Source organism: Vitis vinifera, chromosome 5, assembly GCF_030704535.1.
Source record: "Vitis vinifera cultivar Pinot Noir 40024 chromosome 5, ASM3070453v1".
Lineage (NCBI taxonomy): Eukaryota > Viridiplantae > Streptophyta > Magnoliopsida > Vitales > Vitaceae > Vitis > Vitis vinifera.
This window is the reverse complement of record NC_081809.1, coordinates 11239587-11302830: the sequence shown is the minus strand read 5'-3', so window position 1 is coordinate 11302830 and position 63244 is coordinate 11239587. Positions and strand designations below refer to the sequence as shown.

The 63244-nt window shown below is 36.4% G+C and overlaps 2 protein-coding genes across 2 annotated transcripts; both read left to right on the top strand.

The window, feature by feature from the left end:
* Positions 1-4939: 4939 nt before the first annotated feature.
* On the top strand, positions 4940-49814 carry LOC100247669 (disease resistance protein RPV1). Its single transcript, XM_059736948.1, has 8 exons — positions 4940-5133; positions 5228-5862; positions 6450-7527; positions 7672-7971; positions 8061-8163; positions 8252-8817; positions 8885-10399; positions 49356-49814. The coding sequence occupies exons 2-8, from the start codon at positions 5360-5362 to the stop codon at positions 49812-49814; spliced, it is 4524 nt and encodes a 1507-aa protein (XP_059592931.1). The 5' UTR covers positions 4940-5133; positions 5228-5359.
* Positions 38521-42186, top strand: LOC104877423 (disease resistance protein RUN1-like). Its single transcript, XM_059736950.1, has 4 exons — positions 38521-38732; positions 38826-39477; positions 40791-41862; positions 41995-42186. Exons 2-4 carry the CDS (start codon positions 38978-38980, stop codon positions 42184-42186), a joined length of 1764 nt encoding a protein of 587 aa, XP_059592933.1. The 5' UTR covers positions 38521-38732; positions 38826-38977.
* Positions 49815-63244: the final 13430 nt, after the last annotated feature.

Below are 63244 nucleotides of genomic sequence, written 5' to 3'. Positions count from 1 at the left end.
GAAAAGGGAGAGAGTTTCTATAACATCAACAAAGTGATAGGTATATTTACCAATTAAAATAATATCTTTCTTTAGGAAAAAATTTTCAAAGAAACTAACCCTTAACATATAAGTGAATCATTCAAAGGGAGAAAAACAAAGATAGGGAAAAACAATTCCTTACCTTGACAAATGGAATGAAATCCTTTCAAAAAAGAGAAAAAAAAAAAAGTCTTATAGAGAGAGGGAAGTCCTACTAACTTCAGGTCATTGATGGCTGCTAAGATATAGAAAAATATTGATTAGTTTAATGTATTAACATATCAATAATCTTAAAATTTCATTCAAACTTCTTTTCATTTGACTATCATTTTGTCATGAATTGAAATGATTTCATAGAATAAATATGCAACTAGTCTTTAATATGTTGTTATTATATACTTCTAATTTTACTAAAAATTTCAAAATTTTCTCCCCTAGAAATTGTTTGCTTAGTATGTTTTATCTTATGAATTAATTTAATTTTTTTTCTACATTTGCTTTCATCTTTTTCAGTTCTTTTGGTATTTCTCTTATTAAAATTTTATGTTAATAAATATAGTACAAACAAATTCATAATAATATTATTTGAAGAAATACAGTAGACAATCTACATGCATGATGAATGCATTTTAAGTTCTTTTTGGAAATCCTATGTTTTTGTTATGCCACTTGATATATATAAACACCTTCCAAATGGGAAAAAAAAAGTTTTATGTCATACTTTTATCCATCTATTTTCTTAGCTAGACTTCAATATCTTGAGGTGAAGAAATTTTGATATTCTTATTAGTACCAAATAAAGCATAATTGCACTTTTATCATTTTTTACCCATGATTGAAGGATAAAAATTAAAGAAAAGGAGATGATATTTCTTTGTTTTTTTAATTTTACAAGCATCTATTTAAGAAATTCCTTATATGATATCATTCTTTTGAATCATTTGAGAACAAACAAGGAGGATCTTGAATGAATGTCAAATGAACCCATTGTTACTAAGTACAAAAAATAATAATAATAATAATAGTTAAGAAAAAAGAAAGGGTTGTAGAAATGAAGAATATATTATTCAATACCAAAAGATGAAAATAAAAGAGGAATTAAGATAAAATATCACATTACTATATATATATATGCTTGGTTTTTTCTTTTTCTTTTTTTGATGTGAATTTCACTATCTTTCAATGTGAAAGGACATTGAGGTCTATTAACCTTTTGTAAATGGTTTTCCTTCATACAAACTTTTGTAGCATTGGTTATTATTATTAGTTTTATATATATATGAATTTCACTATCTTTTAATATAAAAGGACATTAAGGTCTATTAACCTTTTATAAATAGTTTGCCTTCATACAAACTTTTGTAGCATTGGTTGTTTTTTTTTATATAAATTTCACTATCTCTCAATATAAAAGGACATTGAGGTCTATTGACCTTTTGTAAATAGTTTGTCTTCATACAAATTTTTATAGCATTATTTATTATTATTATTATTTTTGTGTATTTCATTATCTTTTAATGTGAAAGCACATTGAGGTCTATTGACCTTTTGTAAATGGTCTCTGCCTTCATACAAATTTTTGTAGCGTTGGTTATTATTATTAATATTTTATATAGAATTTCACTATCTTTCAATATAAAAGGACATCAAGGTCTATTAACCTTTTGTAAATAACATTATCTTCATACAAATTTTTGTAGTATTGATTGTTTTTATATGAATTTCACTCTCTTCAAATGTGAAAGGACATTGAGGTTTTTCAATCTTTTGTAAATAGCCTATTTGGAAGACCATTGGAAATTTCCTACCAATAATTATAAGAAATAGTTCCATAATCAAAGCCTAAGCGAAACACCAAACTAAAATGTCAGGTATATTAGAAGTAAAACATCAAAATGAATAATCAATTATGAAGATATGATCAAAATGAGTTTTTTTTTTTTTTTGGCATTTCTCTGATTAAAATTTTATGTTAATAAATATACTGCAAACAAACCATAATAATATTATTTGAAGAAATACGGTGGACAAGCTACATGCATGATGAATGCATTTTAAGTTCTTTTTGGAAATCCTATGTTTTTTGTTATGCCACTTGATATATATATATATATATATATATATATATATATATATATATATATATATATATATATATATATATTTACTTTAACTACAAACACCTTCCAAATGGGGAAAAAAAGTTTTATGTCATACTTTTATCCATCTATTTTCTTACCTAAACTTCAATATCTTGAGGTGAAGAGATTTTGAAATTCTTATTAGTACCAAATAAAGCATAATTGCACTTTTATCATTTTGCACCAATGATTAAAGGATAAAAATTAAAGAAAAGGAGTGATATTTCTTTGATTTTTAATTTTTTTTTAATAAATTTTATATAATTTTTACAAGCATCTATTTAAGAAATTCCTTATATGGTATCATTTTTTTTGAATCATTTGAGAACAAAACAAGGAGGATCTTGAATGAATGTCAAATGAACCCATTGTTACTGAGTACAAAAAAAAAAAAAAAGTTAAGAAAAAAGAAAGAGTTGTAGAAATGAAGAATATATTATTCAATACCAAGAGATGAAAATAAAAGAGGAATTAAGATGAAATATCACATTACCATATATATATATATGCTTGGTTTTTTTTTTTTTTTTTAATGTGAATTTCACAATCTTTCAATGTGAAAGGACATTGAGGTCTATTAAGGTTTTGTAAATGGTTTGCTGTCATACAAACTTTTGTAGTGTTGGTTATTATTATTATTATATATATGTATATATGAATTCACTATCTTTCAATATAAAAGGACATTAAAGTCCATTAACCTTTTATAAATAGTTTGCCTTTATACAAACTTTTGTAGCATTGACTATATTTTTACATAAATTTCACTATCTCTCAATATAAAAGGACATTAAAGTCTATTAACCTTTTATAAATAGTTTGCCTTTATACAATCTTTTGTAGCATTGGCTATATATATTTTTATCTAAATTTCACTATCTCTCAATATAAAAGAACATTAAGGTCTATTGAGCTTTTGTAAATAGTTTGTCTTCATACAAATTTTTATAGCATTAGTTACTATTATTATTATTTTTATGTGAATTTCATTATCTTTCAATGTGAAAGCACATTGAGGTCTATTGACCTTTTGTAAATGGTCTCTGCCTTCACACAAACTTTTGTAGCGTTGGTTATTATTATTAATATTTTATATAGAATTTCATTATCTTTCAATATAAAAGGACATCAAGGTCTATTAACCTTCTTTAAATAGCATTATCTTCATACAAATTTTTGTAGTATTGATTGTTTTTATATGAATTTCACTATCTTCAAATGTGAAAGGACATTGAGGTTTTTCAATTTTTCAATCTTTTGTAAATAGCCTACTTGGAAGACCATAGGAAATTTCCTACCAATAATTATAAGAAATAGTTCCGTAATCAAAGCCTAAGCGAAACACCAAACTAAAATGTCAGGTATATTAGAAGTAAAACATCAAAATGAATAATCAATTATGAAGATATGATCAAGATGAAAGTAGCTGGAACTATTTCTTCTGTCCGTAACATCCGACACGATACAGCAGGTGGATATCTCGGCTCGGAGAGACATCAGCCTTTTTGGAAAATATTGCGTCTACGTCGGTAGAAGGGTCTATGAGCAGGTTTTTTAAGTGCTGTGGCCGGCCGATGTGGGATACCACCTCTTACCGTTAAAAAAAGATTTAAACTTTGAGTGCTATGGCTGGTCGATGTGGGATTCCACCCCTTAACATTAAAAAAGAGAATCGTTAGTGGAAGGATGGGTTTGAGAACCCATGACCTCAGGCATTGCGTGAGCGCAGCACGCCACCGACCTAAGTTTGTTAATATTATAATGCAATGCATGACTTACATATACGATGTTTATTTATGTATATTATATTAAGATTCTCTTTTATATATATATATTATAAATTATGTTACATATGCATAAATTAATATATGTTTTTTTGTATATATATATAAATGAATAAATTTTAATTATCATATGTTTGGTATAATAAATAAATATAAAATAACCATATATAAATTTATAAATAAAATTGTCAATATTTTAAAATAAAAGTACTAATACTTTTATCATAATTTTTTATGTCATTAAATACATCCAAATTAGATATGTTTATATAATTTTTTTTTAATTTTAAATATTATTTTTGAATATTATAAATTATATCATACATATATCGATCTTTTTTTTTTTTTAACAAAACAATATCAAAATGTTTATTATTATTTCTAATATTCATTTTTATTGAATTATATTGAATATTTTTATAATTTTTGATCAATTTCCATTTCATCGATATTTCCTTATATATCCCAATATATATGTAAAACCTATATATTGATATATCTATAAAAACTTAATATTTTTTATAAAAATTATTAAATAAAGATATTCCATAAATTTAAGTTGTAAAAATATCAAAATAAATATTACAAAGAAAAGGAACTAAACTAAAGGAGGAAGTTGTACAAATATAGGAACTAGAGAGAAAAATAAAATTACAAAAAATAATGAAATATTACATTTGGGTGTGGGGGGAAGGTTTGCCTTTTCTACATCAATCCAACTATTTTTTAATGTGAAAGTCACAGACCTCTATTAACTTTTAGTTAGCAGCCTACTTTGACGTGGATTTCCAACAAGAATCTAATAAATCTCTTAGAAAGATGATAGAATTTTCCCATCAATATCTATAACAAATAATATTATCAAAATACTTAAGTTGACGGAAAAAAATTAAGTATAAATGATTAATTAAAAAGGAAAGCAATATTACTTAGTCTTAATTAGGGATTTCTCATCATCATAGGTGCCGCGCACAAATATTTGTGGAAACAAAAACTGAAAACAACACCTTCCATGAAATTTCATTTCAAAATATTAGAATTCCTTACCTCGATTCCATCCACCCAGTCAACGAGACCTCTGCTACCCACCGCCTCTTCTTCAACACCTTCCCCACCATCTTCTCTGCATCCCTTAATGCAGTCTCCAACACAAAGGGAATGGAGAAAGGATCTTCCCCAACCAAAAGGTAAAATATGTGTGAGTTTCTCTTAGAATTTATATACAAAGAAATTTCTCAAAGAGGGCTTTATATACGTTTTTCTTTTCTTTTACGACTGCAGATGAAGCTTTTCAGCTGAACCTCCCTCCCAGCTTGGATTTTTGTTCATGGTGAAGAGGTCTGGAGCCAATAGTCATTGAGCATCCAAGGACCCTCCAAACTCCCTTGTAATTTTGGTTCAAGCCATCCAAAAATGGCTTCTTCCAGCACCCATAGAGCCTCTTCTTCGACTACTTCTATTTCTCGTAATTATGATGTGTTCTTGAGTTTTAGAGGTGGCGATACTCGCAGAAATTTCACTGATCATCTATATACCACATTGACTGCATCTGGAATTCAAACTTTCAGAGATGATGAAGAACTTGAGAAAGGAGGAGATATTGCATCTGATCTCTTGAGAGCTATAGAAGAATCGAGGTTTTTTATTATTATTTTCTCAAAAAATTATGCTTACTCCAGATGGTGTTTAAATGAACTCGTAAAGATCATTGAACGCAAGAGCCAAAAGGAATCAGTGGTTCTACCAATTTTCTACCATGTGGATCCATCTGATGTACGAAACCAAAGGGGGAGTTTCGGAGACGCACTTGCCTACCATGAAAGAGATGCAAATCAAGAAAAGAAGGAGATGATACAAAAGTGGAGGATTGCCTTGAGAAAAGCAGCTAATCTATCTGGATGCCATGTGAATGACCAGTAAGTATGAAATTGTCAACAAAATCTGACTTTCATTTTTCCCTTGTGTTGGTCCAAAAATACAAGTATCAAAATTTAACCCTTTTATAATTTTCTCTAAAGCAAATCATATTTAAGTTCCCAACCAACAAGCAAATCATGAAATTCTCCACATTCACTTGTTTCCTGATTCCTCTATGGAAATGCAAAATTAATTGGCAGGCTAAAAACAGAGTCTTTGCAACATTGGTAAGTATTGGTAAGTTAATAAAACCTAAAGACAAGTGAAATTGAGGAATCATAAGCAAGTTGTTTGTGAAATCAAAGTTGAAAGAAGGCATTAGCTTGTTCATAGAGGAGTCCTACACAATGCTCTAACAGTAAGAGTATTGAAATTTTGCAACTTGGCACATTTTTAGTAGTTTGATACTTACAAATTTTAAAGCTTAAATATGTAAGTAAATTGGCTTCACCCCTTTCTTTTTCATTCCATTGCTACTAATTCAGTAATATTGGACACGGCCATACAAGACTAAATTTATTTTAAATTTATTATATTTTGCAACTCATTCTAACTCATCATTGTACTTAATTTATATGATTGGCAGGTATGAGACCGAGGTTGTCAAGGAAATTGTTGATACAATCATTAGAAGATTAAACCATCAACCTTTAAGTGTGGGAAAGAACATAGTTGGAATTGGTGTTCATTTGGAAAAATTGAAATCGTTGATGAACACTGAGTTAAATATGGTTAGTGTCGTAGGGATATATGGAATTGGTGGGGTTGGCAAGACTACTATCGCCAAGGCTATTTATAATGAGATCTCACATCAATATGATGGTAGTAGCTTTCTTATAAATATCAAAGAGAGATCCAAAGGTGATATACTTCAGTTACAGCAAGAACTTCTTCATGGTATCCTAAGGGGAAAAAATTTTAAAATAAACAATGTTGATGAAGGAATTAGTATGATAAAGAGGTGTCTAAGCTCCAATAGAGTTCTTGTTATTTTTGATGATGTGGATGAGTTGAAACAACTAGAATATTTGGCTGAAGAGAAGGATTGGTTTCGGGCAAAAAGTACAATCATCATTACATCTAGAGACAAACATGTACTTGCTCAATATGGAGCGGATATACGATATGAGGTTTCAAAATTAAACAAGGAAGAAGCTATTGAGCTCTTTAGTTTGTGGGCCTTTAAACAAAATCGTCCCCAAGAAGTTTATAAAAATCTCTCATACAATATCATAGATTATGCTAATGGCCTTCCGTTAGCACTTAAAGTTTTAGGTGCTTCTCTTTTTGGAAAGAAAATAAGTAATTGGGAAAGTGCACTGTGTAAGCTAAAAATAATGCCCCACATGGAAATTCACAATGTACTTAGAATAAGTTTTGATGGACTCGATGATATAGACAAGGGGATATTTTTGGATGTTGCATGCTTTTTCAAAGGAGATGATAGAGATTTTGTTTCAAGAATATTGGGCCCTCATGCAAAGCACGCAATAACAACTCTAGATGATAGATGTCTCATAACTGTTTCAAAAAACATGCTAGATATGCATGATTTAATACAACAAATGGGTTGGGAGATTATTCGTCAAGAATGTCCGGAAGACCCTGGAAGAAGGAGTAGATTATGCGATTCTAATGCCTATCATGTGCTAACAGGAAATAAGGTAAGAGTCAAATGCATGAACTTGTTTATACGTGTGTATGCAAGCTTCATTACTATTATTATTTTTTTCAGAAATTAGCCGTGTGTATAACTCAATTAAGCCTAATGCATCTTTTGTTTCACCTACTCATCTTATATTTTTCAGGGGACACGAGCAATTGAAGGACTATTCTTAGATAGATGTAAATTTAATCCATCAGAGCTTACTACAGAATCTTTCAAAGAGATGAATAGACTTAGACTGCTCAAAATCCATAACCCTCGTAGAAAGCTATTTCTTAAAGACCACCTTCCAAGGGACTTTGAATTCTATTCCTATGAGTTAGCATATCTGCATTGGGATGGATACCCTTTAGAATCTTTGCCAATGAATTTTCATGCAAAGAACCTTGTTGAACTCTCATTAAGGGACAGCAATATAAAGCAAGTTTGGAGGGGCAATAAGGTATTGTTATTATTATTTAGTTACAGTTTAATTTTATATTAATTTTTAACGTGTAAATTTATCTATTGAAAAAAATTATTTTGTTACAGCTTCATGACAAGTTGAGGGTTATTGATCTCAGTCACTCTGTCCATCTCATAAGAATCCCAGACTTCTCAAGTGTGCCAAACTTGGAGATTCTAACTCTAGAAGGTTGTACAACGGTACTTAAAAGTTTGGTGCAGCAGTATTATAATTACTAAAACTAACTTGGTTTTTCTTTTTCCCTTGAATCTGGCAGGGTGTGTAAACCTGGAGCTTCTTCCAAGAGGCATTTACAAGTGGAAACACCTTCAAACTTTGTCTTGCAATGGCTGTTCAAAGCTAGAGAGATTTCCAGAAATCAAAGGCGATATGAGAGAGCTAAGGGTGCTTGATTTGAGTGGAACAGCTATAATGGACTTACCATCATCAATTACACATCTAAATGGTCTTCAAACTCTCCTACTTCAAGAGTGTTTAAAGCTCCACCAAATCCCTAATCATATTTGCCATTTATCATCATTGAAAGAATTGGACCTAGGTCACTGCAACATAATGGAAGGAGGAATTCCTAGTGATATTTGCCATTTATCATCATTACAGAAACTAAATCTGGAACAGGGTCATTTTAGTAGCATACCTACTACCATCAATCAGCTTTCCAGGCTGGAAGTCCTTAACCTTAGTCACTGCAACAATCTTGAACAAATTCCAGAGCTTCCATCACGTCTACGGCTTTTAGATGCACATGGTTCAAATCGCACTTCATCAAGAGCCCTGTTTTTGCCATTGCATTCTCTGGTCAATTGCTTCAGTTGGGCACAGGTATGATTTTCATGTCACACACTAGTTATATATGCAGACTCTATATTTACATGGTGCTTTGGTGCAGGGTTTGAAACGCACTAGTTTTAGTGATTCTTCCTACCGTGGCAAGGGAACTTGCATTGTTCTTCCCAGAACTGATGGAATTCCAGAATGGATTATGGATCGGACAAAAAGATATTTTACAGAAACAGAGCTCCCTCAGAATTGGCACCAAAATAATGAGTTTTTGGGATTTGCTCTATGTTGTGTTTATGTTCCATTTGCTTACGAATCTGAGGACATACCTGAAAAGGAATCTGCACACGGGTCCAAGAATGAATCAGCTAATAAATCTGAGGATGAATCTGCTCATACATGGGAGAATGAAACAGACGATAAATCTGTGGCTGAATCTTTTCGTAAGAATGAACATAAACATACACATCCTTGTCGTCTTAGCTGTTGTTTGGATGTGGCTGGTGATGGAGTTGAATTGGTAGATCGTTCCTTCTTTCAATCCAATTGTTTTTGCTATAAAAAAGACAAGGACGAAGATAATGAGAGTGTATCAGGTCAGACGTGGGTGATTTGCTATCCCAAGGCAGTTATTCCGGAAAGGTTTTGCTCTGATCAACGGACTTTCATTGGGTTTTCCTTTTTCGACTTTTACATTAATTCTGAGAAAGTCTTGAAAGTAAAGGAGTGTGGAGTCCGCCTTATATACTCCCAAGACCTTCAACAAAGCCATGAGGATGCAGATATTAGAATATGCAGGGCATGCCAACGGGATGGGACACCTCGGCGGAAGTGCTGTTTTAAGGGCAGTGATATGAATGAAGTACCCATTATCGAGAATCCCTTGGAACTTGATAGTTTATGTCTGCGGGATTGCAGAAATCTTACGAGTCTGCCCAGTAGCATTTTTGGTTTCAAATCCCTTGCAACTCTCTCCTGCTCTGGCTGTTCACAACTAGAGAGCTTTCCAGAAATCCTGCAAGATATGGAGAGCTTGAGAAAGCTTTATTTAAATGGAACCGCCATAAAAGAGATACCATCATCAATTCAACGTCTAAGAGGGCTTCAATATTTGCTTCTGAGAAACTGCAAAAACCTTGTGAATCTTCCTGAGAGTATTTGTAATTTGACATCTTTTAAAACTCTCGTTGTCAGTCGCTGTCCAAACTTCAACAAATTGCCAGACAACTTGGGGAGACTGCAATCTTTAGAGTATCTTTTTGTTGGGCATTTAGATTCAATGAATTTTCAATTGCCGTCTTTGTCCGGTTTATGCTCCTTGAGGACGTTAAAGCTTCAAGGCTGCAATCTAAGGGAATTTCCCAGTGAAATCTATTACCTATCATCACTGGTAACATTATCTCTGGGGGGGAACCACTTTAGTCGCATACCTGATGGGATCAGTCAACTTTATAACCTAGAAAATCTTTACTTGGGTCACTGCAAGATGCTTCAACATATTCCAGAACTTCCATCAGGTTTATTTTGTCTAGATGCCCATCACTGCACATCCCTGGAAAATTTATCCAGTCGATCAAATCTACTCTGGTCTTCTTTATTCAAATGTTTTAAATCCCAAATTCAGGTATGGTTTTCATATAGCATTTAACCTTTGTTTTCATTGAGACACAAAATTCAGAGGGTAATTTTTGTGCAGGGGCGTGAATTTAGAAAAACTCTCATAACTTTTATTGCTGAAAGTAATGGGATTCCGGAGTGGATAAGCCATCAGAAAAGCGGGTTCAAAATAACAATGAAACTTCCTTGGAGTTGGTATGAAAATGATGACTTCTTGGGCTTTGTTCTGTGCTCTCTTTGTGTTCCACTTGAGATTGAGACCAAAAAACATAGGTGTTTCAACTGTAAATTGAATTTCGATGATGACAGTGCCTATTTTTCCTATCAGTCTTTTCAATTTTGTGAATTCTGCTATGATGAAGATGCATCAAGTCAAGGGTGCTTGATATATTATCCTAAGTCACGTATTCCCAAGAGATATCACTCAAATGAATGGAGAACCTTGAACGCTTTCTTTAATGTCTACTTTGGTGTTAAACCAGTGAAAGTGGCGAGGTGTGGCTTCCACTTTCTATATGCCCACGATTATGAACAGAACAATCTCACAATTGTACAACGTAGAAGTAAGCTGTGACACCAGTTCAGCAGTAGAAGATACTAATACTGATGTGGAGAGAAGCTGTGATGGCACCACCCTGAATAATGATGGTAATGGTGTTGATGCGCAAGACCATGAAATGGACCATATGCACAGATGGCTGGAGCTTCTTTGTTGATGTTGACCAAACATTTACCTCAACTTTTTGGTAATTAAGCCACCCTCCTTTTCTTAGTTTCTATTTTATATGCCTTGCTGATTCCAAGGGGCTGAAATTCCTTCTACAGAATTTTTTGTTTTGTTTTTTTTTTTTTTTTTCAAAACCCATTTTTATTGGGACTCGTTTTAGGGCATTTCGAGGACAAGCTTGATTGTTGTTAATTTTTTTGCAGATTAAACATTTTGTTGGATAAGTTAGTACACACCAACCTCCATCAGTTAAGCCATGGCCGGATGTCCTTATTAATCAAGGCAAGTCAAATACTTCAACCCAGTCTTAGATTTTGATTAAAGTGATGCCAATTTAAACTCACACTCTTGCACTATGCATAATTCTTGGTGTAAAGAGATAGAATCTCCAACCTAGAATGAGCAATCAAATTAGGTGGGAAAGAATATTTCAATTTCAAGTATTTTGTTTTGGAATACTTTAAGATCCATGTTAGTTTTTGTTCCCACATACATCAAATGAGCAAAAATATAAAATTATGACATTGCATTTGTTAACTAAGTTATTACTTTTGAAGCATCAACCATTTTGTGAAACTAGTTTATCATAAAAACTAACATACGTACAATTTAATGTCTCAACCTTGGGTTTGATTGATATCCAAATGAAATATCTCAGGCAATTGAAAGTGAAAGTTGAGATGATTATTCAAGGGCCTAAAGCTCGATTGATCAACCCATACATCCTTATTCATTAAGGCGAGTTAGATATTACAAGCAAATTTCCAATTTTGATTAAACTCTTATCAAGTTGAATTTACACCATTTTTTTTGTTTTTTTGTTTTTTTTTTTCAAATCTAAAAGGGAAAGAGAATGTCAAATTAAGAACAAGCAATCAAATTCAAGAGGAGAAGGTGTTATGAGGTGACATATTCATGCAAAAAAAGAAAGATAAGAAGGTGTTATTTATAGTGAGTGATCTTTGGTAAGGATTAGGTCAAGCGACTTAAGGATCTTAATTTTAGAGTTTTAGAGGGTTGTATTGCAATATTTTGTATTGTTCCAAAATTTTCAAAGGATGAGATTGTCAATGTACTAGTTTAAGTAGACAAATTTGCTCTATAGCTTATTGGTTCAAAACTACTTTACTACCACTAAGTCTTATATTAACACATACAAGTTGGAAACATAAATTGAAGCTAATTATGTTGTTTTGGATTTGGTTAAATAATTACAAATTTAAAAATTGAATTTAATATAAAAAGAAGTGCACAAAACTTAAGAAAGTTAAAAATATCATTTCTTTATTGATTTCCTCCTTTCAACTTTGTTAAACTTTTCATTATATTCTAAGGTTTTTGTTCTTCTAATGAGAAAATTAATTTCATGCCTATTGTTATCAAACAATAAAATGAAAAGAAATGATCATTTCAACATTCCATTTATAAGTGCATTCAAATACAAGAATTGGAATTACCAAATTTATTTTTATTCAAGATCAAATAAGAATGAAAACAAAATGTTTATTCTCATCTCAATTCCCACATACCAAACATTGTCTAAGGTTTCGTTTGGTACATGAAAATAGGAATGGAAATAGAATGAGGATATGGTGAATCCTAATCTCATGTAAGATAAGATAAAGGAATCAAAATCCCAGTGATAATGGAATTTGGTTTCCATAACAATGATTTTTTATTCCTATTCTTATTCCAAAAACAATCCAAACACATTAACTCATTCCCATGCTTTATTCTATGATTTCAAACAATGCCTAAATAGAGATACTTTAGAAGTTACATGATTTGTATAATAGTATACTCTTTTTAACTATATTATATTTGTAATCAAATATTAAAGAAAATGGGGTGAGATTTTTTTTTAAAATAATGATTATTTTCATATAATTTTTATAAGCATTAATTTTATAAATTTTTTTATTATTTTATGTAATTTTTTTTTTGGAATAATTTTCTTTTCATACTTCCAAAAGAATAAATGGGAAAAAGGAGCAAAAAGTGCCTTTTTTAGTTGCTATTATAATATAGCTAGCACTAAACTTTAATGTTCAAAGAAATCTTTAAGTTATAGATATTATTTTGAACTTCAATCATGACACTTATCTTTTGCACTACCGTTATTTATGGTAAGTTCTTCAAGGAGTTGGTTAAATGATTGCTTTCTCAATTTCTTTGAGGGATTTCAATGTATTGAGCAGATAAATTTTGAATTTCATAATTGTAGTAGAAAAGGCATTCATGAAAACTCTAATTTAACTTTGCAAAAATAATTAAAGGATAAATATTTAATATAAAGAAGTAACTTTTTTCTCCATTAATCATCAAATGAAGCATAATTGCGCTTACTTTGTAGTAATGACAAAAGGATAAATATTAAAGAAAAGGAGATAAAAAAACAACTATTATTTTTTTCATGTTACCCGAACATGAGAAATAGTGAGAAAGTTCCTTGGCTTATTAAACTTTAGTAGTAGCTTACCTTCAAAACAATTTCTTACAAAGATCTAAATTTCAAAAAATGATATGAAATATTTTCATGCAATTTTCCTTGGTTTATTAGACTTTGGATGGTAGTGGGCCTTCAAGCAAATTTCTTAGAATGCCTTTGTCATCAAAGTTCAAGACAATCACTAAGAGAGAAGATTAATTGATTGTTGAATGTTGAAAGGAGAACAACAAAAATAAAATGCAAAATATAGTCATCAAAGACCTTTAACTTATAAGAGAAACACTAAAAGTAAGAAGATTGGTTGTTGAATGTTGAAAGGAGAAAAAAAGAAAAAACAAGGATTTTAACTTTGTTGATTTTTGAATGCTACGTCTCCTTTCTAGAAGTTTATAATACTTATTTTAAATAACCATTAATTGGTTTTCCTCCATTTGAAAGAGATTTTTTTTTAAAACAATAGTAGAAACTAAACAATTTTTTAAAAAGAGAGTTTCTATAATATCAAGAGAATGATAGATATATTTACCAATTAAAAATAATATTTTTCTTTAAGAAAAAGTTTCATAGAAACTAACCCATAACATGTAAGTGAATCATTCAAAGGGAGAAAAACAAAGATAAGGAAAAAAATTCCTTATCTTGACAAATTTAATGAAATCCTTTCAAAAAAATAGAAAAAAATCTGTAGACCCCCCCGGAGACAGAGAGTTTTCTTTGGATTTATTTTATTTCTTTTCTTTTTCCTACCTTTTTTCCGGAGCCGCTCGACATGATGGTCAGGGGCTGTTTTTGGGGCAGCAAAAAGGAGACTGATAGGGGAGGCTCTGGGGCGGCAGATGGGATGGGGTACAAAGATGGCTTGGAGAGGAAGCTAAAAAAAAGGAGAAAAGGAAAACAGAGTTTCGGAAAAAAGGAAAGAAGAAAAGAGTGAGCTATCTAGGAGGGAGGCAGAGTTGCTGAACCGGGGGAGACTCATGGTTTTTCTGATTGGTTTTCGCTAAGAAAGAGCACTCCTAGGTATAAGTTTTGTGGGTTTTCTGTTCATTATTTTCTTATCGTATTATTTTTCATGCACTTGTCTCGATCTTTAAGCTTTCATTCACTGCTTGGGTATGTTTGCTATGCTATTATCTCATTTTTGTGATTTTCTTTGGAGGCCATCGAGTACATGGGTTCGTTATGAATCACGTTGATGCTCTTTATCATTCACCTGTATCGGCCCATGGATGATATTTGAAATGAGGCTAGATATATTCATGTTTCACCAGATTCTCACTCCATCGCTGCCCTCAACAACTCACAACTCATTCCCTAGTATCATGCATAGCTTAAGAAAGTCCCCTGTAGCTTTTAGTTAAAGTTTCCAATTCACCGAATCCTCAGTTCAAACCTGATTTGTATCGTCTAGTCCGCTGCGTCACCTATATCTCTCCCATCTCATACCCATGTATATTTGCCACCTTTTCTCTCTCTAACCGCCATACCCATCTCCACGAGGACTCCCCAAGCCGCCCTTCTGCACACATGGGGTCCAAACATGCAAGTCGCCTCCACCATCTTCCTCCTCATACCCGTCATCGCTCCTACCGTCTTCATCAGAGACGCGTTTGTCGGAGGCCTGGGGAGCTTCACAACCTTCCATGCACGCGTGCCGCCCCTCCCCGCTCCTTCTCGCTGCGTGTACCGCGTCGGCGAGGTGCTTGCTCACCTCGCCAGCCACCACCACCCGCCCCGGCCAGGCGAGCACTTGCACCAGCCACCTTGATGGCTGCACCTTCAGGTTGCCGCCGAACCGCCGCCACGGCTCCTCTCTCCATCTTGCCGCCGGTGGTGAAGTCTCTCTCTATGTCAGTACTGGTGGAGATATCCTGAAGGAGTTGCCCAGATGGAGGGGATGTTGTTGGGCTGTGGAGGAACTAGGATGAAGATGAAGCCCAAGGCCCATTTCCAACCCTTAGCCCCTTTTCAAAGCCCAAGGTCCATTCCTAAAGGCCCAAATCTGCATATCCTTTATCCTAAACCCCTCTCTAAAGCCCTTTAGTTCCTTTTATTCATTCTTTTTTATTTCATGCACACGTACACTATATTATTCACTTATATGCTTATTCATTTATCCAAATTCCATATTCTCAATATCAAGTTCTCAATATTAAGTTGTTATTATTACTATTATTATTATTATTTCAATTTTCCAGTGTTTAACTTTCAAAATCCATATTCTCATAGTTTAATTGTCCAAAGTTCTTTTTTTAAATCTAATTTTTAAAGTTTCCATTTTAGAATAATTTTTTTTTTAATTTCCAAAGTTAATTGTCAAGATTCAAAATTTTAATCTAGTTGCCAAAGCTCCAATCTTTAAAACCTAGTTTTCAAAAACTTCAACTATCATTCTTATTAATATTATTCCATTTAGTTACTTCAAAATATCTTTCCTTATGCAATTCCAATTTTCCAACCTTTAAATTCAATTTCCGATTTGAAGAAATTCCAAAATTCTCGTTCATTCATTTAATCATTATATTCGTTATTATTATTGTATTTATTTATTTCAAGTTTTCCTTCTTTAAACAATCTTAATTCTCTGACTTCCGAATTTGATCCCAATTTCCGAAATTTTAATTCTCACATCCATTTATTTAATCACCATTATTTATTCACTTGCTTATCTTTAAAATTCAATCTTTAAACTACTCCTCGAAATTCCGATTTCTAAATTTAAACTCCAATTTCCGAAATTTTAATTCTCAATATCAAAATTTAATTCTCCATTATTATTTTATTTATTTATTCATTTTTAAAATTCAACCTTTTAAGAATCTTCAAAATTCCATTTTCTAAATTAAATTCCAATTTCCAAAATTTTAATTCTTACATCAATTTATTTAATCATCATTATTTTATTTATTTATTTATTTGTTCATTTTTTAAAAATTCAACCTTTTAAGAATCTTCAAAATTCCTTTTTCTAAATTAAATTCCAATTTCCAAAATTTTAATTCTTACATCAATTTATTTAATCATCATTATTTTATTTATTTATTTATTTGTTCATTTTTTAAAAATTCAACCTTTAATAATCTCTCAAAATTCCGTTTTCCAAATTAAATTCCAATTTCCGAAATTTTAATTCTTACATCAATTTATTTAATCGTCATTATTTTATTTATTTATTTATTTGTTCGTTTTTAAAATTCAACCTTTAATAATCTCTCAAAATTCTGATTTCTAAATTTAAACTCCAATTTCTGAAATTTTAATTCTCACATCAATTTATTTAATCGTCATTATTTCATTTATTTATTTATTTATTTTTAAAATTCAATCTTCAAACAATTCCTCAAAATCCCGATTTCTAAATTTAAATTCCACTTTCCGAAATTTTAAATTCTCACATCAATTTATTTAAATCATCATTATTTTATTTATTTATTTGAAATTCTATCATCAAGCAATTCCTTAAAATCCCGATTTCCAAACTCAATTTCCTAATTTCCGGAATTCTAATTTCCTTATTTATTTATTCAATCATTATTCTTGTTATTTATTTATTTATTTAAAATTCTATCATCAAGCAATTCCTCAAAATCCCGATTTTCAAACTCAATTTCCTAATTTCCGGAATTCTAATTTCCATATGTATTTATTCAATCATTATTTTTGTTATTATTATTATTATTATTGTTTATTTATTTATTTAAAATTCCATCATTAAGTAATTCTTCAAAATCCCGATTTCTAAATTCAATTTCTAATTTCCGGAATTCCAATTTCCATATTTATTTATTTAATCTTTATTATTTTCATTATTATTATTATTTCATTTGTTTATTCTAAAATTCAATTTTAAACAATTCATTAAAATTTCCAACTTCCGATTTTAATTTCTAATTCTGAAAATTCTAATATTCACATTAATCTATTTAATTATTATTATTTTAGTTATTTATTTTGAAATTCCATTTTAAACATTCTTCAAAATTCCAATTTCTGAACTTAATTTCCGATTTCCAAAATTCTAATTTCTTTCAAATTTAATATCCAAAATCCCAATTCTTAAATTTAATTTTTCAAGACTCCAATCTTCAAATAATTTTCAAGACTCTAATTTCCAAATAAATCTCAAAACCCAGTTTTCTCTCGAATAGTTTTAATTTCACTCCGATTTTTAAATAATGTTCTATTTCTTTTGATTTTTACACAAGCAAGAATGATGAATCTTCATAATTCCGAAATAATGGGATTCGTAGGATTAATTCATGCAATATAAATCGGGTTTTGGTGGGGGCCCAACATATGTGATTCCCTTATGATTGATTGATTGTTTGTTTGATTTAATTGCCATGCATGATCGATTTTATTTCGCTCTATGACATGCTCGAAATTATTCTTTAATTGTGCGCTAACCTCACTTCTTGATAGCGCTTTATGGATCACTGCCCAGGTACGCATCCACACCCGCTTGGGTCATTTTTTGTATGCATGTTTAGATTCCCACATGTGCAGGATCACTCTGAGTATTCATTGATTCCCTCATCAATTGCCATTGATTGCTTCATTTTATTAGTAGAGACCCGACTTTAGGGACTTAGAGGGGTGCTACGGTCTTTACCGTACCTTCCCGATAAGTAACCTGACCCCCGAACCCGATCCGGTTTTTCACAGACCACCTTTTCCAAAGTAAGGAGTCACACTTAGGGTTTTTCTTTCTTATTTTGTTTACCCTTTTAAAAATAAAACAAAAATAAGTGGCGACTCCAAGTCAGTTTTCTTAATCAATAAAAAATCAATTTTTCAAATAAAAATCGAGCTCGCCTTCGAGTGGGAAACGCATGAGCCGAAATGCGGGGTCCACAAAATGGCGACTCCGCTGGGGATTTTTTTTTTAGAGGGTCAAGCTTGAACTTAGAGTGAAGCAAATGTGGCATTTGATTGGACGATCAGTGGATGCTCATCTCTTGATTGCACATTGAGGATTTCTTGATGCATGCTTAGATGTCGTATTCATTTGAGATTTTGACATGTTGGATTATTGATGATTGATCTTATTGCATTGCTCAGCGTATTGATTCTGATTTTGGCATGATTGTTCTGATCACTTCACATGCATACACTCACCATTGTATATCACTCGGCTTGACATATTGATTCTCTAACTTGTATACTATTTTGATCGTCCTTGAGCATGATGTTGGTATCACTATTCATCTTGATTGTCGTATTCTCGCTTATCTTGTGTGTACATGAGTGATATATTCTGCTCTGCCTGACTGTATGATGCATGACTGCCCTCCTCTGCGTGATTGTATGTCGCCTGTCTATGTGGGTAGCACATCTATCCCCTTATCTCCGACCCTCTAGTCTCGGTCATTTCCTTCATTCTGGTTCTCACTTTTGCAAGTGTGGGGCCTTGTGTGTGCTTGTACTCTGACTGAGATAGAGATTAGGAGTAGGGTCTAGCGACGGGCTATATCGATGTACGGGAGCATTCAGGAGGAGGACGACACTTTGATGTCGATTGGAGTTCGATCATTGAAGACCTGTATAGCCCCGAGCTAGGTTTCATGGATAGTCGTGCGACCAGTGTGTTTCCTCTTCTGCTCTAGATTCTTAGGGTTTTCGGATGCACCCACACCATTCACTGTGCACTTTAGTTGACCATTGAGCGTTGAGAGTTTGAGAGGTTTCACCATAGGAAACCCCCTGGGATGTCGAGGTAGTGCATGTGTGGAGGTGATGACCACCTTGCATGGAAGCGCCCCGTCTCTTCGGAGACGTGCAAAGGGTTGCGTACTGTCGGAGGGTACGATCGCTTCTGCTAGGGATCTTTTAAAGTCCACCCATATCTATTTAGAACCACCTTGACCTTGTAGGTTGAGCCGTAGATCCTCTGATTAGGACTCCCTCCCTACACGTGGGTGCATCTGAGGGCCTTCGGCGCCTCTGTGGTCACATTTTGGATTCGACGCTCCCTCTTTAGTCTCCAGTTGAGAATGCACAGAGATCAGTGCTAGTTTTGAGTACGGTCGGACCGTTCATCTTCATTTGGATGCTTTGCTGGTTCCCGTTTAGATTACCTTTTCTTTTGTACATTCTCAGAGCCATATCCTTATTCCGTTCTTCGTGCTTTCTCAGGATCGGACCTTTGTTCTTCATTTGGATATACCTTCGTGGGATAGAGTAGAGGAGGAGTCTTGTCAGGATCGGATTTTGTTCACAGCCTGGATACACCCTCTTGGATCAGAGTTGAGGGTAGATTGATCAGGGTATCGGACCAGTCAGACCAAAGATCAGATCAGAGAGATATGGATTCACAGGTAGTTACCGTCGATCAGTTTGCTGAGGCCATGGCTTCGATTCAGGAGGCTATAGCTAGCCTCGGTCGGAGGATGGATGGGCAGCAGGCCCAGCAGGTCCCGCCCCAGGATGGTGCCCAGTATGACCCTACAGTGCCACCACCTCCTCCACCCAGTCAGTCAGCGCCACAGGCCATGCCGTTCACTCTGCATAGTCAGACCGGGGTTGTCCCGCCTCCCATCACCGTGCCCACCCCGACCTCAGAGGACCCACATGCTCGCATGGATAGGCTTGAGCAGGGTTTGAGGCAGTTGAGGACTTCAGATAGAGCCACTACTTGGGAGGGTTTTGATGGAGTGCCGGTAGCCAGCTTGCCGGCTAAGTTCAGGATGCCTGACATTGAGAGGTATACTGGCATTGGTTGTCCACGCCTCCATCTCCGATTATACAGCACCGTGATGAGGGCTCATGGACTGGACGAGCCTCAGATGATTACTCTTTTCCCACTATCTTTGAGTGGGGCGGCCCAGCGTTGGTTTGCATCTTTGGAGGCCTCGAGGCGCCGCACATGGGACGACTTGGCCCAGGAGTTCCTACGACAGTTTTCGTTTAACACTGTCGTGGATGTATCGAGGAGGGAGCTCGAGGCTTTGAGACAGAGGGCAGAGGAGTCTGTTTCTTCTTTCATTTCCCGCTAGCGCGGGAAGATAGCTGAGATTATCAATAGACCATCAGAGAGGGACCAGATTCAGATGGTTTTGAGGAGCTTGCAGCCGCGGATCGCCAGACATGTGGTAGGGGCCCCGTTCACGGATTTTGGGTCTCTAGTTATGGCTTTGTATGATGTCGAGGACGGCATCTCGAGAGGTTTATGGACAGATTCTTCCCCTAGTGATGTTAAGGGGAAGAAACCATTCGTAGGACAGAGGTCGACAGATGTTAGTGCTATCAGTTTATCCAGTCAGAGGCCTCCTAGGCGTCATCAGCCGATCCCACAGCTCATTGAGACTCATCCGTCTTACGCACCTCAACAGTTCAGGCCACAGGCACCTTGCCCGACTTTCGATCAGACATATCAGGCTCGGCCATTGGCTCTACCTTACTATGCCACTCAGGGCATTGAGAGGCTTCTTGTTTCGTACACGGCCACTGGACAGCCATGCTACGCTGCACAGTTCACTCCGAGGCCCGCACCTTCATACCCTAGGCCTCGAGCTCAGCAGACCTCTGCACCTTTTGCTTTGAGGACGTAGAGACAGTTTTCACAGATAGGCATGCCGTTGAGCCAGGCTCTTCGGAAGCTCATAGAGGCTGGTTTGTTGACTGCACTCGCTCCGAGACCGCCCCCACAGCCTCTACCTCCTCAGTATAGGATGGATTTGCATTGTGCCTATCATCAGGGGCTAGGACATGAGACTGATCGATGCACCGCATTGAGGCACGCCATCCAGGACTTGATTGATCAGGGTTTGGTTCACTTGGGTCAGCCGAGTATAGCCCAAAACCCACTATCGGCCCATTCCACGCATGCAGTTCCTCCACCAGACAGGGGTATTCATTTTCTGGATTTTGCTGATTCTGATGACCATGTTTGCATGATGAGCTGGGATGACATAGATCCAGAGCCCATAGAGTTGGGGGATATTTACGGGATGAGCAGCATGTCTTTGGGGCCTTAGGTGCCCACTCCCTTCGGGTTATTTCCTGAGACAGCCTCAGTACATGCGTCCATTGTCGAGCCTCCGACTTCCACGCGCTATAGTGTTCAGACGCCGTTCGTCTTAGTCCCCGATGTTGAGGAGTTTCAGGCTCCACACAGTGATGATCTTCAGACTCCGGACGTTTAGTATATCCTCTGGGGAGGGAGAGTATTGAGACAGCCACCTCCAGCCGCTGCCGCTAGACCCTTAGGGGGTACATCATCCCAGGAGGAGGTCAGAGTAGAGGATGACGAGATTTTGAGGCAGTTGCAGAGCACTCAGGCTCGTATTTCTATATGGAGCCTTTTAGCGTCCTCCAGTACTCATCGGGATGCACTGACTCGAGCTCTGAGCCAGATTAGAGTTGATACCACGACCACTCCTGAGGGACTCATTCATATGATGACGGTTGGCAGAGCCACTTGTATCGTCTTTTCCGATGACGACTTGCCACCAGAGGGTTTTGGCCACACGCGTCCTCTCTATATATCTGTTGGCTGTTCAGGTCGCCGAGTTCCATCTGTCCTTCTGGACAATGGCTCGACCCTGAATGTATGTCCTCTGGCCACCGCCATCGCTCTTGGGTACGCACCATCCGATTTCGGTCCATCCACTCAGACCGTTCGAGCTTATGACAGCACCCGTAGAGAGGTCATGGGTACACTGGAGATTGAGCTCCTGATAGGTCCGACCACATTTATCACTATCTTTCAGGTTTTGAGGATTCCTACATCCTTTAACCTGCTTTTGGGCCGACCGTGGATTCACCGAGCTGGAGCCATTCCTTCTTCACTTCATCAGAAAGTGAAGTTCATCCATGATGGTCAGGTCGTCGTGGTGCAGTCCGTGGGGGACATGTTCATTGCTGTCGAGCCTGTGCTCGAGATTAGTCACACTGATGACGATATCTTTCTGACTGGATTCACCTTCGCTGAGGTGCAGACCGTGGAGATGGAGGATTTCTGCCGGGATTTTGTGGCCATGTCCTTTGACGAGCATAGGAGCACAGTGGTGCTCGATATTATGCGGAGCATGTCCTATCTACCCGGCATGGGGTTGGGTCGACGTCAGTATGGACCGAGCGAGTTCATCACCATTCCTGATCATGACGTACCATTTGGGCTTGGGTTCATCCCCACCGAGGTTGACTATCGATACATGGCGCGTTTGCGCAAGGAGAGAGTGAGGGCTCGGCTGACCCACACGCCTTTCGACTATCCTCTTCGCCCATACACCAGGAGCTTATCTGATTACTTTGTGAGGGCATCGGAGTCACATGCACCATCTGATGGGATCATCGGAGGACTCAGCACCACCCAGGAGGCCGAGCTTCAGCGCCTCGTCCAGCAATTACAGTTGAGTGACGGAGCCCCTGGCCCTTCGGCTTCTGTGTTGATTGCTCCTCCCTCCCCAGATCGCACGAGCCTTATGACGCTTTGCTTCCGGAATGAGATCGATGATCACGGGACTTTTGCCGAGATTGGAGACGTAGTGGATGGAGCCGTGCCGCGTGACGAGTACGTTGATGAGATGCTCGCGATGAGCTTGAGCCAGACCGAGGAGATAGCCCCGCCGGAGCTCGCTTCACCATTTGATCTCTTCGGGGTGTCCGTCCTCGAGATCGCCGAGGAGATCTAGGTTGCCCCCACTCCAGAGGTCGTCGAGGATGTTATAGTTGCTGTTGATTTGTTTGATGGCCCTGTTGGCCTAGTTGAGGGAGCGTCCGACCTTGTGGACCCACCTCTCACCTTTGATGTTTTATCGGGATTTGTCTCCCGTCATGACTATGTTTCTGACTTTTCATCTATGGATTTGAGCACCTTTGAGTATTTGCCTGTCTCTCATGTTATTGATTTATCTGCACCATCTTCACCCACATCACAGATTTTTGACATTGATGATGAGATTGCACAGCACGACTCAAACGATGACTCGTCTTCTACTTCCGACTCAGACCCCGTTGATCAGAGAGTTTCACCTGCTGTAGGGGACACCGAGATTGTTGACTTTGGCACGTCAGATCAGCCTAGGGAGTTGAGGATCGGATCGGATTTGTCTACAGATGAGAGAGATAGCCTCATCCAGCTACTCAGATCCTACTTGGACGTTTTCGCATGGTCCTATGAGGACATGCCAGGCTTTGATCCATCTATCGTCCAGCATCGTTTGCCACTTCTGCCCCATGCCAGACCGGTTAAGCAGAAGTTGAGACGATTGCACCCTCGTTGGAGCTTGTAGGTGAAAGAGGAGATCCAGAAGCAGCTCAGTGTAGGATTCTTATTAGTGGTTGAGTACCCGGAGTGGCTGGCCAATGTCGTCCCTGTTCCCAAGAAGGACGGCAAAGTGAGAGTCTGTGTTGATTTCCGAGATCTCAACAAGGCCAGTCCTAAGGATGATTTTCCTCTTCCACACATCGACATGCTAGTTGACAGTACGGCAGGTCATTCGATGTTGTCCTTTATGGATGGATTTTCCGGGTACAGTCAGATCTTGATGGCTCCAGAGGACATGGAGAAGACGTCCTTCATTACCGAGTGGGGTACTTATTGCTATAGAGTCATGCCATTCGGATTGAAGAACGCAGGAGCCACCTATCAGAGAGCAGCGACCACCCTCTTCCATGACATGATGCATCGGTATGTCGAGGTTTATGTAGGCGACATGATAGTGAAATCCCGAGGTAGATCAGATCATTTAGCAGCTCTGGAGAGATTCTTTGAGAGGATCCGACAGTTCAGGTTGAGACTGAATCCCAAGAAGTGCACTTTCGGAGTGACTTCTGGGAAACTCTTGGGATACATGGTCAGTGAGCGAGGCATAGAGGTAGATCCGGACAAGATTAGAGCCATTCTTGACATGTCTGCGCCGAGGACAGAGAGAGAGGTCAGAGGCTTCCTGGGCAGACTTCAGTACATCAGTAGATTCATAGCCAGATTGACAGACATCTGTGAGCCCATATTTCGACTCTTGAGGAAGAGTCAACCTACTGTTTGGGATGACCAGTGCCAGCGTGCCTTCGAGAGGATCAAAGAGTACTTGTTGTCACCTCCTGTTTTGGCGCCTCCTACACTAGGCCGTCCTCTGCTCTTATACTTGTCCGTATCAGACGTGGCCTTGGGTTGCATGTTAGCTCAGCTCGATGATTCGGGCAAGGATCAAGCCATTTACTATTTGAGTAAGAGGATGTTAGACTACGAGACGAGGTATGTCATGATTGAGCGTTATTGTTTGTCATTGGTTTGGGCCACTGGCCGGTTGAGACATTACATGACCGAATATTCCGTGCATTTGATATCTCGCTTGGATCCTCTGAGATATTTGTTTGATAGACCCGCTCTGGTTGGTCGCCTCATGAGATGGTTGGTACTTCTGACTGAGTTTGACATCCATTATGTCACTCAGAAGTCCATCAGAGGGAGCATTGTAGCAGATCATCTAGCCTCATTACCAGTTTCTGATGCCAGAGCTATTGACGATGATTTTCCAGACGAGGATGTCGCTGCTGTGACTAGTCTGTCAGGTTGGCGCATGTACTTTGATGGTGCAGCCAACCATTCTCGATACGGGATAGGCGTCCTGTTGATATCCCCTCATGGTGATCACATTCCCAGATCTGTTCGGTTGGCATTCTCGGATCGACATCCTGCCACGAACAACCTTGTTAAGTATGAGGCTTGTATCTTGGGATTAGAGACAGCCCTCGAGCTCGGGATTAGACAGATAGAGGTGTTTGGTGACTCCAATCTGGTGTTGAGACAGATTCAGGGCGAGTGGAAGACTAGAGATGTGAAGCTTAGGTCTTATCATGTATATTTGGAGCTAATGGTTGGGAGATTTGATGATTTGAGATATACCCATCTGCCTAGAGCGCAGAACCAGTTTGCTGATGCTTTAGCTACTCTAGCTTCCATGATCGATATTCCCGTTGACGCCACTGTTCGACCTTTGTTGATCGAGTCGAGATCTGCTCCTGCCTACTGTTGCCTGATCGATGATGTAGAGCCAGATGATGGTCTGCCTTGGTACCATGACATATATCACTTCTTGAGACTTGGCGTGTACCCTGAGGCAGCCACGGCCAAGGATAGGAGGGCATTGAGACAGTTAGCAGCCCGATTCGTGATTTGTGGTGAGACATTATATAGACGATCAGCTGATGGGATGCTATTATTGTGCTTGGACCGTGCCTCCACCGATCGAGTGATGAGAGAGGTTCATGCGGGAGTCTGCGGACCACATATGGGAGGACATATGTTGGCCCGTAAGATCATGAGGACCGGTTACTTCTGGTTGACCATGGAGACGGATTGCTGCCAGTTTGTTCAGAGATGTCCCGGGTGTCAGATACATGGGGACCTCATTCACGTGCCGCCCTCCGAGCTGCACGCTTTGACTTCACCATGGCCATTTTCCGTCTGGGGTATTGATATCATCGGGAAGATTTCACCGAAATCTTCCAGTGGTCATGAGTTCATCCTGGTCGCCATCGATTACTTCACCAAGTGGGTGGAGGCCGCCTCATATGCGAGGTTGACATCAGCTGGAGTCGCTAGTTTCATCAGATCACACATTATCTGTCGCTATGGAGTCCCTCATGAGTTGATTTCAGATAGAGGAGTACATTTCAGAGCAGAGGTTGATACCTTAGTATAGAGATACAGCATCCGGCATCATAGATCGTCTGCGTACAGGCCGCAGACGAATGTGGCAATAAAGGCCGCGAATAAGAATATCAAGAGGATATTACGGAGGATGGTCGAGACTTCTCGGGATTGGTCAGAGAAGCTCCCATTTGCATTGTGGGCTTATCGGACCTCTTTTCGCACCTCTACAGGCGCCACACCCTACTCATTGGTATATGGCATGGAGGCGGTGCTACCCGTTGAGATTGAGATGGGTTCGTTGAGGGTAGCACTAGAGCAGCAGATTCCCGAGACAGATTGGGCTCAGGCTCGATTTGATCAGCTCAATCTCCTAGATGAGAGGAGATTGAGAGCAGTAGACCATGTTCGTGCATATCAGAGGAAGATGGCCCGCGCTTTCAAAAAGCGGGTCAAGCCCAGACCACTGCATGTAGGTGACTTAGTCTTGAAAGTCATCAGGGGATTGATCAGAGATCCTAGAGGGAAGTTCAGACCCAACTGGAGCGGACCTTATTTCATCAGGGAGTTGATCCCAGAGGGCGCTGCATGGTTGATGGATTTAGATGGAAACCGATTCTCAGAGCCAACCAATGTGGATCAGCTAAAGAGGTACTATGTTTGAGACCATGGTCGCAGGATGGGTGGCCGTCATTTCGGTTAGCCATTACCTTGTTATTCCTTTATGATACATAGTCCGTTGCTAGCCCATTGAGCCTCGCATGCGCATTATAGCCTTTCTTTCTTATCGCCTTGCTCACATTTTCACACCGGGATAGGGGCCCTTTTATGTATGCATGCATTGTTTGGTAGTTTCATGAGCTTTGGACCTAGGGGCATGTTTTTCTCATTATCTTTTCCTATCACTACACCTCTGCATTTTCATCTCATCTTATTGGTTATGCTATTCATCTCTTCTTCCTTATCCTATCTACTATTTGTTTGTCTCATATTCTCTCCACCCTGAGTGGTGAGCCTCCTCAGTTCATCACATGGAGGATAGTCACATCATTTCCACCATCTATCTCACGGACATTGGTTTAGAGATCCTTAGTTTGAGAAGGTCATCTTGTTAGAGAGAGTTTGTTGGTTACCTTAGCACTTGGGGGTGTGTCCATTTGTTATTGATATCATCTTTGGGGTTCATTTGCTCACGTTCAGGGTACGAGCATTTGTATATATGTAAAAAAAAAAAAAAAAAAAAAAAAAAAAAAAAAAAAAAAAAAAAAAGGAAGAAAGAAAGAAAAAGAAAAAGAAAATTATTATTATTATTATTATTAGCACATGTGTGTATGTGCATAGTATTCTCGATCATTGGGTATGTATATTGATGTCTGGGGGTCATTTTTATCGAGTATGTTCGTTATTGGGAGTTCGTATGTGAGCTCTCTGAGATCCCATGTTATTTGTATTGCTTCGTCATATCTATTTGTGAGAGATATGAGTGACCTTCTCCTAAGGACTCCGAGTCATTGTCCTTTCCATCATTACATTCATTATTGATGTGACTTCACTTCATGTTTGATCTGGGTCGATCACCACTTTTCTTCACGTATTCATTGTTTCGCTATCGTTTTTATCATTGCTTGTGATTCATCTCATTCCCTTCGCGTCTCATTCTCTCCTTACAGCGACCCATCTCAGGTTCGATGCTCACTTCGCATCATCATTACACATATCACTATCAGTTCATCCTGTTTCATTTGTCTCCTTATCGATATCATATTCACATTAGGCATCCTCAGGTCCATGGCTCATGAGGTTCACTATACATGTTGCATTTCATATATGAGGGCATGAGTTTTGATCATTGGGTATTTGAGCCTAGTTTTCTTTCATTTCTATCACCCTATCACCTTGGCCTACGTTACGTCCCGTGTCTTAAGACCACCCTGAGGCCATGGGATCAGATGTCGTCTTCAGCAGCCTCTACTTGGACAGGTGATTGAGATCTGGTTGATATTTAGATATTGTCATGCTTCTTCTTCTGGGAGTCGCCTCTTTGATGTGTAGGTCTGATTCAGTTGTGTTCGGATTACCAGGATCGTGAGTTTGATGCCGATTGATTTGGTGTCACCTGATTTTTGACCTATCATACCTCTGGTGCCACACTGGGGCATATCCCATTTCATTTGGAGGTTTATGGATCCTCACAGATCTACACGATCATTACCACTTACTGGATGCTCACTGAGACGTGGACATGGTCGTTACCTTACGGAGCCCCTGAGATCCATCCTGCTAGTTCCGCACTTCTCGACGCTTGGATGCCATCATGCCTCTCCATCTGGGAGGTCATCTTGGATATATGTGCATGATTCAGTTATGGATTCGGATGACCAGTATCACATGTGCGATGATGGCTGTTTTCATGACATTTGTTCTTCAGACCTGTCGCGCACCTGATGCCATACTGGGGCATATTCCGTTTCGGAGGATCTTTATGGATCTTCGCAGAGGTCACATGTTCGAGGATAGATGATTCCATGCTATCTGATCTCCGACCTATCATACATTTCGATGCCATACAGGGGCATATTTCGATTCGGACGAGATTTACAGATCATGAGGGAGTCGCGTGCTTATCCTTATTTGGCGAGATGTATGCAGAGATGATGATATATTCGCTATCCTCACGATGATTCCTTAGTGGAGCCTATCGAGAGCCATCTAGCCAGGCATGGATGACCTGAGCTCATCTGATTTTTTGATGTATTGCATTCTCGATGCCACATTGGGGCACATTCCCCATCTTGATCGAGATTTATAGATCCCCACTGGTTTACATGATCATCCACGGTTATGAGATACACGCCAGGTCGATGTTTGATTTTATTTTGTCTAGATACTCCGAGGAGCCTCTCTTGAGTCATTCAGCCAGATTCATACCCTTTGATATAGTCGTGATTCCTGGATGGAGTTGTCTCTGGTGCCTGGATTTCCCGCGTCATCATTTCAGAGGGGTACATATCAGATCCGTTACGCATCCCATTGGTGTTATTCTCGGGTCATCAGGACAGATTGGGTACATTTGATGTCATACTGGGGTATATTGCCTTCATTTAGCCCTGGAGGCGATCGTTCTCTCACGTATCCGTTACAGTTTTCATCACTCGATCGAGATATATTGTATTCGCCTCACTGACCATTATTCCTGAGCTCTCAGCGGAGCGTCGTTTGAGACTCGTAGAGTCCCTTTCAGCCATTTCCAGCGGATTGAGATTTGCAGTGGCATGCCACACTGGGGTATACCCCCGTCTTTGAGTACATCGGTTGTTTTGCACATCTTTCTCATTACTCAGTCCATTTCTTGATCTTTGCGAGTCGTCATACTGGGGCATACCCCCTTTTAGCGTTTTTCTATTGGGGCAACCCCCCACTGTCATTTACGTTTGGGGCATCCCCCACTGTCATTTTCGTTTGGGGCATCCCCCCACTGTCATTTTCGTTTGGGGCATCCCCCCACTGTCATTTTCGTTTGGGGCATCCCCCCACTGTCATTTACGTTTGGGGCATCCCCCCACTGTCATTTACGTTTGGGGCATCCCCCCATTGTCATTTACGTTTGGGTCATCCCTCCACTGTCATTTACGTTTGGGGCATCCCCCCACTGTCATTACGTCTGGGGCATCCCCCCACTGTCATTTACGTTTGGGGCATCCCCCACTGTCATCTTTGTTCAGGGCATTCCCCGTTCTCATCACTTTGTTTAGGGCATCCCCCTACTTTAGGTTTGTTTAGGGCATCCTCCTACCTTTACTTTGTTTAGGGCATCCCCCTGCTTTTAGCTCGTTTAGGGCATCCCCCTATCGTCACTTTGTTTAGGGCATCCCCCTTACTGTCGCTTTTGTTTACGGCATCCCCCTACCTTTAGTTCGTTTAAGGCATCCCCCTACTTTCAGTTTGTTTAGGGCATCCCCCTTTCCTGTCGCCTTGTTTGAGGCATCCCCCTTGTTTACTTTGTTTAAGGCATTCCCCTACTGTTAGTTCACCTGTGGGCCTTCTAGTTTAGCATTTAGAACTAGATTTTCGGTTCGGCTTCCAGAGCCATTAGTTTTCTAGTTTAGCTTTTAGAGTTAGTTTTTTTTTTGTTGGCTTCCAGAGCTGTTATTTTCTAGTTTAGCTTTTAGAGTTAGTTTTTTTTTGTTGGCTTCCCGAACTGTTATTTTCTAGTTTAGCTTTTAGAGTTAGTTTTTGGTAGGCTTCCAGAGCCATCATTGTCGTCTCGTTTAGGCTTCCAGAGCCATCACTACCATCTCGTTTAGGCTTCCAGAGCCATTTCTGCCATCTCGTGTAGGCTTCCAGAGCCATCACTACCATCTCGTTTAGGCTTCCAGAGCCATTTCTATCGTCTCGTTTAGGTTTCCAGAGTCATTTCTACCATCTTGTTTAGGCTTCCAGAGCCATCACTACCATCTCTTTTAGGCTTCTAGAGTCATTTCTGCCATCTCGTGTAGGCTTCCAGAGCCATCACTACCATTTCGTTTAGGCTTCCAGAGCCATTTCTGCCATCTCGTGTAGGCTTCCAGAGCCATCACTACCATCTCGTTTAGGCTTCCAGAGCCATTTCTGCCATCTCGTTTAGGCTTCCAAAGCCATCACTGTCATCTCGTGTAGGCTTCCAGAGCCATCACTACCATCTCGTTTAGGCTTCCAGAGCCATTTCTGCCATCTCGTGTAGGCTTCCAGAGTCATCACTACCATCTCGTTTAGGCTTCTAGAACCATTTCTGCCATCTCGTGTAGGCTTCCAGAGCCATCACTACCATCTCGTTTAGGCTTCCAGAGCCATTTCTGCCATCTCGTTTAGGTTCCAGAGCCATCACTGTCATCTCGTTTAGGCTTCCAGAGCCATTTCTGTCATCTCGTTTAGGTTTCCAGAGTCATTTCTGCCATCTTGTTTAGGCTTCCAGAGCCATCACTACCATCTCATTTAGGCTTCCAGAGTCATTTCTGCCATCTCGTGTAGGCTTCTAGAGCCATCACTACCATCTCGTTTAGGCTTCCAGAGCCATTTCTGCCATGTTGTGTAGGCTTCCAGAGCCATCACTACCATCTCGTTTAGGCTTCCAGAGCCATTTCTGCCATCTCGTTTAGGCTTCCACAGCCATCACTGTCATCTCGTGTAGGCTTCCAGAGCCATCACTACCATCTCGTTTAGGCTTCCAGAGCCATTTCTGCCATGTTGTGTAGGCTTCCAGAGCCATCACTACCATCTCGTTTAGGCTTCCAGAGTCATTTCTGCCATCTCGTTTAGGCTTCCAGAGCCATCACTGTCATCTCGTTTAGGCTTCCAGAGCCATTTCTGTCGTCTCGTTTAGGTTTCCAGAGTCATTTCTGCCATCTTGTTTAGGCTTCTAGAGCCATCACTACCATCTCGTTTAGGCTTCCAGAGTCATTTCTGCCATCTCGTGTAGGCTTCCAGAGCCATCACTACCGTCTCGTTTAGGCTTCCAGAGCCATTTCTGCCATCTCGTTTAGGCTTCCAGAGCCATCACTGTCATCTCGTTTAGGCTTCCAGGGCCATTTCTGTCATCTTGTTTAGGCTTCTAGAGCCATTTCTGCCATCTCTTTTAGGTTTCCAGAGCCATCACTGTAGTCTCGTTTAGGCTTCCAGAGCCATTTCTGTCATCTTGTTTAGGCTTCCAGAGCCATCACTATCATCTCGTTTAGGCTTCCAAAGCCATCACTGTCATCTCGTTTAGGCTTCCAGAGCCATCACTATCATCTCGTTTAGGCTTCCAGAGCCATCACTGTCATCTCGTTTAGGCTTCCAGAGCCATCACTGTCATCTCGTTTAGGCTTCCAGAGCCATTACTATCGTCTTGTTTAGGCTTCCAGAGCCATTACTGTCGTCTCGTTTAGGCTTTCAGAGCCATCACTGTCATCTCGTTTAGGCTTCCAGAGCCATCACTGTCGCCTCGTTTAGGCTTCCAGAGCCATCACTGTCGCCTCGTTTAGGCTTCCAGAGCCATCACTGTCGTTTTGGTTTGGCTTCCAGAGCTATTATTTTCTAGTTTAGTTTTTAGAGTTAGTTTTGTTTTAGCTTCCTGAGCTATTATTTTTCCAGTTTAGCTTTTAGAGTTCGCTTTTTGGTTGGCTTCCAAAGCCATCACTGTCGTCTCGTTTAGGCTTCCAAAGCCATTACCGTCATCTTGTTTAGGTTTCCAGAGCCATCACTGTCGCCTCGTTTAGGCTTCCAGAGCCATCACTATCGTCTTGTTTTAGCTTCCAGAACTATTATTTTTTCAGTTTAGCTTTTAGGGTTCGCTTTTTGGTTTGGCTTCTAGAGCTTTTATTTTCTTGGTTTAAGTGTTTAGAGTCGGCCTTGTCATCCAGAGTCACAACTCCTGACGTTCATATCCGCTGGCTTTGCGCATCTTGCCTTCATGGTTTTACATTCTTCCTCGGTTTTTTTCCTCACTCCGTTATCCTGCGCTTATCGCCTATTCATCTCGTAGTCCACATAGGGTAGTCCCCTTTGGGCGCATTCTTGCTCGTACTCCAGGGTGGTTCGACCGTTACTCATCTTTGATGTTGATCTCTTGGGTCACTTTTAGAGACATCTTAGAGGGAGTCTGGGTCCTTGATGCAGCTTTAGAGGTGCCTTGAGCCTCTTAGAATTTTAGAGCCTTGAGTGAGTTTGTGTTCTACTTGTACCTTTTGGGTTCGGGGGTCTTTCTTTGTTCTTCGATAGAGTTCACTTCATTTCACTCGCTTTTCACACTTCTTTTTCACTCCAGTGTTCACGTTCCTTACACTCGTGAACTCTATCAAAGAGGGGCATATTTGTAGACCCCCCGGAGGCAGAGAGTTTTCTTTGGATTTATTTTATTTCTTTTCTTTTTCCTACCTTTTTTCCGGAGCCGCTCGACATGATGGTCAGGGGCTGTTTTTGGGGTAGCAAAAAGGAGACTGATAGGAGAGGCTCTGGGACGGCAGATGGGATGGGGTACAGAGATGGCTTGGAGAGGAAGCTAAAAAAAAGGAGAAAAGGAAAACAGAGTTTCGGAAAAAAGGAAAGAAGAAAAGAGTGAGCTATCTAGGAGGGAGGCAGAGTTGCTGAACCGGGGGAGACTCATGGTTTTTCTGATTGGTTTTCGCTAAGAAAGAGCACTCCCAGGTATAAGTTTTGTGGGTTTTCTGTTCATTATTTTCTTATCGTATTATTTTTCATGCACTTGTCTCGATCGTTTAAGCTTTCATTCACTGCTTGGGTATGTTTGCTATGCTATTATCTCATTTTTGTGATTTTCTTTAGAGGCCATCGAGTACATGGGTTCGTTATGAATCACGTTGATGCTCTTTATCATTCACCTGTATCGGCCCATGGATGATATTTGAAATGAGGCTAGATATATTCATGTTTCACCAGATTCTCACTCCATCGCTGCCCTCAACAACTCACAACTCATTCCCTTGTATCATGCATAGCTTAAGAAAGTCCCCTGTAGCTTTTAGTTAAAGTTTCCAATTCACCGAATCCTCAGTTCAAACCTGATTTGTATCGTCTAGTCCGCTGCGTCACCTATATCTCTCCCATCTCATACCCATGTATATTTGCCACCTTTTCTCTCTCTAACCGCCATACCCATCTCCACGAGGACTCCCCAAGCCGCCCTTCTGCACACATGGGGTCCAAACATGCAAGTCGCCTCCACCATCTTCCTCCTCATACCCGTCATCGCTCCTACCGTCTTCATCAGAGACGCGTTTGTCGGAGGCCTGGGGAGCTTCACAACCTTCCATGCACGCGTGCCGCCCCTCCCCGCTCCTTCTCGCTGCGTGTACCGCGTCGGCGAGGTGCTTGCTCACCTCGCCAGCCGCCACCACCCGCCCCGGCCAGGCGAGCACTCGCACCAGCCACCTTGACGGCTGCACCTTCAGGTTGCCGCCGAACCGCCGCCATGGCTCCTCTCTCCATCTTGCCACCGGTGGTGAAGTCTCTCTCTACGTCGGTGCTGGTGGAGATATCCTGAAGGAGTTGCCCAGCTGGAGGGGATGCTGTTGGGCTGTGGAGGAACTAGGATGAAGATGAAGCCCAAGGCCCATTTCCAACCCTTAGCCCCTTTTCAAAGCCCAAGGTCCATTCCTAAAGGCCCAAATCTGCATATCCTTTATCCTAAACCCCTCTCTAAAGCCCTTTAGTTTCTTTTATTCATTCTTTTTTATTTCATGCACACGTACACTATATTATTCACTTATATGCTTATTCATTTATCCAAATTCCATATTCTCAATATCAAGTTCTCAATATTAAGTTGTTATTATTACTATTATTATTATTATTTCAATTTTCCAGTGTTTAACTTTCAAAATCCATATTCTCATAGTTTAATTGTCCAAAGTTCTCTTTTTAAATCTAATTTTTAAAGTTTCCATTTTAGAATATTTTTTTTTTTTTAATTTCCAAAGTTAATTGTCAAGATTCAAAATTTTAATCTAGTTGCCAAAGCTCCAATCTTTAAAACCTAGTTTTCAAAAACTTCAACTATCATTCTTATTAATATTATTCCATTTAGTTACTTCAAAATATCCTTCCTTATCCAATTCCAATTTTCCAACCTTTAAATTCAATTTCCGATTTGAAGAAATTCCAAAATTCTCGTTCATTCATTTAATCATTATATTCGTTATTATTATTGTATTTATTTATTTCAAGTTTTCCTTCTTTAAACAATCTTAATTCTCTGACTTCCGAATTTGATCCCAATTTCCGAAATTTTAATTCTCACATCCATTTATTTAATCACCATTATTTATTCACTTGCTTATCTTTAAAATTCAATCTTTAAACTACTCCTCGAAATTCCGATTTCTAAATTTAAACTCCAATTTCCGAAATTTTAATTCTCAATATCAAAATTTAATTCTCCATTATTATTTTATTTATTTATTCATTTTTAAAATTCAACCTTTTAAGAATCTTCAAAATTCCATTTTCTAAATTAAATTCCAATTTCCAAAATTTTAATTCTTACATCAATTTATTTAATCATCATTATTTTATTTATTTATTTATTTGTTCATTTTTTAAAAATTCAACCTTTTAAGAATCTTCAAAATTCCTTTTTCTAAATTAAATTCCAATTTCCAAAATTTTAATTCTTACATCAATTTATTTAATCATCATTATTTTATTTATTTATTTATTTGTTCATTTTTTAAAAATTCAACCTTTAATAATCTCTCAAAATTCCGTTTTCCAAATTAAATTCCAATTTCCGAAATTTTAATTCTTACATCAATTTATTTAATCGTCATTATTTTATTTATTTATTTATTTGTTCGTTTTTAAAATTCAACCTTTAATAATCTCTCAAAATTCTGATTTCTAAATTTAAACTCCAATTTCTGAAATTTTAATTCTCACATCAATTTATTTAATCGTCATTATTTCATTTATTTATTTATTTATTTTTAAAATTCAATCTTCAAACAATTCCTCAAAATCCCGATTTCTAAATTTAAATTCCACTTTCCGAAATTTTAAATTCTCACATCAATTTATTTAAATCATCATTATTTTATTTATTTATTTGAAATTCTATCATCAAGCAATTCCTTAAAATCCCGATTTCCAAACTCAATTTCCTAATTTCCGGAATTCTAATTTCCTTATTTATTTATTCAATCATTATTCTTGTTATTTATTTATTTATTTAAAATTCTATCATCAAGCAATTCCTCAAAATCCCGATTTTCAAACTCAATTTCCTAATTTCCGGAATTCTAATTTCCATATGTATTTATTCAATCATTATTTTTGTTATTATTATTATTATTATTGTTTATTTATTTATTTATTTAAAATTCCATCATTAAGTAATTCTTCAAAATCCCGATTTCTAAATTCAATTTCTAATTTCCGGAATTCCAATTTCCATATTTATTTATTTAATCTTTATTATTTTCATTATTATTATTATTTCATTTGTTTATTCTAAAATTCAATTTTAAACAATTCATTAAAATTTCCAACTTCCGATTTTAATTTCTAATTCTGAAAATTCTGATATTCACATTAATCTATTTAATTATTATTATTTTAGTTATTTATTTTGAAATTCCATTTTAAACATTCTTCAAAATTCCAATTTCTGAACTTAATTTCCGATTTCCAAAATTCTAATTTCTTTCAAATTTAATATCCAAAATCCCAATTCTTAAATTTAATTTTTCAAGACTCCAATCTTCAAATAATTTTCGAAACTCTAATTTCCAAATAAATCTCAAAAACCCAGTTTTCTCTCGAATAGTTTTAATTTCACTCCGATTTTTAAATAATGTTCTATTTCTTTTGATTTTTACACAAGCAAGAATGATGAATCTTCATAATTCCGAAATAATGGGATTCGTAGGATTAATTCATGCAATATAAATCGGGTTTTGGTGGGGGCCCAACATATGTGATTCCCTTATGATTGATTGATTGTTTGTTTGATTTAATTGTCATGCATGATCGATTTTATTTCGCTCTATGACATGCTCGAAATTATTCTTTAATTGTGCGCTAACCTCACTTCTTGATAGCGCTTTATGGATCACTGCCCAGGTACGCATCCACACCCGCTTGGGTCATTTTCTGTATGCATGTTTAGATTCCCACATGTGCAGGATCACTCTGAGTATTCATTGATTCCCTCATCAATTGCCATTGATTGCTTCATTTTATTAGTAGAGACCCGACTTTAGGGACTTAGAGGGGTGCTACGGTCTTTACCGTACCTTCCCGATAAGTAACCTGACCCCCGAACCCGATCCGGTTTTTCACAGACCACCTTTTCCAAAGTAAGGAGTCACACTTAGGGTTTTTCTTTCTTATTTTGTTTACCCTTTTAAAAATAAAACAAAAATAAGTGGCGACTCCAAGTCAGTTTTCTTAATCAATAAAAAATCAATTTTTCAAATAAAAATCGAGCTCGCTTTCGAGTGGGAAACGCATGAGCCGAAATGCGGGGTCCACAAAATCCTTTCAATATCTTCAAGTTAAGAGATTTTTAAATTCTTATTGGTATCAAACAAAGGATAATTTGATATAACTTTGACAAGCACATTTTTAAGAAATTCCTTATATAACACCATCTTTGGAATGATTTGAGAGCAAATAAGGAGGCTCTGGAATGAATGTCAAATGTGTTAGTGCTGGTTGGTCTAACTGTGCTCTGGGGTTGTTCGGGTTGAGATAAGCGGCAAGCGGCAAGCGGCAAGCACACCTACAAGAAGGAATTCCTGCCTGGGTTGTCAGAGCAAACCCCTTTTCTCAAAGGTGTATTTAAAAATAATTAAATGGTTGGAAATGCAAGGAAATCTCTTCTCTAAAATTTTATATGGGAGGTTTTTGCGTGCATAATTTATTGGGTATGATAAAGGATGGAAGGTATCGGAAATATCTCGGCCCACGTCGGCCCAGCCCACCATGCGCATTCAAACTTCGCTACCTGCCCAATGATCTACGAGGTTCGATGTCATGTGGCATTCCACCTTTTACCTTTAAGAAAAGATTTAAACTTTAAGTGCTACGGCTGGCCGATGGTTCAAAAATAAATTATTTAAACCCATGACCTCAGGCATAGAGTGAGAGCAGCACGCCACCAACCTAACTTTGTTAATATTATATTGTTATGTTTGACTTATATATACAATATTTATTTATGTATATTATATTAAGATTCTCATTTTTATATATTCATATTTATAAATATAATATATGTTTTTTATGTATATAAATAAAATTATTACAAATATATTAATTTAATTATCATCATTCCTTTTATGTCATGAGATACATTCGAATTAGATACATTTATATAAAATTTATTTTTAAATTCTAAATATTATAAATTATATCATATATCTATATATATATATATATTAATTTTTTTAATAAAACAACATCAAAATATTTATTATTATTTTTTCTATTCATTTCTTAGAATTGTTATAGACATTTATATAATTTTTAATTGTTTTTTGTTTCATTAATATTTTTCAGTTATATTATGATATATATATATATATATATATATATATATATATATATATATAAAACCGATTTACTAATATATTTATAAAAATCTATATTTTTAATAAAAAAAATCTAATAAATTTCATAAAAAGATGACAAAATTTTTCAATCGATATCTATAAAAAAATAATATTATCAAAATACAAGAGACAAAAATAAAACAAATTACAATTAGAATATGAAATGGAAGGACAAAAATTAAGTATATGATTAATTAAAAAGAAAAGCATTACTTTTTAGTCTTAAATAGGGATTTCTCATCATCATAATTATGTCCTCTAGCTGCCGCACCAATATTGTGGAAACAAAAACTAAAAACAACACCTTCCATGAAATTTCATTTCAAAATATTAGAATTCCTCAACTCCATTCCATCCACTAGTCAACGAGACCTCTGCTACCCACCGCCTCTTCTTCAACACCTTCCCCACCATCTTCTCTGCATCCCTTAATGCAGTCTCCAACACAAAGGGAATGGAGAAAGGATCTTCCCCAACCAAGAGGTAAAATATGTGTGAGTTTCTCTTAGAATTTATATACAAAGAAATTTGTCAAAGAGGCTTCATATATGTTTTTTTTTTCTTTTATGATTGCAGATGAGCCTTTTTAGCTGAACCTCCCTCCCAGCTTGCATTTTTGTTCATGGTGAAGAGGTTTGGAGCCAATAGTCATTGAGCATCCAAGGACCCTCTCTCTGATTTTCTTGGATTCCAAACTCCCTGGTAATTTTGGTTCAAGCCATCCAAAAATGGCTTCTTCCAGCACCCGTAGAGCCTCTTCTGCTACTTCTATTTCTCGTAATTATGATGTGTTCTTGAGTTTTAGAGGTGGTGACACTCGCAAAAATTTCACTGATCATCTGTATACCACTTTGACTGCATATGGGATTCATTCTTTCAAAGATGATGAAGAACTTGAGAAAGGGGGAGATATTGCATCTGATCTCTTAAGAGCTATAGAAGAATCGAGGATTTTTATTATTATTTTCTCAAAAAATTATGCTTACTCCAGATGGTGTTTAAATGAACTTGTAAAGATCATTGAACGCAAGAGCCAAAAGGAATCACTGGTTCTACCAATTTTCTACCATGTGGATCCATCTGATGTACGAAACCAAAAGGGAAGTTTCGGAGACGCACTTGCCTGCCATGAAAGAGATGCAAATCAAGAAAAGAAAGAGATGGTACAAAAGTGGAGGATTGCCTTGAGAAAAGCAGCTAATCTATGTGGATGCCATGTGGATGACCAGTAAGTATGCTTCTCTTCACCTCTTGTGTAGAAATGGGTTATCTGTTTAAATGGAATATTGAAAATGCAAATTCGGAAGAATAACTTTCATTTTTCAAAAATATGAAATATAACTTCTTTTGGACAAAAATGCCCTTAACTAATTTTTTAATTTCAATCTCACATCAAACACTTTTGGATAAAAGTTAGTAAAAACTAATAACGTATCAAAAGGAGGTTACATGTGCAATTTTCAATACATGGAAGTTATTTGATATTTCTTTTCATTGAATATTTCTTTAGGGATTTTATGTGCAATTTTTAAATCCTTTTAATCAATATCCTATTTTGCTATAAGGCACAGTGATTGCATAATCCCTTTAAATTCCATGCTCACTTACTGCAAGGATTCCCATGCATCTCCCTCGATTTCCTAAGTTTCAATTTATATTTTTGCTTGTTTTTTTTTTTTTTTTTGTGTTTATTCTTCAAAAAGTCTTAATTCCCATGCACTCAATGCATACTCACTGCAAAAATATCAATGCTAAGTTTGTTCTATAATCTTCATGATGGATTTTTATTATGTTTGAAGGGAGTAACAATTTTGTCCCTTTGACCTTTCAAGCTCGTTTGGATTAATTTACCCTAAACTCTGCCCTTTAACATTCCTATCATTCTCTTTTGGAATGATTTTACTTGTAAGTTTATTCTCATAATGAAGCTTTAGTTCCTCATGAATATGAAAATGTTAACAAATTCTAACTTCAATTTTTCCCTGTGTTGGTCCAAAAGTACAAGTATCAAAATTTAACTTTTAATTTTCTATAAAGTGTACTTTGACACTTCTTCTATCATATTTAAGTTCATAATCCTCAAGCAAATCATGAAATTTTCTACATTCACTTGTTTCCTCATTCCTCTATGGAAATGCAAAATTAATTGGCAGACTAAAAATGAAGTCCTTGCAACAATCGTAAGAGTATTGATAAGTTAATAGAACCTAAAGACAAGTGAAATTGAGGAATCATAAGCAACTTCTTTGTGAAATAAAAGTTGAAAGAAGTCATTCGGTTGTTCAGAGAGGAGTCCTAAACAATGGTCCAACAGTAAGAGTATTGAAAATTTGCAACTTGGCACATTAGTAGTTTGATACTTGCAAATTTTGAAGCTTAAATATGTAAGTAAATTGGCTTCAGGGCCCCTTTCTTTTGCATTCCATTGCTACTAATTCAGTAATATTGGACACTACCATACACAACTAAATTTATTGTACATTTATTATATTTTGCAACTCATTCTAACTCATCATTGTACTTAATTTATATAATTGATAGGTATGAGACTGAGGTTGTCAAAGAAATTGTTAATACAATCATTAGAAGATTAAACCATCAACCTTTAAGTGTGGGAAAGAACATAGTTAGTGTTCATTTGGAAAAATTGAAATCATTGATGAACACTAACTTGAATAAGGTTAGCGTGGTTGGGATATGTGGAATTGGTGGGGTTGGTAAGACTACTATCGCTAAGGCTATTTATAATGAGATCTCATATCAATATGATGGTAGTAGCTTTCTTAAAAATATCAGAGAGAGATCCAAAGGTGATATACTTCAATTACAACAAGAACTTCTTCATGGTATCCTAAAGGGGAAAAATTTTAAAGTAAACAATATTGATGAAGGAATTAGTATGATAAAGAGGTGTCTCAGCTCCAATAGAGTTCTTGTTATTTTTGACGATGTAGACGAGTTGAAGCAACTAGAATATCTGGCTGAAGAGAAGGATTGGTTTGAGGCCAAAAGTACAATCATCATTACATCTAGAGACAAACAAGTGCTTGCTCAATATGGAGTAGATATATCATACGAGGTTTCAAAATTAAATAAGAAAGAAGCTATTGAAGTCTTTAGTTTGTGGGCCTTTCAACACAATCTTCCCAAAGAAGTTTATAAAAACCTCTCATACAATATCATAGATTATGCTAATGGCCTTCCATTAGCACTTAAAGTTTTAGGTGGGTCTCTTTTTGGAAAGACAAGAAGTGAATGGGAAAGTGCATTGTGTAAGCTAAAAACAATACCCCACATGGAAATTCACAATGTGCTTAGAATAAGTTTTGATGGACTTGATGATGTAGACAAGGGAATATTTTTGGATGTTGCATGTTTTTTCAAAGGGAATGACAAAGATTATGTGTCAAGAATATTGGGTCCTTATGCAGAGTATGGAATAACAACTCTAGATGATAGATGCCTCTTAACCATTTCAAAAAACATGCTAGATATGCATGATTTAATACAACAGATGGGTTGGGAAATTATTCGTCAAGAATGTCTTGAAAACCTTGGAAGAAGGAGTAGATTGTGGGATTCTGATGCCTATCATGTGCTAACAAGAAATATGGTAAGAGTCAAATGCTTGAACTTAGTTTAATGTGTCTGTATGCAAGCTTCAATACTATTATTATTTTTTAAGAAAATAATTACCATATATATGACTCATTTAAGTTTTCTACATCTTGTGCTTCACTTACAGTCTTATATTTTTCAGGGGGCACAAGCAATTGAAGGACTATTCCTAGATAGATGTAAATTTAATCCATCACATCTGAATAGAGAATCTTTCAAAGAGATGAATAGACTTAGATTGCTTAAAATCCGTAGCTATGGACCCGCATTTCTCACGTGCGCCCCCACTCGATCAGCGAGACTCGCTTTTATTTGGTGAAAATTTTGTTTTTGGAAAAGTCGGAGTCGCCACTTATTTTATTTTATTTTAAAGGGAAAATAAAACAAGAAATAAAACCCTATGACTCCATAGTTTTTGGAAAGGCATGTCTTTGAAAAACCCGAGTCTAGGGTCGGGGATCAGGTTACTTATTGGGAAAGTACCTCTAGAAGGTAGCACCCCTCTAAGCCCTACAAAAGTCTCTATTGACTATGTTGAAGGAAATGTGGCAATCAATTGATTAATTGAGGGTACCTAGGTAGGTGATCTCAAAACTAGCATGCCAAACAAGAAAAACCAATCACGCTCATAAAGGAGAGTTAGGATGCGTACCTGGACCACTTCTTAAGTGCTATCATAAAACATCAATGGTTAGTTTAGATAATATATCACTCAACATGCGTTTTATCATGAATGATCAAACAATGTAGCAAATATCAAGACATCCCAAGCATTCTCAAACATAGGTATAATTCATAATGACAATCATATTTACAAAATTTAGAAGGTAGGTGACAGGAGACGTACCTAGATAGCATAGATAACTTGTAATGTGCTTCCACAAGACATGAGAGGTTAGATAACAAACAATAAAATAAGAAGTCCTAGCATGCTTGTTATCTAATTAGCATAGAAAAAAAAATTATCACAGTATACGAAACCATTGATTATCACTTATATCTTCTATATAATTCCTAAAAAAATAAATAGACATGAGTTCATCAAATAACAAAGGGGGCAACAAAGATGAGTTTTGAAAATTTTCTTTATGTAGGGGTTTCACCAATTCCCCGATTGATATACACAAATCTAGCCTGGAATTATCCCATTTGTTTGGGACCACAAGCTTGGATTCATGTCTTACTTAAAACTGTAATTTTATTTGAAATTTAAGAAAGATGCGAACCGATCAAAACATGGTTGCATGTTATTTAAGAAGACGAGATTTTGATTCTAAGAACTCTAGATGAATTTTTTAAAAATAGATTTTTAAAGGAATCTTTCGAGAAAAGTGTTATATTTTAAAATAAGAGAAATTAATTTGAGAACAATAAAACGTATGAGAAACAATATACCAAGCAAAACAAACGGAAACAAAATCATAAAGTAAAATTTTTGGCAACCAAGCAAACTGAAATGGTGTGAATGGAGGCCAATCTTCACAATTTTCCGATGGCCTCCATGAATTAAATATAAACGAACAAATGTCAAAGAAAATAACTAAATGGCCTTAGATCAAATAAAGTAAACCAGATATCAATCAAGAACAAACAAAGATTAGTCAAGCGCATAAATTGAGGATATAATCAATAATTAAATCAGATTAGTCGAACACACAAACCTATGATTAAGGTAATGTTAAATATAGTACCATAAGAACTTACAATTCTAAAACATCCGAACTGAGTAAGGATCAATCAGGAACTAGAGCTTAACACACTTAAAACATGGATATAATGACAAGGGGTCAGATAAATTAGATAATTAAAATTCTAAAGACTCATAAACCGAATATGATCAATAAAAAAAAATAACTGAAATTAATAAACATAGTGATAATGATATAGAACCAAATGAATTAATCACCTAAAAACCTAAAGCATCACATGAATCAACTAAGATGAAAATAAAAAAAGAATAAAATAACATGATGATAATGACATTGAATCAAATAAATTAATCCATTAAAATTTTAAGGCATCACACGAATTAATTAGGACGAACCCATGAACTAAAATTAAATAAAAACAAGATGATGATGACATAAAACCAAATAAATTAATCGACTAAAACTTTAGAGACTCGAAAACTTAATAAAGTAAAAAATTAGCAAACAAAGCTCTAATTTTCAATCTAAAAAAACTAATAAACTAATGGATAAAAAAGAAATCAAAAACTCAAGAACAAGGAAACTCACTTACCTTTGGAAGATGCAGCCTACTCGCTTTGGGGATCAGTGGCGTTCATGGTTCTCTTGAAGATACCATGAAGATCTTTATGGAAATTGAGGCGTGGACCCCTTAAAATGCAACCTGCTGCCACTTTTCCTTCAAAAAATCTCACCATCTAAAAGTGCAACCTGCTGCCATTTTTCTTTCAAAAAAATCTCACCCCTCAAAGTGCAACCTGCTGCCACTTTTTTTTTTTAAAACAAATCTCACCCTAAAGTGGCAATCTGCTGCCACTTTTCTTAAAAAAAATCTCACCCTAAAGTATCAGCCTGCTGCCACTTTCCTTTCAAAAAAAAATCACCCTAGCAGCATGCTGCCACTTTCCTTTCAAAAAAAAACTCACCCTAAAGTAGCAGCTTGTTGCCACTTTTCTTTCAAAAAAAAAAATTTCACCCTAAAGTGGCAGCCTTGGAGAATCCCCACTGTACGGTTGTGTTCCAAAAAAAAAAAAATTGAATTCTGTCACTTTTCTTTTCATCAAACTCATAGTGCGCCCATGGAGATTAATAAAAATCTCTTTTCCTCATTTTGGATGGTCACGCCCTCTCTCCTATAGTGCATGTGCAGATCCAAGGATGCAGCCCGCGAAGGTCTCCCTTGTGGACCGCTTTTCCAAGTGGAGTGCGTGTTGTGGATCTTCAAAGTGGCAGCCCCTTTTCCAATTTCCAATATAAATGTTTCCCGAATTCCAAGCATACTTACCACAACCTTCATGTACTCCCTCTTTCCACAAACCTTCATAAACGTCTGAGTTACAATACTGTTTTTTTCCAAACCCATGCTGAATGTTCATTCTCCACTCAAAGAACAATATGATCAGTCCTCAATCCTCTCTAGGACCGATTGGTAGCCTTCCCGTTCTTTGACAGCGTACTGAGTGTGTGAAAGAGACCTCTTGTGGCTGGTTTCTTTGTTGAATGGCATCCATAACAGAGTCTGATCCCACCCCAGCATGTCCGCCATCCTTGAAGAAAACTGATGGTGCATGTCTGTTCTTCCAAAATTCTGATGGGGGCGTATTCCTGGAGAAATCTGACATGCCACCCCCATTTTCCTCCCGTGGTCGAGATCTCCCTTTGTTCTGCGGTTGGCGCATCAATCTTCCTCACCAGCGTGCTATTCCTTCACTTTCTTCTTGGAAACCAAACAGAACCCACGAGGAATGATCAAAACGAGAATGGGAGAGGAAGGATATGTATAGAAACGAGAGGCCATCATTCTGAGAGGAAGGTAAAGTGGCCTCACACTCAAAGCCATTTTTCAACGTTAAAAGAAACAAAGATTGAAAACCATCCTGAAAGAGAAGAACCGTTGTCTTTCTTGATCCTCTAGCTCCTCTCTCCAGAATGCTCCGGGTCATAAACAGAATGCCCCCCCAAAAGACCACCAGCTTGTGTCTCCCATTCCAATCAATTGAAAGAAACCCAAGCTTTTCAAACCCACTCGGTTGTTTTCTTCTCGTATTCATCCAATGAACCACAGTTTTCCAATGCCTTTCTTCCACACCTCCACCTGATCTTCTCTCCCATCTTTAATCTCACCTCATCTCTTTCAGGACTCTGCCAACATGGGAAGACAACTCACCAGCCCGGAGAGCCTCAATCATCCACGTCAGTCCAGCATCATCAGGACTCTCCTTCCTGAACATAGTCTTTATTCCGTCCAAATACACACTGAACCTTTCCTTTTTCCATGCCAAAACAGCTTTGGTAATTTTCTTTCTTCGTTCATTTCCTTCCATCAGAAGCACAATCAACACATGCATGGGTGCATACTTGCTTGCCTTCTTAGTTCATTTCCTTCCATACTCCGCTCCTCTTCCAACCACCTTGAATCCATCCTTCAACCCGCTGAATATTTCCTTTCCATAATCACACATGAAAATTCCTCTTTCTTTTTCCAACTGAATATCCTCTATTTCCCGAAAGACTCACGCCTGAATATCCTTGCCAATACACGTTTTCAACCTTCCTTTTTCTCTCCAGTGATGAGTTCTTTGGCGAGTTTTTCTACAAAAACATAAAGAAAATTAGACTTAATGAATGAATCCAAAGGTGTTTTAGAAAATTATAAAATAAATAAACAAATTAAATTAACAAAATAATTAAGTAAATAATGATAATAATAATAATAATAATAATAATAATAGTAAAGTGTCATGCAATCTATGCAACCATGCAATCATGTGAGCAACTCAAGCCATGCAAAGAATGTCTAATGGACCTTGGGTGTATCTAATGGGCCTAGGGTGGTGCCTAGGTGGACTTAAGGTGCCTAAGTGGGTTTAAGGTGTCTAAGGTGGTGCCTAATGGGCCAAAGGTGGCTAAGTGAGCCTAAGTCTAAATTAGGGCTGCCAAGAGTCATAATGGGATTAAATGAACCCCTCAACCAAAGTCCCCGATGTGACTTAGAAAAGATAGGCTATGCGAGTAGTAATGGGTCACCAGGGAAGCTGTAAAGTATCGAACAAATACCTGATAAGACATATGCTAGGAGGACAAAATAGAGGGTCTACAGTAGCCTTCATAGAAAGCTATTTCTTAAAGACCATCTTCCAAAAGATTTTGAATTTTCTTCTCATGAGTTAACATATCTTTATTGGGATGGATACCCTTTAGAGTATTTGCCAATGAATTTTCATGCAAAGAACCTTGTTGAACTCTTACTAAGGAACAACAATATAAAGCAACTTTGGAGAGGGAATAAGGTATTATTATTATTATTTAGTTACACTTTTTTTATATTAATTTTCATTGTTTATGTAAACTTATCTATTGAAAAAAAAATATTTTGTTCTAGCTTCATAAGAAGTTGAAGGTTATTGATCTCAGTTACTCTGTTCATCTCATCAAAATCCCAGACTTCTCAAGTGTGCCAAACTTGGAGATTCTAACTCTAGAAGGTTGTACAACGGTACTTAAAAGTTTGGTGCAGCAGTATTATAATTACTAAAACTAACTTGGTTTTTCTTTTTCCCTTGAATCTGGCAGGGTGTGTAAACCTGGAGCTTCTTCCAAGAGGCATTTACAAGTTGAAACACCTTCAAACTTTGTCTTGCAATGGCTGTTCAAAGCTAGAGAGATTTCCCAAAATCAAAGGCAATATGGGAAAGCTAAGGGTGCTTGATTTGAGTGGAATAGCTATAATGGACTTACCATCATCAATTTCACATCTAAATGGTCTTCAAACTCTCCTACTTGAAGACTGTTCAAAGCTCCACAAAATCCCTATTCATATTTGCCACTTATCATCATTGGAAGTATTGGACCTAGGAAACTGCAACATAATGGAAGGAGGAATTCCTAGTGATATTTGCCATTTATCATCATTACAGAAACTAAATCTGGAAGGGGGCCATTTCAGTTGCATACCTGCTACCATCAATCAGCTTTCAAGGCTGAAAGCCCTTAACTTAGTCACTGCAACAATCTTGAACAAATTCCAGAGCTTCCATCAAGTCTACGGCTTTTAGATGCCCATGGTTCAAATTGCACTTCATCAAGAGCCCCGTTTTTGCCATTGCATTCTCTGGTCAATTGCTTCAGTTGGGCAAAGGTATAATTTTCATGTCACAGACTTGTTTTATGCAGACTCTATATTTACATGGTGTTTTGGTGCAGGATTGGGAACGCACTAGTTTTAGCGATTCTTCCTACCATGGGAAGGGAATTTGTATTGTTCTTCCCAGAAGTGATGGAATTCCAGAATGGATGATGTATCGTAGAGATGGATATTTGGTGACAACAGAGCTAATTGGTACCAAAATAATGAGTTTTTGGGATTTGCTATATACTGTGTTCATGTTCCACTTCATGATGAATCTGAGGACATACCCGGAAAGGAATCTGCACATGGGTCCGAGAGTGAATCAGACGATAAATCTGAGGATGAATCTGCTCATACATGGGAGAATGAAACAGATGATAAATCTGTGGCTGGATCTTTTAGTAAGAATGAATATGAACATACGCATTCTTGTAGCCTGAAGTGTTCTTTGAGTGTCCATGGTGATGGAGTTGGAATGATAGATCTTTCCCTGTTTGAATCCAATTGTTTTTGCTATAAAGAAGGCAAGGACGAAGACAATGAGAGTGTATCAGGTCAAATGTGGGTGGTTTGCTATTCCAAGGCGGCTATTCAGGAGTGGTTTCACTCTGATCAATGGACTCTCATTGGGACTTCATTTCAGGACTTTTTCAATATTTCTGAGAAAGCCTTGAAAGTAAAGGAGTGCGGAGTCCGCCTTATATACTCCCAAGACCTTCAACAAAGCCATCCACTAACGATACAGACAGAGGATGCAGATGTTAGAATATGCAGTGAATGCCAACAGGATGTGACATGCCGACGGAAGCGGTGTTTTAAGGGAAGTGATATGAATGAAGTACCCATTATGGAGAATCCCTTGGAACTTGATAGTTTATGTCTGCGGGATTGCAAAAATCTTACGAGTCTGCCCAGTAGCATTTTCGGTTTCAAATCCCTTGCAGCTCTCTCCTGCTCTGGCTGTTCACAACTAGAGAGCTTTCCAGAAATCGTGCAAGATATGGAGAGATTGAGAAAGCTTTATTTAGATGGAACCGCCATAAGAGAGATACCATCATCAATTCAACGTCTAAGAGGGCTTCAATCTTTGTTTCTATCACAATGCAAAAATCTTGTGAATCTTCCTGAGAGTATTTGTAATTTGACATCTTTTAAAACTCTCGTTGTCAGTCGCTGTCCAAACTTCAACAAATTGCCAGACAACTTGGGGAGACTGCAATCTTTAGAACATCTTTTTGTTGGGTATTTAGATTCAATGAATTTTCAATTGCCGTCTTTGTCCGGTTTATGCTCCTTGAGGATATTAATGCTTCAAGCCTGCAATCTAAGGGAATTTCCCAGTGAAATTTATTACCTATCATCACTGGTAATGTTATATCTGGGAGGGAACCACTTTAGTCGCATACCTGATGGGATCAGTCAACTTTACAACCTAAAACATTTTGACTTGAGTCACTGCAAGATGCTTCAACATATTCCAGAACTTCCATCAGGTTTAACGTATCTAGATGCCCATCACTGCACATCCCTGGAAAATTTATCCAGTCAATCAAGTCTACTCTGGTCTTCTTTATTCAAATGTTTAAAATCCCAAATTCAGGTATGATTTTCATATAGCATTTAACATTTCTTTTCATGGACACACAAATTTAGAGGGTAATTTTTGTGCAGGGGGTTGAAGTTGGAGCCATTGTCCAAACTTTTATTCCTGAAAGTAATGGGATTCCCGAGTGGATAAGCCATCAGAAAAGCGGGTTCCAAATAACGATGGAACTTCCTTGGAGTTGGTATGAAAATGATGACTTCTTGGGCTTTGTTCTGTGCTCTCTTCATGTTCCACTTGATACTGAGACCGCAAAACATAGGAGTTTCAACTGTAAATTGAATTTCGATCATGACAGTGCATCTTTTCTGTTGGATGTTATCCGGTTTAAACAATCTTGTGAATGCTGCTACGATGAAGATGAATCAAATCAAGGGTGGTTGATATATTATTCTAAGTCAAATATTCCAAAGAAATATCACTCAAATGAATGGAGAACCTTGAAAGCTTCATTTTATGGCCACTCCAGTAATAAACCAGGGAAAGTGGAGAGGTGTGGCTTCCACTTTCTGTATGCCCATGATTAAGAACACAACAATCTCACAATGGTACGAGGCAGCAGTTCTCATGGGGATTAGCTGTACAAGATACCAATAGTAATCATTCTCAGAGAAGCTGTGATACCAGATCAGCAGTAGAAGATACTAATACTGATGCCCAGAGAAGCTGTGATGGCGCAATGCAGAATATTGATGGTAATGGTGTTGATGCCCAAGACCATGAAATGGACCATATGCACAGGTGGCTGGAGCTTCTTTGCAAATTTGTCCATTGGATATGCTGTACAAGACGCTAATTTCAAGTAAGAGAATTGTTGATGTTGACCAAACAATTTGTAGGATAAGCTTGATTGCATTGTTAATTTTTTTTGAAGATCAAACAATTTGTTGGATAAGTTAGTGCACATCAAGTTTTGATGGGATATTCCAAGCTGCTAAATACATAATGTCAAATGCCCGACCTCCACCAGTTAAACCATGGTTATCCATATTAATCAAGGCAAGTCAAATACTTCAAACAAATTTCTAAATTTTGATTAAAGTCATGCCAATTTGAACTCACACTTTTGTACTATCCATAATTCTTGGTCTTAAAAGATAGAATCTCCAAGCTACGAGCAATCAAATTAGGTGGGAAAGAACAATTCAATTTCAAGTATTTTGTTTTGGAATACTTTAAGATGCATGTTGGTATTTGTTCCTATGTATTTCAAATGAGCAAAAATATAAAATTAGGGCATTGCATTTGTTAACTAAAGCTGATGTTGGGATTGATTCTTTAGTTCCTAAGTTATTACTTTTGAAGCATTAAACATTTTGTGAAACTAGCTTATTATAGAAAATTACATAATTTAATTTCTTAACCCCAAGCTTGATTGATATCCAAGTGAAATATCTCAAGCAATTGAAAGTGAAAATTTGATATGATTATTTAAAGGCCCAAAACTTGATTGATCAACTCATACATCCTTATTCATTCATGCTAGTTAGACGCTACAAGGAAATGTCCAATTTTGATTAGACTCTTATCTAGTTGAATTGACACTCTTTTTAATTTGCTACTCCATTTATTCTTTTGTTTTTTTAATCTCAAAGGGAAAGAGAATGACAAATGAAGAACAAGCAATCAAATTCAAAAGGAGAACATCTTGATTTCACATTTGAGTGTGAGTATTTAGAAACACATTGGATGAGCTATTCTTATATATTAGCCTCAACTTACAAGTAGAGAAAAGTAGGGATCATAAGTGAACCACCAAAATATGATTATTGATATTCACATAATACATATATTATAACTTCTTTTCTATGCTCATCAGGTAAATTATGCTATTCTAGAAATGACCAATAAATTAACTAGTGTGTTCATAATATTCAAATAAAAGTAATGAAATTTAAACCCTTATATAAACAATTAGGAATGCATTTGTGAAAAATAAGGCATAAATAAAAATTAAATTCTTTTAATTTGTGAAGGACCCGTAAAGTTTTATTAACCAACCAAGTAAAATCATGGATACATCCACATCTCATTAAAAATGTCCTCATGTTCATTCTCATGATCAATAATTAAAAAAAAAAAACAACTTTAATTATAGGATCTTTTTTTAAGTTGTAATGAACCTTTTTGTTGTACATGATCTCAATTGTAATATGGTGCTAATGTTGATGATGCACTATTTCTTCTCATGTCAGTGTCAATATTTACAATACAACAGTCTTTCTAATAATAACATCTTTATTAAAAGAAACCAAAGAGACACATTTATTTAAACTAGAAAGTGAAATCAAATTATTTCTATAGTTAGGAATATAAAGACAATCTTTGAGTATAAAAGACATTTCTTCTTTAAAAGAAGGGTAACATCTTTCACTACTTGCACAACTATCCTTACATTAGAATCTAGAGTCAAATATATGTTCCCATCATTCAACCTTTTCCTTATGTGAAACCCTTTTAAAGAATTACAAATATAGTCATTAACCTCAAAATCTTACCAAAAATTGGTGAAATTTACTAAACATGATTTAGTTGAGAATATGATGCATACCTTGTTTTTTGTTCTATATTTTAGGATCCTCCTTTTTTCAATGGTTATTTTTTATTTTTTATTTTTTTATTTTTTTACCACAACCAAAGCATGTGCCCTTTCCTTTGCTCTTCTTTTCCCAAGCCTTGAACTTTCCCTTCTATTTGGTACTTCTACTCTTGTTCTTCTTCTTCTTGGTAGAAGAACTTGAAAAACCTTTGATTGATTGCCATATGAATATCCTTTTAATCCTTTAGAATTTCCTTAGTCAATTAGAGTTCCCTCATAGGTTCTGACAAGTTCATCTACATCTTATTCATAAAATAGTTGAGTTTGAACTACCTAAGGGAATCTAATAAGGTCTCTAAGATCATATTAACCTTGGTTTCCTTGACAATGCTAGATCCAAAAATCTCCACTCTATGAGAGTGTAATTATACATAGCATATAATCTCTTATGGGAATTCACTTTATCATTTTGGTGTTCATGATAGTCATTAGGGTAGCTTGTCTATCATAACTCTTCTTATTACCAAACATCTCTTCCTAGATAAAGAGAATATCATAACTTTTTGCATGAGACATGTGTTGCTGTTGCAACAAATTATCCAAAGACCTAAGTATAAGACACTTGGCATTCTCATCTCGCCTTATGCCATCTATTATATGCCTCTCCATGTTCTTTTGAGGGCTACTTATTAGGATTATTTAGAGCAAATTCCTGAGTTACCCATTCAAGCTCCTTTGATGTAAGCACTATATCCAAGTTTCTCTTCTAATCCACATAATTATGTTTAATTAATTTTTGTTGTGAGAATGGGAGTAATTGGATTAAAAGACATGATTAATGTAACAAAAATAAACAACATGTCTTTAATATTTTAATCTTATTACTAGGTAGAGACCTTCTCATATTAATCTTTCTATTTTAAAACTCTAAGGCAAGATTAACATATCCTTTTATTTAACCCTTTATTATGCAAGTGGGACCATATTGGATTATTCAACCACTTCTAAGTTAAGTGTATGAATATTGTCTTTAATATTAACGTTACCAAGTTAAAAAAAAAAAAAAAAAACCATTGTTGAGGTGGTTACTCTACTAACATATCTAGTCTCGCCAATTGGAAAGTTCATATCCTTTGATTTCTTAGCCAACTCACCGTTGGGGTGACAATGACAAAAAATCAAGATGGACTTGATAATGAAGGTTGTGGGCTTTGCTAAGGCCTTGCCCACTTTATCTTTTGAGTTAATTGGAGCTTTTAAATTCCTTGGTAATTCCCTTGATAAATAATTATCTTCTATAAAAATTTTCAAAATTATTAATTTCCTAATTAGAAACATAAGGAGATAAGAGAATGGAACTTTGAAAATGATAAAATTTTCATAAGAGAATTTTATCCTAAATTAATTTGATAGCAAAATTGCTTTCAAATTTTAAAAATTCTCTTTTCTCATACACTACTCCAATTTAATAAATGTCCTATCTTGAAATTAATATTTTCATAGAAATTTATTTCCCATTAAATTACTAAATTTCCAAAACTTTTTAGTAATATCTTATTATTGTCTATCTCAAAATTTTCCAAAATTGTTTATTATTCTAATTCAAAATTCTCAAAATAAGAAAATTTCTAAAAATAAAATAAAATAAAATATAGAGAGCACCTTATCTAGAGAGAAAACTTTTATTTTTCAGGAATACTCATAAAATAAATTTAAGTCAATAAATTTTAAAATCCTTCAAAATGATTTTATAAAATGAAATTTTGCTCTCTTTAATTTAAATTTTATTTTCATAAAAAGTTCTTTCTTTAGTCACCACTTTTCCAATTTAATAAAAATATACTTTTGAAATCTAATTTCCAAGGAAATTTATTTCTATCAAAAATTACTAAAATTCCAATTTTCATGCACAACATGCCATATATATATATATATATATATATATATATATATAGCTTAAGAATATAAAAAGGAAAATTAAAATAATTTCCCCCAGCCTTAGGGATCTTGTCCCAAATTTTGGTAGCTAGCAAAATATTTAAAATTTAATTTATTCAAAAAATTGCCTAAATACCCATGCAACCAAAATTAAGTTACAGAAACAAAAAGACCTAAAATTCTAGAAAAACCTTAAAATAAAAAAAAATAAAAAATAAACCCATGTTGGAGAAATTGTAGCTACCATAATACGAGTGCTCGAGCCACCTTCAGAAGCACTCAAGTGCTTAAGGTGTGGCTTGTAGCGCTTGAGCATTATCACTTGGACTACTATGCTGAGAGCTTGATTCTCAATTTTTTTTTCATTTTTGTCCCGAAAAAACTCACCTTTCTTGATTGGTTTTTCTATATGAATGCCCCTAAATGAATCACAAGCTTTGATCCTTTCTTTTGGGTCACTATAGATGGACCAAAGTTAAAATTTTTACAAAGAATACAAGCCATTATGCTCTCAAAATGGAGTTTACAACCCATCCATTAAAAGAAAAAGATTTTATAGAGAAATCTAAAATTCTATTCTCCTTATAAAGTTTACAACCCAAGAGATACAAATAATAATAATAATAATAATAATAATAATAATAATAATAATAATAATAATAATAATAATAATAATACATGCATCCATTCATTCATTCATTCATATTAAAAATAAATGTCCATGTATTCACCCTTATGGGCCATGGGATAAATCAACACTCCTATAAACAAAGTTTACAGTGTTGGGAACCTTGAATTACTTTGTTCCCATACCCTAAATCTTGTAGGATGCATGTAAACTATTCTAGGCTTCTCTAAATTTATTATAGTAGAAACATATGACTATAAAAACCATATTACAATAAAAATCTAGAGAAAAAAAATACTCATACCTAGATTTGGATGTTCCCAAATCAAATTTTTGTGGTGAAAAACATGTCTAGAAAAACCAGAGAGTCTTTCCTCATGTTGCTCCCCATGTGCGAGTCCCATGCGATTCCCGTGCACACGGTTTGTGTGTGTCCCATGCGCTTTTTGTGCACACGGCCTATGCACGTCCAAGTGTTGTAGCCCTACCTCCAAGGTCTTGTACACCCAAGATATTCTGCTTGATGACTTGAACCACGATCTTGGCATTCCAAAGTGTGGGATTTATAAGGGAGGAGGTTATGGATCTCTCTCTCTAGGGTTGGAAGACAACTCTCACCACAAGTCATTAGGAAATCCTAACCTATAGAGGGGTATTTATAGGATTACCCATTGGGCTTAAGTGACTTAAGTCCATCAAGGCTTGGGCCACTTTATCTAGCCCAAAACGAGTCCTACTTGATTAATTAACCACATAGAGCAATCTAATTAATCAATTAACCTAAACCAAAGATCTTGTTCACTATCCCCTATGCAACTTGACATAATTATCAAAACACCCTTATGCACCAAAATGAACCTAGAGTCAATCTAACCCTCATAAGCCCTATCATCATGGTATATGAGCTTAAAACAGGGACCACTAGGACCCATAGGAGTATTGGCTCCCTTATAATCTAATTCTAAAGTTGATTCAACATTTCACTAAATAGAATCATCTGCACTCTAGTACCCAACGTAAATAACAATGAGACGAGGCTTGGGTCCATGACCTACTATCCACTACATGAAGACTCTTCATGAATTGGTGTTCGTAATCTAACAAGGTAGTGTTATCACCTATCAACATTATCTCTCAAATCCTTGAGTTACATATCTCACTTATTATCTAATCAACTAACATACTCCATCTCCTAGAAGCTAGCATATGTCAAATTCCACTAAAGAAATTACTATGGCCATCTATTTCATGTTCACATGTCATTTGGATCACCTAAGGGGACACATTGTCTCAATCCCATGAGATATTATGGTGCCTCTATTAAGATACCTATTGCCACCAACCTCTATCAACAGTGACCCAATTCATAGGGATATATGACCACTTTAGGGTCTCACCCATAGGTTAAAGCCTCCTATTGATTTCAGCACATGCTCAATATCCTCTCAAGGTTGAGAGTCCATGTGGTATAGTAGTTTGGTGAATCATGACACTTGATAGCCTTATATCATGATTCACTGTAGGTCCTGTCTAGTATGCATCACATACACTAGTGCACTCACCATGGGAAACCCATCCCAACGGTCAAGATAACTCATCCCTCAAATTAGAATGTGGTGCACTACAGTCTCTACTAGATTGTCTAAATCTATGAACCAACTGTGGACAACTTATCTACTTATAAGGAACCCACAACTTGTATCTTCTATGCAACTCCTAATGTGCATAAGTTATGTACAAAGTAAGAGACATAGGTTGAATGCTCAAATCAATGTTAATACACCAAAAGGATAACAAGGGGGTGGTTAAGTCTAATTTTGTTATACCATGTCTTGCTTTTAGAGGCCCAATCCTAATGAGTAGGTCAATCCTATCCTAGTGCTCTCACACCACTTGTTAGGATGGGATCATGAGTGCATGCATCTAAGACCTTATGGCTACAAGATCTAAGCATAAGATGAAGTAAATACAATTTTCAAGGAAAAAAAAAAGTCTTATTGTGGACCTAAATTTCTCATGTGTGTCCCCACTCGTCAACAATACTTGTTTTTTTTTTTTTGTGAAAAAACTATTATTTGTATGAAAATTGGATTCGTTGCTTATTATTATTATTATTATTTTAAAAATAAATAAATAAAATAAGAAACTATAGCCCTTAAAAAAATGACGCCTTAAGTTTTGGAAAAGCATGTCTTTGAAAAACCCAAGTCTTGGTCCGAGAATCTAGTTACCTATTGGGAAGGTACCTCACAGAGGAAGCACCCCTCTAGGCCCTAAAAAGGTCTCTACTTACTAAATTGAGGAAATTATAACAATGAGCTAATTGATTAGGGACACTAGGAAAGGCTAAGGTGTTAACCTAAATTATAATAATATATTAAACAAACATGTAAGCTTTGTTAATCACAAACATAAAGTAGAGTTAGCAAGGGACGTTCACACATGAATCATACACAACTGTTAAATTAAGAGATCAATGGTGAGGAGGCGTACTTGAATAGCAAAAGTAATTTACAAAGTGCTTCCATAAGATAAATGAGGCTAGAGTAAATAACAATTTCAAATAGTAAAATTCTAAATCCTAGCATGCACGGTGTGTATAGTATCAAGCTAAATATAATGTGTGGAAAGAAAATATCATAACTCAACTTTGAGAAAAGCTTTTTGGTTGAAACATTCTTCCAAAATCAACTACAAAGAATAAGGAACATCATACTATTTTTGAAAAAAAAAAAAAAACACTCCAAGCAATCAAGAACAAATTTTTTTTTTTAATAAAGGGTCGGTGGCTGAGTTGAAACTGATAGCAAACATGAGTTTTAAAAATCTTTGATGTAAGGGTTCCATCAAGTCTCCATTGAATATTCATAAGTTTAACCTAGTATTCTCATTAGCTTGAGAGCACAAGTTTAAACTTATGTGAATGAAAACAAAGTTTCAAAAAACCGAAAAATAAAGAATGCAACTTAGATGAAATGAGTTGCATGATTTTAAAAGAAAATATGTTCTTTGCTTAAACCTTGAATGGATAATTTTTTTTTAAAGCCTTTTGATGATTTAAATACTTTTGAAAATAATTTTAGGGCAAACAAAAAAGAGACCATGTGAATTAGTAAATTTCAATCAATATAGACAAAATAAGGATTTTTTATTTCTTTCCTAGAGGTATTTAAAAAAAAAAAAGAGAAAAGGTGAACTTGGATCCCAAAACCTACCTTTCATTTGATTTTTAATAAAATTTTAATGAAATAAATAGTACTAGAAAATTACAACTCAAACTAACTTTTTAAAATTTGATTTTACCGAAAAATTAAAACTCAAACTAAACTTTTCAAAATTTATTTTTAATAAAATTCTAATGAAATGAATAGTGTTGAGAAAATTAAATTAAACCAAAACTTTTCAAAATTTGATTTTTAATAAAATTAGATAAATAGTACAACATGCTAAATGACATGAAGATAAAGAAAAACTAAATCCTGAGAACTTTCTAAGAATTCAATAGAAAAAAAAAAAACTAAATCCTAAAAACTTTCTAAGCATTCAATAGAAATCAAAACTTAAATAACATAAGACAATATACAAAATCAGGGATAATACATAACTAGAAAAATAAGTGCTTGTTATAATTGAAGTAATGAATGCCACCACATTAATGTTAATTAAGTATTATTTATGACTTCTATTAATGCTCATTAATGGAAACCATTAATGTTATTTATGAGTTTCATTAATATTCATTAATGGGGATATTAATGGAAGCCATTTGGAAAGCCTATAAAAGGGCTTCCCATCTCCTGTAATATACATCCGGAGAAAAAGAAAGAAATTCTCTTCCTCTCATTCTCTCTGTTTTTCATTCTCTCAACTTTCTCAACTCTCTTATCTGATTTCTTCTTCCCTATTATATATCAAAGTAAGATATATTTCATCTCTACTACTTTGATTTGCATTGTATTTGTCCTTATTTCACAACACGTTATCAGCACGAATTGCTCTAAAGGTAATTCTCGTATCTTAAACTTGAAGTTATTTATATAGAATAAAATTTTACATATTTATATTATTGTTCATTTGTTTTGTTACATATTCTTAAAAGTTATAAACAAATTATTTGATTTTGTTTATAATCAAAGTTATACCAATGCTATCAAGTTATTATAATTGATTTTAATAATATTGTTTTGTCATATATATGAAGTTATTTGACAATGTCGAATATCACAAAACTCGAATTTGTGGCACTTGACATTTCGGGAAATAACTATCATTCTTGGATCTTTGATGCTAAAATACATCTTAATGCAATGAATCTTGGAGCTGTGATCAAAGAAGGAAATCAAGCATCCTTGCAGGATCGCGTAAAAACAGTGATTTTCCTTCGTCATCATTGATTACTACTCAAAAAGTGTTATTTCATAGCTTGTAATTAACTCTTTTAAACACTCTTGAGTAGTAATTATTACCTTTTAACTCAATTGACATGTTAAGGACCCTTGCAATCGTTTCTAATCAAATTGTGTTAAGTTTTGGTGTTTTTGATAGCTTTTAGCTACACCAAAGCAATCCAAGAATGAGGGAGAGTTGTATATAGTTCATGGCAAAGCTTTTGGAAGCTCAAATTCATGAAGAACCAAGCTTTGGAGCTCCATAGCCCTTTGCCAAAGTCGTTCAAAGTATGCAAGGAAAGAACAACAGAGAGAGGAAAAACAGAGTGAAGAAAATAGAGGATAGCAGCTGCAGTCTTCTTTCGCACTTTTGGAGCACTTCCTGAAGTCCATTTTCTACATGCTATATACCATTTCAAAGCTCAGGAAGTCAAGAATCCAATGCTTCAAACGGTGCGCGATTTGAAGTTGAAATGAAGGAGTTACAGCCATTGGAACCCAATCACTCCAAGCTGAAGGAAGAATTTTGCACGGCTGCGAAATCACCCTTTTGCTGCAAGAATTTCGCAGCCATTTTGCACAGTGCACGGGTGTTCTCCTGAAGCTTCCTGATAGTTGCGACCGACACTTTTGGATATTTTTCTTCAGATATTTTTGTATAAATTTCCATTCTTCTCCTTGTAATCCACCAACCATAAGATTTCTTAGTTAGGAAGGTTAGAAAAACGTCTCTATATATATTCCCTTGCATCCACTGTAAAATATATAGATATATAGATATATAAATATATAGAATATACAGAGCCTTGCTCTGTTTTTTTCCTTCTCTTTCATTTTCATTTTCTTGCTAACCAAACTCTAAGGATTTTTCCTCAGAGGATGAGAGGCTAGGCTTTTCGTCTCTTGGAGTGACGAAATCCGGGTAAGTTTCCACATGCATAATTTGGAAGTTTTGTTGTTTTAGTTTTTAATGAAGAGAAAGTGTGACCCGTTAATGGTTTTTATCTTTTTAGTTAACTTAAAACGCCTTTAAATCACCTGGGCCAACACTTGGTAAGGCAAGTGATCTCCGTCCATGGAGATTCACTAGTTTATCTCTTGCGAGCCTTTGGGAGGTGGTTTGAAGGTAGGATTTTCTAGAATAGCCAACACTTGGTAAGCTTTTGGACTCCAAGGAGACATCCATTAGTTATCTCTTGCGAGCTTTTGAAGGGAAGTCCAAGGTTAAAGATCATCTTGAATGGCAAGTGCTAGGTGAGAGGCATGAGCCATTGCAAGGTGCATCAGTGAGAGGAATTTAGTGTTTGAACCCATTAATAGGAAGCATCTGTACAACACCGGTTAGAGAAGGAACTATATGTTAATTCTCTAATGCGAGGAAAAGAAACAAGTGACCGGAACTCCCCTTTTTGTATGAGGAACCTGAGCCTAGTGATTTGAGCTCCAAGAAACACTTTTCTTTGTAAGTAAAATCAGTTACTATTTGTGGTTAGTTTAAAACCAAACATTTTCCAACTCAAGTTTATGTTTTCTTTTAAAGCTAACCTTGAAATGAAAAGGCACCAATTCAACTTTGAATTAATATCATTTGTGAAGTGAAAACTCATCCCAGTGAACGATCCTAGAGCCACTATGCTATAGTAGTTTTGTCTTTGCTGCCCTAGTACATGGTGTAATAGGTTATAAATTTTGTTGATTACTCCCTCAATCAAGGAGCACCAGCTGGACATGAATCAGCTGAGACACCAAGTGGGCACGAATCAATCATCTCCATGAAGGTTTAAAAAAAAAAAAGAGTTTTTGATAAGAAATCACTAATCTCATCCAACTGGATCTGAATCATTCCTTAAAATGAATGCAATATTGTCCCAAACTCGTGGAGTTGATGAGGACGTGGTTGTGGTCATGGAAGAAATCCCCGATACCATGGTTCTTGTAATAATAATTCTCATAAAATGAAAGCCTCATTGCACCACCAGAAGTGGAACAATACGAAATGGAACAATACTGAGGCAAAATATGAAAATGGGAAGCGTTTACAAGATAAACCTCCTAAGAACCATGAGAATAATTGTTATAGATGTGATATGAAGGGGCATTGGTCGCGTACCTGTCGTACGCCCAAACATTTGGTTGACCTCTACCAAGCATCAATAAAAGTAAAAGGAAAAGAGATAGAGATGAACTTTACCGATGGAGATGGATTGGACCTAACCTACTATGACATTGATTTCTTTGGAGGTCCCAATGAAAAAACAAACCATTTGATAAATGATGAGAAAATTAACATTGATTGATGTTACTTTGTATATGAAATAATATATTATTATGTCTTATATTTACATCTAATTTTCTTTTGTTATTTACATTATGCCTTGTTTTTTTTTGTTATATCTGAAATCCATGTGTTATTTGGTCTCAAGATGAATGAGAATGATGTATGTCTCGCAGACTGTGCGACCACGCACACAATTCTTCGAGATAAAATATATTTTCTCGAATTGACATTAATAAAAGCTAATGTAAGTATCATATCTGGTACTACAAACTTAGTTGAAGGTTCTGGAAGAGCAAACATAATGTTACCAAATGGAACTAGATTTCATATAAATTATGCTTTATATTCTAGCAAATCTAGAAGAAATTTGCTCGGTTTTACAGATATCCGCAGAAATGGATATCATATTGAAACTATAAATGAAGATAATGTAGAATATCTTTACATTACTTCCATTATATCTGGTCAGAAGCTTATAATGGAAAAACTCCCGGCTTTCTCCTCTGGGTTGTATCATACAACCATAAAGTCTATTGAATCATATGTTGTCGTGAACCAGAAGTTCAACGACCCAAAAGTTTTTGTCCTTTGGCATGACAGGCTAGGTCAACCAGGGTCTTCAATGATGCATCAAATAATCGAACACTCACATGGTCATCCATTAACGAACCAGAAGATTCTTACGCCCAATGAATACTCATGTGCTGCTTGCTCAAAAGGTTAATTGATAATCAGACCATCTTTTACTAAAGTCATATCTGAGTCACCAGTCTTTTTAGAAAGAATACATGGGGACATATGTGGGTCTATCCATCCACCATGTGGACCATTCTGTTATTTTATGATCTTAATAGATGCTTCTACTAGGTGGTCACATGTTTGTCTCCTTTCTACACGTAACGTTGCCTTTGCTAAACTCCTTGCACAAATAATCAGATTACGAGCACAATTTCCAGATTATCCAATTAAGACAATACGTTTTAATAATGCTGGCAAATTTACTTCTCAAACATTCATTGACTATTGCATGTCAGTAGGGATAAATATTGAGCATCCTGTTGCTCATACTCATACCCAAAATGGTTTAGCAGAATCCTTCATCAAACGTCTCCAATTAATAGCTCGACCATTAATAATGAAAACCAAATTACATACTTCCACCTGGGGACATGCTATTATGCATGTTGCAACTTTAGTCCGTATTCGACCTACAACTTACCATGAATACTCCCCTTCACAACTTGTGCTTGGAAAATAACCAAATATCTCTCACTTACGAATCTTTGGTTGTGCAGTATATGTACCAATTGCACCTACACAACGCACTAAAATGGGTCCCCAACAAAGACTTGGGATTTATGTAGGTTTTGATTCTCCATCTATCATGAGATATCTTGAACCTTTGACAGGCGATGTTTTTACAGCCCGCTTTGCGGATTGTCATTTTAATGAGAGTGTTTTCCCATCATTAGGGGAGAGAAAAGTCGATTCATGAAGATCGATGAGAAATTAGTTGGAAGGCATCTACTATGACTCATCTTGATCCTCGTACAAATCAATTTGAACTAGAAGCTCAAAGGATCATTCATTTGCAAAATCTTGCAAATCAATTACCAGATGCATTCATTGATACAAAGAAAGTGACAAAGTCACATATCCCGGCTGCAAATACTCCAGCAAGGATTGATGTCCCTATAGGACAGTTAACAAATGAATCTAAGATACGCCTGAAGCGTGGTAGACCTGTTGACTCAAAGGATGTAACTCCCCGAAAGAGGAGAACCCAAGAAAAACTTGGCACTCTAAAATAGGCCATCAAAATGACTGATCAGTTTAAAATTGATAAATCTATAGCCCTAGAAGAGGCACAAATAATGCAAAAAGCCCCTGAAGAAGCATATATTGAACAAGAAGCCCCCGAAGAGGCACATATTGAATAAGAAGCCCCTGAAGAGGCATAGGTACTTGAAAATTGTGAGATCTCAGTAAGTTATATACACATAGGAGAAAAATGGGATCGAAATAATATTGTTATTAACAATATTTTTACTTTCCAAGTGGCCTCTGATATCATAGGAAATGATGAAGATCCCGAACCACGAAATATGGAAGAATATCGACATAAAAATGATTGGCCAAAATGGAAAGAAGCTATACAGGCAGAGTTAAACTCATTAACAAAACGA

Bases quoted from the DNA above. Each gene is read 5' to 3' on its own strand.
- LOC104877423 (XM_059736950.1), top strand. From the start codon at position 38,978: ATGGCTTCTTCCAGCACCCGTAGAGCCTCTTCTGCTACTTCTATTTCT. The intron at 39,478-40,790 runs GTAAGTATGCTT...TATAATTGATAG, and splicing joins GGATGCCATGTGGATGACCA to GTATGAGACTGAGGTTGTCA. The intron at 41,863-41,994 runs GTAAGAGTCAAA...CTTCACTTACAG, and splicing joins ATGTGCTAACAAGAAATATG to TCTTATATTTTTCAGGGGGC.
- LOC100247669 (XM_059736948.1), top strand. From the start codon at position 5,360: ATGGCTTCTTCCAGCACCCATAGAGCCTCTTCTTCGACTACTTCTATT. The intron at 5,863-6,449 runs GTAAGTATGAAA...TATGATTGGCAG, and splicing joins GGATGCCATGTGAATGACCA to GTATGAGACCGAGGTTGTCA. The intron at 7,972-8,060 runs GTATTGTTATTA...ATTTTGTTACAG, and splicing joins AAGTTTGGAGGGGCAATAAG to CTTCATGACAAGTTGAGGGT.